Source organism: Melospiza georgiana, chromosome 4 (assembly GCF_028018845.1).
Source record: "Melospiza georgiana isolate bMelGeo1 chromosome 4, bMelGeo1.pri, whole genome shotgun sequence".
NCBI classification, from domain to species: Eukaryota; Metazoa; Chordata; class Aves; order Passeriformes; family Passerellidae; genus Melospiza; species Melospiza georgiana.
Window position 1 is genome coordinate 4,981,209 of NC_080433.1, and position 72,089 is coordinate 5,053,297.

Below are 72,089 nucleotides of genomic sequence, written 5' to 3' on the forward strand. Positions count from 1 at the left end.
CAACCTAGGGTGACTGATGGCACATTCAGCTGCTCCCATGCATTTTGTCTTGGTTCTCCCTGTAAAAGTATCTCAGAGAACTTTTTCCCCTCCGCTTTTCTTGTTGAAATTCTCCGTAATGAAAACTTAATAGAAACATGTTTGCTTGAGAACAGATGGAGCAGAACCAGCTTCCCTGTCTCCCCAAATCCCTGAAATTGGGGAAATAAATATTTAATAACGATGTATGAGTTATTTAGGTGCTTTAAGAGGCACTGCCTTTATACAATATCACTTTCTAGAATTCCCTACTATCCCTTGTTCTCTCATTTCCACCCCCTGCCATCCCATACCTTCTCTTTTCCAGCCTGTTTATTTTAGAGTGCAAAGCTACTTAGAATTATTTATTTTTGGATCAGCTACTGATTCACTTAGTGACTAACTCATTTCATCACTTGATGCCTCACTTTACCTATACATTAAGAAGGATTAATAGTACCTGCTTTTCAGGGCTGTTAGCAGTCTAAATTAATTCATGCTTATAATGTTTATAAAGAGATTTGAGATCCTTGCTTACTGGAGGCTAGGGAGCTGCAAAGTATCTTATTTTTACTTAATAGTGAGGGGGTTTTGTGCAACTTTGCATTATAAAAGTACAAGAAACCTTGCAATTAGTTGGAGAGGCTTTTATTCCCAGGGCTTAGTTTATATTCCAGTTCAGATAGAAGCATTTTGTCTGCATATTTCTTCCCCTGATGTTTTAATGAGAGTTAATATCCTTATCTCCCTTACTGAGAAATGTTGGACGGTGCAAAATGGGGTAATAAACATAACAGGGTGGGTAACAGGGCTGTGCAGTGTTGTTTGGAGCTCTTAAAAAGCTAATGTGCTATTCTTCAGACAGCATTTTGGTGTTATTACTGCAAAATATGCAGCCAGGAAGAAAAATTTGAACTTAATATTAGCAGTTATGACAATAATTTGCATTCACTGGAAATATGTTGCTGGCATTGTGGGAGGTTGGTGTGAGTCCATCAAGAAAGGGAAAGGATTCCTGCAGAGCAGGAGGAGGCATGAGGGGTGTGTCTCTGAATGAAGCCTGAAATTAGTTTGCAATTATTTCACGTTTACTGAGTAATCCACCAAATGATAGTGCCAGTGACCACATCTGCTACCGATCCCACACTGCCATGCAAGTGTTGCTTGAAGAGGTGGCATATTTGGACTTGAATATCAGTGTGTGGACAGACCATCAGTTGGGTCGTGGTAAAAACAGCTCCACTGAAATTAATGGAGATTCCTTATTCTCTTACCTCTTCTCCCGTGAATGGAATTTACAGGTCAGAGTGATGAACAGTTGCTGGCAGCAGCTGGGCACCACTGATGGTGGTCACAGTCTGGCTGCCCTCAGAGTGCCCATGAGAAGGGTGGGAATTGCTTCCACAACACTGTGACCACCTGAGGGTCTCTCCTGATGGGACAATTACTGAGATTTCTGATTGTGTGCCTCCAGCATCACAAAACACTGCTAGGCCAGAATACAGCCCAAAACAAGGCCTCTCTTTGACAAGATCTTTATTTTCAGGACTTAGCCTGTGAGCAGCTGCCCTTTTTTCCATCTTGGCAGACTGCAATAATTACCCAGATGACATATATAGGGAGGCCACGAATTATTAACAATTAACTCAGCTCTGGAGTCGCTGCCAAAGATTTGTTGGTTCTTAGAGGAAGTCAAAGTGAGTAAACCATGCTGAGTGACAATAGCTCTGCTTCCCAGCCAGACTGAACAGCTCGTAATGTAACCCAAACGTTTCCTCTTTCCAAGCTTGCTTATAAAAGAGCAGACAAGGAAAGGGCAGAAAGGACATTTAGAAGAACACAAGACTGGAAAAACAACCACTGATGTAATGTACTTTCTAAACTAAACACAAGGCATGCACTATTGCAGCCATTTGAATAACGATTAAAAGGAAAACCAAAACAAAGATAATTTGGTCTGCTTGGTCCTGAATACTGAAAGAAAAAGTGTGAGCAGTTCCATGGTGTGTGGCTGGGAAATATTAGCCCTGAGCTTCACGTACTCTGAATCATCTCTGCTCTTGGTAGGGAGAAAATAGCAAAAATTAAGAGATTTTGTATGAGACAGAGGGGGTAGAGATGTGCATGGAAATTGGAGCACCCCAGGAGATGAGCAATAGAAATATCATGGACCTCTGGTGATCAGAGGTCCTACAAGGCCCGTCTGAGATATCTTTAGAGTCCAAATGTCCCATGGGTCAAGCTTTGAAAAGAGTGCAGAAGATTAATCAAGAGGATAATGAGCACAGGATTTATTTACACTGCCATTTCACAGAAGGGCAACTTAAGCATGAAAAGCTCAAAGCCTCTTTGCTGCCTCCTCTTCTCTCCATGTCTGATGTGTCCAGTTCACTGACACCACTTATGGCAGCACATTTCAGCAGGTGCATTGGTGTTTCCAGGATCAGGACCTATGCCACTTGTTCATAATCTCAGAGGAAATGTGTTGGAATAATACTCAGATCTCTTGAGTCCCGCATCACTTTCTCAACCACAAAACCATCCTTCCTGTCTCTGCATAAATATAGAGCTGAGAGAAGTGATTTTATGTGCACATGCACATATCCAGAGTGCCTTATAAGGAGTACAGGCACACTAAGGTGAAAATTTCATTAGAAATAACACTCATTCATGAAGTAATTTTGTTCATATTTCTCTTGTTTCTCCTCCAAATTTCTCCCATTTCAGACATCATAACAGCACTTGCTTATGTGAGGTTTGTGATTGCTTTTTGTGGAATGAAAGAAAAATCACATGAATTTCAGCTGGAGCACAGCCATAGGATTTGATTTCATAATGCAAATCATTACAACTCTGGTGCATCTGGTATGAGTCACTGGTATATTTCACTGAATTTCTTTGTATCCAAAGTAAATCCTTTTCCCTGGGAGGCTCCAAAGTAGAAACAATGAGAAACTGGTTCTCCTCCTGCCCTGAGAACTCAGGTTCAGTATGAACAATGACAACTTTGATAAAATTACCAAGCAGATTTTGCCTAGAGCACTTTGTATTAAACTGGCCCACAGCTGGTCTATGTTTTTCAAGGACCTTTAGTGGGGATCCTTGTGGAATTAATAGATGACAAGTTCAAAGCACACAGAAGGAAGAGGTTCCTCTTCTGCTGTGAATTGTCTGGATAACAATAAATTCCCATGGATTAGATAAGAAATTGCACAAACCTGTGAAAGAAAAGATCATCCAGGGCTGTGCATTGCAAAGATATATTTCTGGCTCAAGAACTCCCTGAGCCACAAACTCCTGGGATGAGGGAAAGAAAACTACATAGGGAACTCCAAGATGTTAGAGGTGGGCTTCTTAGAAATGCTCAGACTTGGGCTATCCTTCCACTAAGTTAATAAATGCTGATACCAGTGAAAATAAAGAGATGCCTGCGGACAGGATGGGCTGTTCCATCATCTAAAAGACAGGCAGTGCATTTAATCTGGTTGGATAGGCTCAGTTTTTGTTCAGTGGGGAGATACAGGCACCTCTGGAGATTGATTCATCCCATCCTAAGGCAGGAGTCCAAGATAAGTGGGGTCAATCACCCACTGTCTCACTCCATGACTTTAATAGAAATCAGAGTAAATAATTTATTTGGGATGTCTGGGGCAGGGTTCAGTTAGAGACTGGAATTTTGGAAGTCTCCATGTGAGGTAGACGCTTTTTTGTCTCTTAGGAGGGAATGGAGATGTAGTAAAGACAGTCTGTGGAGCCTGTGCTCCATTTCACTCTGCAGACAGGTCAGCTGCATCCTCCAGACTGCAGATTAGTGGGTGTTTAGTGCTGTCTGAGCTATCCTAGAGGATCTGCCCTCACCACCAGCAGATATCCTGGTTGCAGGTACCAGGATGTCACACTCTTTCAGTTCAGATGCCCTCAAATGGAGCCTTGTACTCTTTGAAATGCCCTGTGGCATTTTCCTAAAGGTTTTTGAGCACCTCTCCACAAGGGCTTTGGCTTCCCATAGTTTGTGTCATTTCTACTATGCATAGAAGTAGCTTGGGTAGCCCGCAACTTATAAAATTATAGTTGAGACCTATGTGTGAGCAACTAAACTAGACCATAATGCACAAATAAACATCTACACACAGATATGTAAATTTGGGTGTCAGTCTGGAGCTGAATCCCAATTTTATCTTGTAGATGATCAAACCAAGGTGAGATGAATTCTATAAAAAAATTATTTTGAAAATTCCACCTTAAGAACAAGGAGCATTCAACAGCTTTTAGGAGTACTCAGCATGTTCAATCAGGAGCTTTTCCTTTTTGTCTCTTCTCCCCAGCATTTCTTCCTTCAAAATCTTTGCTTGAAAGCGGGTGTAGAGCTCCAGCTACTGAATGAGAGCCAGTTGTTCACAAAACGCCCCTCAAGAATTAGTAATAAATGTCTCACGCCTACAAATAATAGTTTCCAGTTTTAGAAACACATAAACCACAGAAGTCTTTCCTTTTCAGAATTTAGCATTTTGTAATAGTGGAAAATAAAGTTTGTTAAATTTGTAACACAATAAAAAAAAAGCCATCTGCTACTTTATACTAGCTCTCAGTCCAATAAACAGAAAGTGTCTTTTAATCACCAGTTGGCCATTAGTTTGACAGAGCCTCCTCATCACAAGCCACAAAGCAGTCTTAATGTGCAGGAAATTTTGATTTTTCTCAGGAAGGAAAATTTGCCCTCTCTTTCCAAATATCTATGACAGTTGGGATGGTTTAGCTCAAAGCTCCTCAGTCAGGGCACGCTGACATGGATGGGCACAAATGGATGAAGCTCATTTTGCCTGCACTCTGAGCTGGCTGGATATAGGCCAGCTCTGAACTGGAAATCATGTTAGGATGGAGCTTTGCCCAGGCTAATAAGATCTGTTGAAGGCAAGTGCTGAGAAGCAAGACCTATTGGATATTAGGAAGGAACGCTTTACTGTGAGGGTGGTGAGGCACTGGAACAAGTTGTCCAGAGAAGCTGTGGATGTCTCATCCCTGGAAATGTTCAAGGCCAGGTTGGATGGAGCCTGATGTAGTGGAAGGTGTCCCTGCCCATGGCTGGAACTAGATGATCTCTAAGGTTCCTTCCAACCTAAACACTGATACTGTGATTCTGTGTTTCTAAGGGAATCATTTTTCACTGCAGGTCAATTTTTAATAATGGAAATAATTCAGGGACTGAAGGACAGCATGAAAGATTGCACACACGGGGTCTTTTTTTCTCTCCAAATGTTGATCTAATGAAAACAAAGGCTTGGAGTGAAGAGGCCCCTTTGATGGCTGCTATGGTCCTGAGGTCACAGTTAAGTAGCAGAACATCAACAGTTAATAGGGCAGAACCTGGCTCTTCCTAACCTGGTGTGAATTGATAGCAAAGCCTGGGATGTCAAAGACATGTCACTGATGTGGAGTCAGCATGAGTGAGAGTAGAATCAAACCCCTTGTGAGTTATCATTGCTCCAAATTTCTCTGATTTCTGGCAGGTTTATGGCAAGGTCTTTACAATATTTTAACTTTGCGTTTTTTGTGTGTGTGTGTGTTTAACGTCCTGTCTCTGTGAATGCTGCATAACCACAGTGTGCTCCCCAGGGCATCCCTCCTACATACACACAGAGTTCTGCCTAATGTTTCACTTGGATTTATTTGAATCCTTTATTATTGCAGCACTGAATGAATACTTGCATTAAAACTACTTGCCCCAGTAATTTCACCAAAAGTTGTTGGTTTCTTTTTTATTTTCAAATTGCTTCATCACATGGAGGTCACATTGATGCTGTACTTACAATTCATTGCTGCAGAGGTTCTGAAAAATTAAAATTTTGTCTGCCCACAAGACAAATAATTGTTTAATTGTCTAATTGATCACAAGAAAACCAAATATTGTCAGGTCCTACATAACAGTCAAAAATTTAGATGGAGTTTGTGTTGATTATAGATATTTAGAAGAAAATAAAATTTTAAATACCTCTTCTGATGGATCAGTTTTATGTATGGAAATGAGAATTTTTCTGAATCAGAAGATTTGAGGCACTTCATAAACTGTTCTTAGCAGCTCATGGAATAGTTCTCCCCAGCTTTCCACAGAAAATATACTTACAGCAATTGCCAGGCTGATTTAGGTCATCTTGTGAAGGACTATGTGGTTGCTCTGAAGTCCATACAGAATGAAAAATTCATGGAAATTGGGTTAGAAGTGACCTTAAAGCCTATCTTGTTCCAACCCTTTCTATGGGCAGGGGCACCTTCCACTAGCCCAGGTTGCTCCAAGCCCCTTTTAGCCTGACCTTGGACATTTCCAGGGATGAGGCAGCCACAGCTCCTCTGGGCACCCTGTGCCAGGGCCTCACCATCTTCACAGGGAAGAATTTCTTTCCAACATCTGATTTAAACATGTCCTCTCAGTTTAAAGCCACTGCCCTTGGTTTCTCTTATAAAAAGTTCCTCTCCAGGGACTTTTAATTTTAATTATATTTTATTTTATATTTTTACTCTATTTTAAATTAATACGCTTTAATATATTTTCGTTAATCAAATTTAAACAATTTCAGCTACTCTCTGTAGATGAAACCTATGTAGGGACGATGAGGCATGGAATTCTTCTGGATCTCTGAATGCTCCTGCACCCTGTTATGATACTGGCAGTTTCCATCAGTACTGACACAAATTTTGGCAAGCCAAGACATTCTTCAGCATCTGAGAGACATCAGTTGGTCCTGCCATGGAGCCTCTTGTCCCATCACAGGTAGCACAAGGCTGTGGTTTCTCCACTGCCATGAGTGGAGAGATGCATGGATGCATACATGGATGATGGAGCAGTTGTCCCATCACATCTGGGGTTTTGGGTCTTGTGCAGGGAAAGTGAGAGGATGGAGAACTGCAAAACAGCCAGGTAGTTTGTAAATCATATCAGCAAGTGTGAAGGGTTTCATTTAGCAAACTGGGTTTATCTTTTGAGGTACTTTGTCCCCGTTATTGGCCTTTTTTCAAATATTAATAAAAAAGGAAAAAAAAAAACTAAACCAGAAATTATTTCATTTCACTGACAAGGAAATATTAACCTGCTACATTAAGTTGAAGTGGGGGAAATAAGGGAAAAGCAATAGTAGCTCAAAGATATTACATTTCTACAAAACCTGTGAAAAGAGCTTGACAAATCAGCTCTCTCACTGAGATATTAACCTAAAGAGAAAAAACATTGTTCTAAACTCAGCAATGATATTAGACACTAGAGAGCTCATCTAAGTAGTAGAAAACCTGGCTAACATGCTGTTTGACTTTCACTGGCCTAGGAATTGAGATGTTAGCCCAAAAAGAATCTGTGAACAGCAGTGTCTTTTGAATCACTTTTTAGAACTTGATTTCATTCACTTTTGTAGAGCAAAATAATAGTTGTGTCCCAATTGCTTGATGCTACCACAAGGACAGAAATATCAAGTCATAATTTAGGGAGAGCTCCTCTCCCCCAGCTGGGGTTTAGGGCATATTTGATAATCTATAATCAATGGGGATCAACAAGCACTTCCCCAGGATGATTGTCCCATCCTAAATGAAGTGACTGCAAAAGTCAAGCTGATAAAATTTCAGGGTGCTGTGCTCTCTGCTGAGTGTAGAAGGATCCTGTGTTTCTGGCTTATTCTAGAAAGAAGCAACTGAAACGAACCCCATGGTGGCTTATTCCAGACCAATGAATGTGGCAAATTCTTCCCATGGCATTGCAAGCCCCTCTGGCACATGTGACCTCAAGTGGCCACCACCCCTGTCCCCTGTGTCACCACAGTAGGTGGGACAGATAAATAAACCACCGATGTAAACTGGGCTTTTTTGTTTGGAACTGGGCAGAGTCCCAGCAGCCTGGGGAGGGAAGGGCTGCTCTTGTCCAGCCTGGTCCACCAAAGTTCCCAGGGAGAGGTTTCTCTTGTAGGCAGAGGGAGCCTGAAGTGCATTTGGAAAAAGAGCTTATCCACTGCAATCTCCAGGTCTCCACTCAGCCAGGCCGCTGGATTTCCCAGCTGCTCTACTAAAAATAAATTGATGAAAATGAAAACTTTCTCTTGGCAGGGATTTTGACAAGTGTCTAATGTAGACCTGTGCTGATGCAGTCAATGAGTAATAATATCAGCATAGCCAGCTATGGGAGAGGTTTATATTTTTCCTTTTTCTTTTTCCTTAGGAAGGGGGAGGGCCACGCTGCAGGACATTATTTACAGTACAACATGATTCAGTTGCCAGAGGGGGAAAAGAAGCCAGCCCATTGTTCAAGGACTATGCATGGATTGAACATTAAGAAGTAAATTTCCCTGCCTGAAAAATGTAACCCCCACTCTCTCCCTTTGGCATAGATTCATCTGGGAATTTTACACCTGAAACTTGGCCTCCAGAGGAAGACCAAAATCCCTGCTCAGGTCAGACAGAAATGAGGGCCATCTTTGTTGCACTCTGAAGAACAATTTTACTGCCTTATGGAGTAGGATTTCCTATTAATTTTTAAAGTAGGATTTTCTATTAATTATTTTTTAATTATTAATTATTAATTTTTAATCCCTGCTCAGGTCAGACACAAATGAAGGCCATCTTTGTTGCACCCTGAAGAAGGAATTTTGCTGCCTTATGGAGTAGGATTTTCTGTTAATTTTTAAAGAGAGGATTTGTTAGAGTTGTAAAGAAGGCTGAAAAAGGTACAGCTGGGTTGCACCAGCTCAGGATCTCACAGATTTACCTCTGAAGTCTCTTTTACTGATTTTTTCAAGGTGTCTGGTATAAACCAAATGAACAGCCTCATAATTTGTACAAAGGCCTTGAGCTACAAGCAAGTGCACTCTCTACCAACTATTGTGATGCACAGTTCAACAGATTGGGGCAGTGATCCATTATAAGGCAAAAAGTTGCAAGCATAAAATAATAAACACAAACCATAACCCTTAAAGCCTGGAAAATATTTATCAAGCTTTGTGGTTCTCCTCTTGTGAGAACATGCATCAGCACATGCTGAGGGCTGACAAAGTGAGATCTCTTCTGTAATTCTGAAACCCTTTCTGGAGGATGAGGAAAAGTGTTAGAAAACTTTTGCTACGCAGCTTTCAAAAACAAATGCTGACTTATTTGTGGCGTACTTTGTACAAACTCATATAATAGCTGAGTAATTATTGGAAGGTTTTTTTTTTTTTCCCCATCCGTTTAGAGACACTGTTAAACCTGCCAAAATATGAAGCATCATATGGAAATCAGAACAATGGAGTGCTGTGGGTTGGAAGGGACCTTAATCATAATTTAGTTCCAACATCTATGATAAACTTAGTGGCTCTCCTCTGGACTCATTCCACATTCCCATGTTTTTTCTGTGTTAGGGGCCCCAGAGCTGGATGGAATTCTCCTGGTGAAGTCTCACCAGAGTAGAGTAGTGGAGGACAGTAGAGAAGAGTACCTGATGGATTGCTGAAGAACACCTTGCTGGTTGTTGCTGCAAATTCCCAGAAAGTGCTGATAAAATGTCCATCTAGGAATATCCAGGCATTGCAGTAATAATCCACTAGGAATTGCATGTCCAACTTACTGAATATTTGCAAAAATAAAAAGTCTGTGAAGCCAGTACTCACTGTTTACACAGTCATTAATGAACATTCACAGATTTATTTTTCTCTGAGTTTCTCTCTCTAACTAAATTACAAGTGCAAAAACAAGATTGTGGTCATATCATGTTTGAACAGGCAAAGTTTCAAACATGAAGCCACATCTATTATTCAGCACAATCTTCTAAAAACATTAAAAGATGCCTTTTTGAACTTTGTGGTTATTTTTGTTAAGAGACAAAGCCTCTTCAGGTTAGATTTTACTCTGAAGCCAGGGTGTGAGTGGCAATTACAATGCTTCGTCTATGGTGCAGTGCTGCTCCCTGCTAATCTAAAAGGATTCTCCTCTCCAATTTCTTTTTTTTTTTTTTCATTCCTCCCATCCCTGGGCACTATCATGGAATAATTTAGGTTGGAAAGGACCTCTAAGATCATCGAGTCCAAGTGTTGATTTTATTAACCCAGCCCACTGAAAAACACCGAATTCTTTGCTGAGATACTGCTCTTTTGTAACCTGGCAGAAACCCTGCACAAACCAGCCCAGTTCTGTTGCTGTGCTGTTTTTTTTCTGTCAGTTCAGAGCTGATCTGGTTCAGAAGGGGACCTGAGGTGCCCTGGGAGCTGATGGGAGTGGTGGAAGGATGTAGGTAAGAGGTGGAGGAGTAGGAAGGAAGGAAGGAGTGAGACCACCCCAGCTGCAGTGCTTAAACGAATTCATCTGTGTTGTCTACCTGCATCCTGTGTGCAGCCAGCCTTCTCTGCACTCATGGCAAAAATTAATAAGTGAAAAGATGCACTTAGAGTAAGGGTTGAGAGGTTACACTGTATGCATCCTCAGGCATTTAAAAACTTTCGTGAATCTGGCTGGATTCGATTAACTTTAATTTTAGACTCATGTTCAACCCTGAGCAGGAGTGTGGTCTCCCAGAGTCCAGTGAATCACTAATCTGCTTCCATTTTAATGCACACTTATGTTATTTGCACAGAATGGAGAGAGGAAAGGACCTGATAAAAAATTAATAAACACAGATTAGCTCTGTGCACCAATTCTTTTCTGTGCTGTATCAGCAACCTTGCCTCACTGTCTTCCTATCCATTATCAAACAAGGTTTTCTCTTCACTATGAAAGAGGTGTGGATTCAGAGGTGGATCTTGAAGCTTGGTAAAAACATGGGAAGTAGATTTAGGGAATTGAAAGTAAATTAAAAGTATTATAAATAATTCTTTTCCTAGAACTATCCCAAACAGATGTAAAATTAAGAAAGTCACTTTCCTTATCTGTAGGGACAAGAGTTCAGCTCATGGGAATCTGAGCTGAAAATATTGCAAGAGTGAAGCACTTGGAATAGGAAGTCAGGGTCATTATACTACAGGAGATTCCAACATTTTTATTTATTTCTGTTTTCCATTGGTAAGAAAAAGAAAAAACACCTGCATGGCCAAAATTCTGAAATGATGTGTAGGATAAGTGGAATTGACAATTTCATTTTTACTTCATTGATTTGACTTGTCTGTTTTGATTTATAATCCAATTCTGGACTAAAATAGAAATGTTTTGAATATGGCAAGAACACTGAAGACAAGAATTTTTTGTTGTAAATCATAAATACGTTTAGATTTTATCACAATTAATTTTTAAAAAATACAGATGAGATGAAATCACTATTTTCTGAAAGAATGAAGTTAACAATCCCAATGGAAACATTTGGCTTGAATTATCTCTGACTTGCATTTATCTAATTTAGGGATGGTGCCACAAAGCCACCTGGGATAAAACCTTGAATCTGAAAGGGGGGTTATGTGTAGTGAAGGGAACTCTTAATTGTACCTGATGGTATTGATTGGTTTTTAGTCTTCCAGGAGTGGAAATAGAAATCTTGATCCAGCTGCTGTTAGTTCTTGCCTTAATTTTCAAATTTATGCCTTTTTCACCGTCCCATATCTTTTTAAAGTCTTTCTGTTTGCTTTAAGACATCTCAGTGCTCCTCCACTCTTAGTGCTGTGAAAGAGAGAAGGATGAAACAGCTGCAGTTTCTAAAGATCTGCTCACCTCATTTTCATGAATTTATATATGTAATTTTCTGAATGCTTCCTGTGTTTTAGAAGGAATATTGAGTAGGTATCTTGGATTTGGAGAAAGGCAGTGGCCAGAGGTCTGCCTGAACATAAATCTAAGTTGAGGAGGTGACCTTATCTAGTTGGGATCAAGAAGGACATGAAGGAGCTGTTCACCCTGGGGAGAAGATGATTCCAGGGAGAGCACAGAGCATCTTCCAGCACCTAAAGGGGATCTACAAGAGATCTGGAGAGGGATTTTGGAGGAGGACATGGAGTGATAGGACAAGGGGGAATGCCTTCAGACTAAAAGAGGGTGAATTTAGAACAGATATTATGACTAAAAGATTTACTCTGTATGGGGTCAGGCCCTGGCAAAGGATGCCCAGAGAAGCTGAGGCTGGCCCATGCCTGGAAGTGTCCAAGGACAGGTTGGATGGAGTTTGAGCAACCTGGGATAGTGGAAAATACCCCTGGCCATGGAAAAGGGGTTAAAATTGGATGATCTTTGAGTTCTCTTCCAACCCCAAACATTCTGTGATTCTGTGATCCTATCATTGCTAGTTTGTTTGACTGAGCCACACCTGGAGTGCTGACACCAGGCTTATTATCTGACAAAGCTGTTGGGCTGTTTTTCCATGGATTCAACCAAAAATCCATTGCAAAAATCACAAAACAACAGGGATACATTTTTGGACATTTATTTCATTTGGGAAGAAAACCTCCTTGCAGTGCCTCGTTCAGTGCTGAGTTTCCAGACTCACCATGAGACAGTCATCAGGGCTGACTCCGTGCGGGTTAGTGAGACCTTACTGCATCAGATTTGCCAGCTAAAACACATCCTGTGGAAGGATATGCTGTTGGTATCTGCCTTACAATCTCTGTGGGATTCAGGTGCTGTCTGTGTGCTTGCACAAAACTCTGATTTTGGGCACAGGTTCACAGAGCCTGGTGCCACATGAAGCACCTGGGGCGGCCCTCTCTTCCTCTGCTGATGTAAAATAACTCAGTTTCCATTTCCTCTGGATGTGCGAGACCCACAGTGACATTCCTTGCAAGCAAGGTCTGAAAGAACAGAGATTTCCAGATATGTTAGCACAGCACCTTCTTGTTACTCCAAGTTGTCACAAAATCATGAATTTGGGATGAAAAGCTGCATCTGCCTAAAGAGAGCTCAGAGAGAGACCTAAACTACAGTTTAGGAGGGAGGTTTTTGGAAATGACACTTGCAGACACTTAAAGGTTGCATTGTTTAGCTAAGTCAAAATCCATCACTATGAACAAGGCATTGGTTACTGGCATGACTATATAAATTTTTAATTCCATTAGTGGTTTAAATGACAGTTTCTTTATTTGCTTCTTCTCTCAATACATAGCAATGAAAACAGCAAATCACCACCAAATTCAAAGTAACTGAAGAGATAAACTTCTTTCCCTGCTCTTTGGCAAAAAAACCCCCCCAAAAAACAACAACAACAACAAACCTCTTTCTAGCCTTAGAGAGCCAGTAAACATTCTGAAAATCTCCTGAAATTACACATAGACTGGTATTCGGAATATCTGATTATCTGAGAAAGGTTTAATCAGGTGTAAGGTGAAACTACACAAGTGAAATTAAAGATTCTGCATCAGCCCTTCTGTACCTGACTGGGTGGAAAAACAATGAAGTGCCACATTTGGTTTCCTCTGGAGTTGTTCTCTGGGACTAGAAGTTACTGTTACATCCCTTGAAGTTGGTCATCATCATAAGCTCCTTGACCAAAGACATGGGAAGTTTGCAAAAAGAAACGTTCATGTCAAAGCCAGCCTGTGTCCTCCAGTCCCAACCTTCTGCCTGCCCTAATAGTGATGCATGGGGAGCCTGAAACAATGCAGGTTTGAACACATTGTTGTTTTTTTAAATCTCACTCATTGTTCATTAAGTAGGACTCTTGTCCCTCCCATCCCTGGAGTGAATTGAAAAGTTGGGACAAAAGTGGGAGTGAGTCACAAGTGAAAGAATTTATTTAACTTTAACCCCTGATGTAGGAGCAGTAGTTTTAGCTGCCTGAGCTATTCCACAGTAAGTGACATAGTAAAGTAAATTAATTCCACAGTAAGTGACATAGAGCTAATTGCACAGGGATTGACAGTAGAGAGCTTGACAGGAGCTCTGTGCAGGCACAGCGTTCTGTGATGACCAAAACTTCCTCATTAGTCCTGCAAGCTTCCCCATTTACCTCCTGTTCCTCTTCCAGACTACAGGCTCCTGAGTTTTAGGGCATTGTCAAAGGGTTACTGCCTTCAACTGGGTGCTGAAATGAATCCAGGGGTGCTTAGGTGGCAGCTGCCTGGCAGGATCTGTACGTGGGTTCAAGTGCTCTCTTGACTCTCTTAGTGACAGTTTAATGTCCAAACGACTTTTTAAAGATCCATTAGTGCCTAGTGGCACATTTAATTTGTCTGATTACCTCAATAAATCTCTGTGTAAATTAGAGGAAAATGATAATCAAATTCCTGAACATTTGCAAACTGCTTTATGACCGATAGGTGTATCAACTGTTATTAGCCCAAAGGCAGAGCTGCTCTTATCTCTGCTGCCAATATCTGGGCTCGTTTTACTTGGCAGGATTTAAACCTAACGGTTCTTATCATAAAGAGAGAAAGAAAGTGTCATCAGAACTGATTGAACTACATATTGGCTACAGTTGTGTTGTAATGGCTGTCAAAGATAAACACAGGGGTGTCTTATCTTGTTTCCTAATCGTCTTCAGGTGTAATGTTGTCATTCATTTTGTTAACTCTCTCTTTGTATTTAAACCCCGGGGAGACCACAAACTGAAAAATACGCATTCGGTCTATTTCTGCTTCCTATTGGTCTGTTTGTGGGAATAATCGTTTCAAACTCAGCGACCACAAATGAGTTTATGTTTATACAAAACTTCCTGAGAAGGCAGAGGGGGGACCTGCCACCCTGCACTGACGAGATGACAACGTCTGCTGCTGCTCGCCCTGTTTTAGGTGTGGTCTTGCAGAAACCTGAGCTGCCCTTGCTTCTCCCAGATCTCTGCAGGTTTATGGGAGATTGTCCTGTAGATCTGCCTAATTTCAATCTCCCTTGGCACTCAAGGTGCTCCCTGGTTCCTCCTTGTGAAGATAAGGAGAGACTCTGGTTGTTACAGAGGCAAGGTGTGCTCTGATCCATCAGCAGGAAGTGAAGGGGAAGGAGCTATTCCAGCTCTGCTGCATCTGGGATCATTAGCTCCAAGGAACAATCTGGGCCTGGACAGACAGCAGCAAAATGGATGTGTTAGACATAAAGCAAAGAATGATTTCCCCATTCTGCTAGAGCAAATAAATTGATTTATAAAATGTTTCTTCTCCCCCACGGCACTGCTGCTTCTGGATAGTTTCTAACCTTGTCCTAACAGTACAAAAAAACCCTCACAGTTAGTTTTCCCCTAATAACAACCCCATGAAGGAAAGAAGTAATCTTAGTTGTTCCATTTTCGAAATAGAAGACTAGGGCTCAAAAAGGGGGATGTGTCTTATCTATTAATATGCATTTGGACATTTGGTCTAAGCCAGTTGTCTGGTGTCCCTCTGCAGCTGATGGAGGAAGGTAGGCAATTCCAGATTCAAATATCCCATTTCTTCTTGGCCACATAATTTAGCAGTGGAAGAGTTGGCCTATGCCTAATCCCCGCTGGGATCCTGAGCTAGGTGGAGAAGGACTTTGGTCTTCTGACTGTGTGGGTGTTCTCAGAGTTTGCCTAAAATATTCTAATAGGATCACAGCCCTCACAAAATGCTGTTTTAGCTGCTTTGCTTTGCAAACCCAGCCAGTGGTGTATGATCTCCCCTGCTTAATAGCCCACTCGTTTGAACAGTCATTTAGGAAGTGAAATCTCACAGTTCAGCCCTGAGAGAGCCTGGCTTTATCCCTCCTTGAAGCATGACCTAGATACCTTACTGCTCTGCTGGGGAAGAGATGTGCTACCACATCAATCACAAACAAATTTGAGAGTGGTGGCAGAGGCCCTGGGGTAAAAGGACCAAGATGGGACTCTCCTGAATTTGTATTGACAGAAGAAAGAAGATGCATGTCTCCAAGATTGTGACTCCTCCCAGCCAGAGGAGACAGGTACCATGGAGAAAAAAAGGTCACTGGAAGTATTTTTTAACATCCAGGGTTTTCTCAGCCATTTCTGCTGTCCTGAAAGCCTGAAGAACCAACAAGGCTTCCAGAGCTTTCAGGATGATTAATACAGTAATGCCCCAACAACCTGATTTCTTGGGTTGTTTTCTTTCCTCTTCCTCATCTAAAAAAGAATAATAATAATAAAACCCCTCAGTTTATTTGCCAGTCATCTGTAGATGGTTAAAACAAATATTGGAATCTCACACAGAACAGATAAAAGCTTTTCAGCCTTTGCTAAATGGTCCTCAGCTTCCTCTCACTGAACTGGATTAGGCAATTTCTGTGACTTTGCAACACTTGCCCTTTAGACAAGAGGTATGGAATCTTTCATGGGATTTCACTTTCAATTTCTGATTGCACAGATTGAAGGGAAGACAAGAGAAAAAGGTAAGTAAAGAGGAGAAAGAGGGGAAGGAAAGGAGAAGATGACAGGAGAAGAGAGGAGAAAAAGAAAAAAAGAGAAGAGAAGAGAAGAGAAGAGAAGAGAAGAGAAGAGAAGAGAAGAGAAGAGAAGAGAAGAGAAGAGAAGAGAAGAGAAGAGAAGAGAAGAGAAGAGAAGAGAAGAGAAGAGAAGAGAAGAGAAATACAAAAGAAATTAAAGAAAGGGAAAATAAAATAAAGAGGAACAGAAAAGAAATCTTAAGCTATTAAACAGAAGGTCATATAAAGAAAAGAATTGTAACTGGACTGATAACCGTGTCCCTTAAATTAATACTGAATAATTGGAAATGATAATTTGCAAGTGACATTTCCTGCATGGTTAACCATGGTATAGGCTTTATTGTCATATTGTTAGAAATGAATAAGTTGCTGCACAACTGCTAATAGCATTTGTAGCTATTGAAGATAAGGCAACAGTAAGGGGTAATCAAACCACATTCTACCAAGTATAAAATGACTATGTAAAATGACATCTGTAAATCAAAGCTTAATTAGCCTGATGTAATTGACAATAACTGGCCAGCCTGTTTCCCTCAGGTGAGCTGATAGCACAGTCAGATGGGAAGTCCTGGATGTAGCCAGGGTACAAGGCTGCTGCTTTCCCCAAGGAAAGGCTTCTTGCCCCTTCACATCTGCTGGGTCATTGCTCTCTTACCCTGGTTTCTGCCCATTAAAAAGCCTGTCTGAGAAAAATTAAAAGTAAATTAGGCCAAGCCAGAATATTTTGGAAGAGTTCCTTGCTATAGATCAGGAGCTCCCCCTGATCTAGAGGTCTGTGCATGAAATGTTTTGGGTTGGGTGAAGTAGATGTGAGGGGGCACAGAAGGAAAGCATTGGAAGGATTAGAGGTGTGGGGAAAATGCCTGATGGTGTAAGAAATGAAGGACTCTATTTATTTAGCCTGCATGAAAGAGGACTGAGAACTGCTTTGATTACACTGCATAATAGGGAAAATGCCAGATGTGAAAGGGCAGTTTAATTTGTCAGAAAGCAGATAACAAGAATCATGACTATGAAAGCTAGACGTGTTCATCTCAGAAAGAAGGCACATATCTTTTTAACAATGAGGCTGATTAAGAAACTACAGAAAGGTATGATGGAGTTTCCATTTCCTGATGCATGCTGCTTAATTTAAGTTCAGTCACCTCCAGGTAGAATTGTGCTAGTCCAACACAAGTTACAGCCTAGATACAGGCCTAACAGGATGAGATGGAACAGGAAGTCAAATCAGATGGTTTACTTTTTAATAATGTCTTTAAAATATAAGAATTAGATAACACTGTCCTGTGGTACTACAAAAGCTGGTGTAAACCCATTTCCTCTCATCTCATCTCATCTCATCTTTCATTGCACATTACACTTTTAATCTAGGATAAAAATATATTATTCCAGTAGGCAGTCCAGGTTTGTCTCCCCTATTTAACAGCTATACAACTGGGAGTGTTATTATTATCACCATTAAGGCTTAAGCATATGTTTAATGTGCACTTAAACAGTTTTTTCAACTTGCAGCCTTAATCATTGCAGTGTAATAAGAACCAAATCATTACAGAGCAACAGATTAGTTCTCAGAGCTTCTGCACCTTAGGCAGTGATGCCATTAATTCATAAAAACGAGGCAGCACTGGGCCTGGTATGTGTCTGGAAGGGAGACTTCCAGTGCAAATGTATTTTGCTTAAAATAACTTCTGTTGAGGTTACCCATGTAGCTGCTAGATGAGTGCATTGCACTCAGGAATGGGGACAGGCAGGGAGCTAAAAAAGAAGATAGATGGGCAGAAAAGTAATAGGTGCAATTGGAATTGACACAGAAAGGATGGGGGAAATCAATGAAGGCATGCAAGGAAGTCATGGAATCAGAAAATGTTTTGGGTTGGAAGGGACCTTGAAGATGATCAAGTTACAACCACCCCATCATGGGCAAGGATGATGACGCCCACTAGATGAAGTTGTTGAGGACCCCAAAATATATCAGATATAATCAAAAATGTTGCCTGGACTGGTTGTGGATTTCCCAGCCCTGGAAGCATTCAAGGCCAGGCTGGATGGGGCTCTGGGAAACCTGGGCTGGTGGAAGGTGTCACTGCTCATGACAATAACCTTGGAACTGGATGATCTCCAAGTTCCGTTCCAACTCAAACCATTCTATGTTCATACTTCTACTCTCAACCCAGGGAACAACTTGCTACCAAATTGCTAAATGAAGGTTTTAATAAGAATAATAATAAAAAAAAAATACCTTGGCCTAAAGAAAGCAAAAGGAAGATTTGGATTTATCTTCCTAGTACATCATAAAGTGCAAATATTGGTCAAATCTTTGTTAAGTTTGGATTTCTATAAAGTTTCCATTCTGTGCAACTTTTCTGGCATCACTCATTCATTCTGTTTTACTTTCAGGCTACACTTACAATCAAACTTTTCAGGATTTGGTATCTTGGTATCTCTGCTTCTCTGTCAAATATAGTTGAAATTGGCCTAAATCCAGAAGTTCTCACTGTTGAACAGGTAGCAAGATGCAAGGCACAGATAATGTCATCTCCTGCACTTTGTCCCCTAAGGAGACAAAAGACAAATTAAAAAATGATTGGCCATTCATACAGATACCAAGGATAACAATGCAAACCATAATTAAAGACAGTAAAATTATTGGAAGGCATATTAAACCTTGTACTTCAAGGCTTAAGCTCAGCTCTAGCTGTTACAGAGGATTATAGCTCTATATTAGAGGAAGAAATTGATTTATAGGTCATTTCACATTCATTACCAAAAATAAAAAAAAAAAGTTAAAAAAAAAACTGTTATCTTTTTATTTTTCTCCTTACTAGAATGATTTAACCAGAGTTTATAGTAACCAGAATTTCCCCAAATCATCAGGAGAATCTAAACTTATTCTTTTGTGTAGCAAAAAGATTTAATACCGAATAATTTCTTCCACCTTTCACCAAGAAGGGAAGCAAGATGGGAGCCACAAAATATTTAACTGATGTCTGCTGTGAAACTTTTATTATATTCATTTATGGTGTCCTCATCTTCTGATTCAGGATTTGGCTGGAGAGGGGCACTGGGATGGATGGATTGAAGCCTGGCCCAGGCAGGTTCTGTGCATGTGTAGGACACCATAGCCTGGAGAACTTTCTTTCATTTTTGTTTTAGTTGTCTACAATAACTGTGTTATTATAACTGTGTTTTATAGAGACGTGACTGCTTTCCTCAGCTGACTGTAAGAGGAGTGAGGACCTGACACCTCAGAGGGAAGGAGATCTCTGAATTTCTCATCAGTCTCCTGATCTTACAATCCTTGAGAGGTGAGGTACTGAAATGACCACCCCATAAACGACCAGTGCAAGTATGAGTTTATGTGCCTACAAACTGAGGTAAAGTCCTCCAAGGTTAGGGTTAGGCTGGAAGGAAAATTCCTGCTGCTGAGGCACCATCTCTTTGTCAGTCTGCCAACATCTCCTGAGATTAAGGCTCCTGTGACAACTGTTTACTCACTCGCAAATTGCTTTTGATTTAATGATTTTAGTTGGAAATAACTGTGACTGCACCATGATGCAGGGCACCTGCCAAAGACCTCACTCTGGAAAACTCAGATACAGTGTCTAGAGCCAGAGGATGAACCATCAAATACTGGAATAGACCCTTTTTCCTTGCCATGTATCTTTCCCTTTTGTACTGAGTTTATGGGATAAATTTGTATATGAATTTGTATATGAAAAGTAAGACTCACATGTGCCTAACACAAGGAAAATCATTTTCCAAGCAACAATGATATATATATATATTTACACAAAAAACAGTCAAATTAACCTGAATTCAGGAATGTTATATGGACATTTCTTGATGTGCATTTAATCTCTCTTTCTCCATCCCTTAAAGCAAATTGTAAACAGCAACAATGAAAACGTAGAGGAAGAGACAATAAGTAACAACAAGAAAACAAACCAGGAGAGGTGTTCTGCAGTCTGCACTTTCTCCTCATCCATCAACGCAGCACATTTGCCACTCCAAAAGAGGATTTTGCAGCTCCAACCATGTCTGACAAAGACACCACCACCTCCACCCACCCCTTTCATAACAGGCCAAGTGTGAACTGGCTATTTACTTCACTCAGATGTTTCACTTCAGTGAAAAGGTGAAGCAAAAATTGTTGCAACAAGTTTGGATGCTGGTAGGTCAGTGGCTCACCTGTACTGGGGTGACAATATTTCTTCCTAGCTGCCCTGTTCTCCTGTGATGCTACAAACATGCATGACAAAAATGCTACAAAATTTTTGCAAAAGTGGCATGAAGGACAATATATAAGAAAAACTATAAGCCAATTTTTCTACAGAAAAATGGATATAATAGAATACTATAAGGGTGTGGGTTAGAAGGGACCTTAAAAGTCTTTCAGTTCCAGCCCTTCCTGTTGGAAATGACAATTTCCACTATCCCAGGTTGCTCCAAGCCTTGTCCAGCCTGACCTTCAGCACTTTCAGGGATGAGGCAGCCGCAGCTTCTCTGGGCAACCTGTGCCAGTGCTTTACCACACTAAGTTCTTCTTCCTAACATCTAATCTAAACCCACTATATGCAGGAATATACATTTCATTTCATCTGGTGCAGTTCTTCTGGTTATAAGTACCTGCACTGAAATCAACATTATTCTCAAAAAGGGAGGAAATAAGAAACAGTTTCTTTAGTAGAGGAAAAAATATTTTAAATATAATTGAGCAGACAACCAGTAATCCCAGTAAATTCCATCCTTGGCATTAATGATTCTGTACTGACTGATCCCAGCAGAGAATTTGGCCGACACTACGACCAGATCATATTGCAGCAAACACTGCTCAGAGCATCTTCATACAAAGCTGGAATATAACTGAGCAAAATTGCCAAAAGGAACTGCTTGGAGCAGGGTATGATTTTGTTTGACAAAAACCAAATAGTTTTCTAAAAGAGGAGTCCAGGGTGTGGTACTACAGGACTGCCAGTGATACACAACCAAATCCCTGAGCTGAGGGATGCTAGAGCCCTCTCATCAAGCTTTCTGTCACACTTTGGCCTACAGCCATTTCCAAAGTGCAGGGACAATGGGGAGGCATTTTGCTTCCTCATATTCCATGGATGTAGAAGGCCTTAATCTTCACTGTTAAACTAGAACAAAAACAAATGAAACAAACAAAATGCAAACATGAATTTCTGTCTTCTTTTGAGGGTGAAAGACAACAGGAAACTTGGTTTTGCTTCAGTTCCCAGTATTTGAAATCCAGTGGGACCTTTTGGTACAAAAGCTCAATTTGGACTGGATGGGAACCCAGTTTACTAGTTTAAGTCACTGTTGGCTAATACAGCTTGAAGCTGTTCTACAATAAAGCACAACATTCAGCTGTGAGCTTTATCACTGGGACTCATCTGACCTTTCCCAGGTAAGCTGGAATTGCTTAACACCGTGGCTACCCCAAAACTAATAGAACCTTTCAGCTTGGCTTAGGCTATCACTTCACTTCCCTGACATCAATTTCTAAAATAAAATAGAAGGCTAATTGGTAAATCAGGCAAGTTCTTTTTTCCTACCCCCCTGAGATATAATGGTCAAATACATTTTCAAATCTAAACTACCAACAATACAAAGGTACAACTTAAACACAGTTATAAAAGGGGAAGCTCACATGAGGATGAAAGTTCAACAAGAATTTTCCAGGTCAAATTTATTGGCCTTGATGGGGACAGGTATTAATGACAGTCAGCAAGCTTAAGGCAGAGTAGCCAGTTTTAATCAGCATGGTTGAGAAGTCCAGGGAAGAAATAGATATGCAGGAAATAATTTACCTCCAGGGCTTCTGGCACCCCAAAACCATTTTTACCTCATAATATCATGCTACTGTACTGAAATACTTTTAGAAAAGTGTAAGGCTACATAGGCTGACTAGATTATGAATTCTACAAAAACTACTTAGTGTGAGTTGAAACTGAAGATAGATATTAACAAAATGCTTTGCATATTATGGGTTGGATTTTGAGATGTGTAGTGAAGTAAAGCAGGAGGATTGACAGGAGCTGAACAACTGATCCACGTGGTTCAAGGGTAGGGCCATACCCAATGATTGCTCCTTACCAGGAGGATTTTGGATGAGGAACAGCAGGTGATGTGAGCGATGGGTGTGAAAAAGGCTCTTCAAGTTGTCCGAGGAAATCCAGATTAAAAAAAGGCGAAGGAGTGATGAAACTAGTCAGACTCATAAGTTCAAATCTCTGCTGAATGCCCCAAAGACAAAAATTCAGCCCAACCTACAGAAGATGCATCACAGCCCAGACTGGAACATGTTTCAACAGCCAATCTGAATATGTGGACACTATCAAGATGGGTAAAGAGGGAAACATTAAAGTGTGAGGATTTTGGTACTGCAGTAGTGACTGAGGCACCGTCCCTTGCCGTTACTTTCTGCACTAAACACAGATGAAAAATGGAGAGTTCCTGCCACAAAACACTTCTAATCTCAGAATAAGGCACAAATATCCTCTAATCACCACACACAGCACATGAGGTGGGAAACCTCCTGTCTCTGTTAGAGAGCTGCACCCCTCAGCAGCACTGACATCGCTCCCCTGCTCAATGTCCCCATCAAAGCCACCCTCCTTCAGGAAAATAAGAAGCCAGAAGCTTCCAGCAGAATGTGTGATCGCTCCCTAGCTGGAGCAGCTCTGCAGGAGCAGTCCTTGGGCACGATCCTCAGGAGTGCTCCACGTGAAGCTTCCTCCAGAGCTTGGCCAGCACGCAGGAATCCGATGTTTAGAACGGCATTTTCCTGTCCGTATAAACAACCCAACCACAATAGCCCAATTCCTGGCTCCGAGGCCTCATTTAAATGTTGGTCAGTCGAGGCCCACAATTAACATTTAATTAGTAAACTCCTTACAAAGGCAGGAAGTCTCAGACTTTCCCTTCATTCTCTTTCAGGCCTCTGAAGGGAAGGACCAGGCCCGTCTTTGGCTTTTGACTCTGCAGACGGATGGGGTTTTTTTTGTGTTCCCTCTCCCAATTTCCCTTTTCTTGCAGAACAGTTGCTTTCCCTGAAGCAGACAGGCATGACCTGAATACGTTGAATGTTTGGCTGGAAATAATCTACTTAACATAAATATTTCCATCTACATTTTACCCTGGATGGCTTCCTTAGTGTTCCCAGAGGGACTGAAGGAAAAGTGGTTTTTCAGGAATGAGGTGGTGAGGAGCTTGGTCACCTGCACTCACAAGCCCTTGTGGTAGAGGAACTGCAAAAAAATCTGATTTTTTTGCATGATGCTGGAAAGTTATGGCTGTTGTCTGTGATTACTACAACAAAAATGACCTCTTGACAATAAGAAGGGAAAATTGATGGTTAAAATCAAGAGAAAGCACTAATGTGGGGGTTGGATCATGACTGTGGTGAGGCTCTTTGCTGGAAATGTGTGATGGAACTGGCACAGAGGCCTATTTCCCAGCATGGCAGAGGGACTTGGAGTTCACACTGTAGATTATGCTACATTTAAGCATTTTTCATCCATCCAGAGAACAAAGAACCTCACCTTTGGCCACCTAGTTGCTTTTCATGAGATTATTCAGGAAATACGAATTACTAGTAGAGCTTGTTTTTAAACAACGCTAAAAAAATCTGAACTTGCTGAATGGGAGTATGACAAGATAGACCCAGCACATTAAAAATTATGGAAATTTATTCACCTGATCACACCCTGAGAGAAAAGTAAAGGTGTGAACAAAACAAAAATAATAATTGTAAAACAGGTTTTAAATAAATATTTTCTTTCTTTTCCCCCTGGTATCCGTTTTCCATTGCAGCACACAATAAACTTTTAAAAGTCTGTCAGCTGGCATGATATATTTTTCTGCTTACAATTTTGAGACTTTCTCAAAGTAAACTTTGCTGTTCTCTCTAAAGTGAAAGCTGTAGTGATACTGTACCCCCACTCATACAACTGTTGGATCCTTTTGCAAAGAGAGACTGTGGAGAGCAGTGAGGTTGTTTGAATTGTCTACCTTGACTCTCTTTGTCAGACATGGGGAGATTGAAAGAGTTTACTAATTCATAATATGAATGTCTGAAATCATAATCATCCCTTTCTCGGCGAGATCTGGCCATCTGAAATTCAATTTGGCTTTGGATTAATTGCTTTATTCCATTTTATGTCTTTAACTCATTGTTTGGCCACCATTTCACCTTCAGCATTTTTTCCCTTGTGTTCACAGCATTGGAAGGAGACAACTTATAGTGATTTATGGGAGTGCTTAGCCCTGGTATGTTTTGGTACAGCACACACATTAAAAAGCATTCATTGTCAGGCAAATGACTTTTGTGTGCTGGACAAGGGCTTGAAAAAATATTTTCCTTAAAGACCTTTCACAGGTCTCTGAATATGGACAAGGTTTTTTGCTAGGTATCTAGGTCAATATTTAGCAGAATTTTGTTGGAACATCCTGTTTCCTCTACATTTCTTCTGCAGAGAGAGATAAGCCACTGCACTCCTTTATCCAGGGCATTTACCCCTGTCATCATCCACACCAATTCCCTTCACTTGGTTGGATCATGGGGTGAGCAGAGCTTTAGCTTCTTTTTCCATACTTTCCACTGATGCTTTGAAATTTACTCTGAGCAGAAGTTCTGAAAGTTATCCAAAGGCTTTGGAGACAGAATGGGTGAACCTCACATCCCTTATTAGGATAATAATAATAATAAACAAGGGAGCTACCTGAACAAAAGTGCTCATCTATAAAGTAGAGATGCAAACATGAGCAAATCACCTTGCTAATATAAGGGGGAAAAAAATCCCAGATGGGATAGTAGAGAGCAGGGTGTGATTTTTCTTCTTCAAAAACGGAGAAATCAGACATTTTTCCTCCAATGTTTATATCTCACTATGGTGGTATCCTAGACATTCACTTGGGGGTAGGCTCCTGTCCCAGTCATCTCAATATAGCTGAGACAGATTCATCCCACGTGGAACTTACCTGAATGCAGGTAATTTTGTCATTTCTGTGTTGTACAGTATTTTTGTGCTCCTTCAGGACTTGCCAACAAAAATAATCACCACATAGACAGCTCCTAACCAGCAGAATTTAGAGTTGAGAGGACCAATGCAAAACAGAGGAAATCCCAATCACTTTTCTGTTAAGCATCACTAGAACCATATGGAACTCTGACATTTACCTGTACAAAAGATAAAAATGACTTTTTTAAAAATTATTTTTATTTAATTGTCTAAATTTTGGACTGTTGGTTTTCTTTGAGAACTTACCTGTAAGGAGCATCCTGTCCCAAATAGCTCTCTGTGAGTACTGGACCATCCTTTGGATGTGGTGTGAAATCCAAGTTTGTATCAACCATTGCCATGTTTGAAGAGACAGAGAGAAGAGCTCAGATCTCCAGATCCAAAAATAAAACCAGACATATCCCACCCTCTCCAAGGTGTTTGGATAGTCCAAATCTTCATGCAATAGCCCTGCACTGCCTGGAGATCCATCTGCCTTCCATAAAACAGCATTTTCCCAGAGTTTTGATATGTCCACTGTACAATATAGAAGCTCAAAGTAAACAGGTAAAAATGAACTGTGGAAGAATTATCTGGCTTGTGGATGGTATCCCTGAGAGATGCTGTCACTGTGCCTTAAAGGTTAAAAAATCCATCAAAAATAAATTTTCTCTTAAATAAAGGAACTCTGGCACCACATGATGAGCTAACAGGCTGGGCCAGTTGTTGTATAAAACACCTGATTCCCTGAAACAATAAATGACTGGCCTCAAAACACAAGCACTGCGAGTAAAACCGTGGTTTTAGTTCCATCAGTTCAGTTTTCTTTTACTATTTTTTAAAAAAATTAAAATTAAAATCAGGAATAGAAATAAAACAGACCAGAGTTCGTGACCTGTTCAGGAATGCAATTAGCCCATAAAAATCATGACTGGGATTTGTTGCAAGGTAGAAACATGATCCCTTAAAATAAAGTTGCCCCTTTGCAAAGCACCAAATGATGGGGAAGAACAAAATAAGGGAGAGATGAACGGTTTTTATTTTAACCCCACTTCCCTCCTTCCTCAACCAGAAAAAGCTGTAAAAGAAAAGACCCATCACCTCCTGTAGTCAAGTTTCACAGCAAACAAGAAGTCCTGAGCAACTCTGTGATTACTTTTATCTCTGTAAGACTAATCCCATGATAAACCTCTTGTTTCCTATACTTGATGTACCACTATTTTACTAGTCCTGAATGCACCAAGCACATTGTGGATGGCTCACCACGAACAAACAGAACCTGACAGTTTCCTTCCTTAAAATAAACAGAAGTGGTACTTAGACACAGTTCAAAGAGTTTAGCACTCCCAGAATGGCTATTATTACCCTTTAGGTGGGCAAGTAGACCCAGTTTTTCATTCTAGTGAAGGCAGCTTTTTAAAATTTTGCTCCCTTCCTATTTTTTTCTGGTTGTAAAATGATTATATAATTACTAAGCCTGTTTTTTTTTTACAGTCCCCTGCTTCCACTTTCCATGCCAAGTGATCTATGTGTTTACACCACTACTTGTTTATTTCCACCTCCTTTTCTGAGAAAAAGTCGTGCCATTTGGGTTTCTCAGAAAGCATTTTACCAAAGGCAGCACCACACTGGACAGCTGACCAACAGCAGGAGAGGCTGTACTTTAAAAATAACATTACAGTTACCTCTATGAGGCCTTTGATCCAAAGACTCAGAGCCTTAACAGTTACCAGTCTACACAGAGTTCATAAAATAAGTGCAAATTAATATGAAATTGCTGTTCTGGATGAAACTATTACTTGGTAAATTTCCTTCATCATTAGGGTCTGTGCCCAATCTGTGTGAGTGTCTAGGACTTCTAGATTATACACCAAGAGGATGGGTAGAAAGGAATTTATATTCTCTAATAATAAATATAAATTTTTGATGGGCCTACTGAAACAAGCCCAGTAGAGTCAGAAGCACTTAGCATAACAGGAGCTGAGTCCTGTGCTGGTTCAGAGTTTTAAGATGAGAAAATTCAAGATCACTTGTGAGATGGGATATTGCAGTGAGGGGTGTCGAAAAGACTGAATCAAACCCTTCTCAGAGTGCACAGCAACAGGACAAAGGCAACTAAGGAGAGTAAGATATTATGGATTTTTTTTTTTATTTTCACCTTGTGGGTGGTCAAACTGTGGAAAGGAGACTTGTGAAATCACCATCCTTGGGAATATCCAAAATTCAACCAGGTGGGACACAAAGCAATTTGATCTAACTTCAGGGATGGCCCTGGTTTGAGTGAGGGGCTGTATGTGTGACTTCCAGACTTTTCTTAAACCTATGTGTCTTCCCAGGAAGAAAGTAAAGAAAAAGTAGCATTATCCAGTGGCTATTTGGACTTTCCCTCAAGCAGTCAATATCCTGAACTCCTGAATAAAGGCAGGGACTAATATCTGTACCTTGTGTACCTAACACATTATTAGCACTGTACAGCTCAAATCATGTGTGCCTGAATTTTCTCTAGAAGTGGGTTGGTTTTTATGCTTTTTATGTTTTCTATGAAAAATACCTTTCTGTGTTAAAAATGAGAGAAATGCTGAAAACTGAATTTCTTGGGGTTTAGATGGAATGCTTTCAGTTTGTGGGGCTAACTTGAAGGTTTTCAAGTTCATGACAAAAATTTCCTGTTTTTCCACAGTGCATATCTCCTCTGAAAAAAATTTACACAAGTCAGTAATTGTCAGTTTAGAATCACAGAATCATTTAGTTTAGAAAAGACCCTTAAGATCATTGAGTCCATCATTAACCCAGCACTGCCAATGCCACCACTAAACCATGTCCTCAAATGTCACACCTACACATCTTCAAATTAGCTCCAGGGTTGGAGATTCCAACTATTTTCTGTAGTGCTGGCCAAGAGAAAAATATTTTGCCCAAATGTTAAGAGCATAGCAAGAACTCCCTGTAAAGAAGCATATTCATTTTGAGCTTATAAAGGCCAAATGAACTACACAGACCCCTACTGAAGTGCTCCAGAAAGGTCAGAGGTTTAGAGAAGTGTAAAAAACATAAGGTTTAGGGCTGGAATTCCCAATATGGAATGTTTGGTGGTGCTGCTGGGTTTGTCACATGCAGGGACAGAGCGATGTGTGACAGTTGCAGGTCTGTTGACAAACCCCAGTCACTATTCTTAGATTTTCAATAGATAAACATTAGATTTTCAAGAAATGTTGCTGGGTTAGTGCTCTTGGTTAGAAGGTGTGAGCAAACCCAGCACAAGCAAAAATCCCAAGTCTGACCAACAGAGATGTGCAGACATGGTCTCCCCTCCTCTGCCCTGGCTGTTACCATGGTTTGATGACATCTCCAGTGTGTGAGGAGCATTGTGTCAGGTTTAAAAGGACCCAGGACAAAACCAGGGAAGAGCTGTAGTGGGAAACCTCATTTGTGAGCACATCTCCCAGCCAACCTCCTCTGCACTGGGGTTCCATTGGCAGCAGACCTATGGGAAGCTCAGCTGTGGCCTTTCCCTGAGGCAGAAACTCCCTGGCATTATTCATTTTGGCACACACTGAGGGGATATCACTGCATGCAATACCTATCTACCATTGCATGGAACAAAAAGAAAAAAAATAAAAATGACAGGAATGAATGGTGTAAGCCTTATGTTTCAAATATGATACTTGACAGGACTGTCTCTACCAGTTTGTTGGTGCCAACAGTGATCAGACTGTATAAATCAGCTTTGATTTTTCCCAGGTTGCCAGGGCTGGAATAACCTGTAACACTGATTAGGTTGTGGGTGTTTTAAAGCCCTGCTAATGTATTCAGGGAGGGGTAACCATCCCCTTTTTATAGCTGGGTAAACTGAGGCACAGGGAGGAGATGCTAACCAAGAGATGCAGTGCCCCAGCCTGAGAGAGAAGCCAGCTCTCCTGACTGCTCAGCGCTTGCCTTTTAACCACTAGACCATGAATCCTGTTTGCTTTGTTTCCTTGGGTTTTGGGCATGTTTGTTTTCCCCTTTCATGTACCTAATGATGCTGGTCCACAGCAGGCAGTGGACAGCTGACGGATTACAGGAGGGAATGGGGAGCAGGATGCTTCACCAGCTCCAGGGCTATTTAACCCTCCTGCTATGCTGCTGGTCTGGGTCCCTCCCACTCATGCTCATATAACATCCCTGGGGCAAGGACAACAACTGCCTAAATGGAAAAAGGAAACATTTCCTGTGTCTTTAACTACTTTTAGTGCAGTTTGGCACCTTCAAAGGAAGCAGCGTGCTTAGCTTAGTCAGCCAGCATTCAGTGAGTCTTCAGAAACCTGTGATTTTGGTGGATAAATCCACCAGAAACTGCACATTGGGAGCATAACTCAGCACTCCCACAGAGCTGGTAATGACTTGTGACACCTCTGACACCCATGAGCCCAAACTGCAGAGCAGAGAGCTTTTAAACAGGCCACCCTCCTCAGGCTGGTTTTCACTCTCACTTCACAGAACTTCATTTCAGGCTCCCTCCATGTTGTTCATCAAAATCTCTGTGCCCAGGTACTGGTGAGTCACCTTTGCTTCTGTTCTTCTCCATCTTTTCACTGAAGGCTCTGGTTAGCAGGTCAGGGAAAAAGAGAGACACAGACAGGGCCACCAGCTCAAGCGCCTGAGGAGTCGCTTGCTCTTTCTCTGCCTCACACCATCTGCAAAGCTGTTAAACCACAATGCTGCCCAGTTTACTGGCAGGGAGGACTGACCTAAGCAAGTGCAGCAAATTATTTTTGTGCAATATTTCAAGTGTATCTGTAGGCACTGTGTTTTAGCTTTCCCCCCACTATTTCCCCCATTTTTCCAGCTGGATACTCATAGACTCTTTACAGTGTTAACATATCTGAAAACAAAACTGTAATAGTTTTGTGTGCACAGGAAAATTACTCAGATAGCATTTAAATCCTTATATGAGTTTTTTCCTCCTTTTTTTGACTCATCCAGTTGCATTTCACAACTGGCCATAGTGCAGATTTGACTCCACTAATAGTGTGGGTTCAAAAAGCTGAACTGCTTTAAAAGTAGTATTTAAATACATCAGCCCCAGGAAGAAACCTTAATATTTTTTAAATATCTTAGTAGCGCTTTCAGGACAGCAGAGGGTAGCTGGTTATAACTGGTGATTCCAGGGTGTCTCCTATGGTCCAAATGGGTGTTCAAAATTCCACTGTGCTAATTGCTGTCCAAAACCAGCTCAAAGGTAGGTCCAAAAACTTAAGGAAAAAAAAATTTTGGGGCTCAGGCTAAATAACAGAATGGTCTTTCCTTGGAAAAGAGGACCTGCCTGCCATGAAGCATTGATCCCAACGTTGGGATCCCAGGCTTTCTGCAAAGCCACCAGAGGAAAAAAACTCCTTCGGGGCTTCCTTCACTGGCTCACCCCCTGTCCACTTGCTTTCCAAAATTCAGGCAATGAGATACATATCCATGACCATGCCTCTTCAGGGGAATGAGCTCCTCTCACATGCTTATTTATGAGGATATTGTCCATCACGTATAAGAACCTGCAGCTGATGCTGTAGGACAAAAAATCACAAAAACTGGATACAGACTAGGGAACACCTGAAATGTCAGTATTATTTCCAGTTGCCAGAGGGAAAGCACTTACTGGAATTATTCTCCTATTACTTCACCATTAGAGTTTCTAATTAAAATGCAAGCCCTGACTTAGCTGGGCATTGCTAACACGCAGTCTCCAATCAAGACAAGCTATGATTTTAGTCTTAATGTATTAAGGAGGGTTTTGCTGTGCTTGTGTGAGTATTACCAAAGTCAGACAGATGCAAAAAGGGAGAAAAATTATTTATGAGTGCCAGAGCACCTCCTTCATCTGCTCCACCCCCATAAATGAAGCCAGAAGCTGTATGAAATTCTCTACTTTTCTCTTCCCATTTTTTTTTTGAGGAAGGGGGAGTCAGGTGGTTCTTGGTGGCCAGAGATTTCATCATCCTGCAGAGCCAGGAATGCTGCTAGCCCTGGGAACGCTGGTGCGAGGCATGTGAGCGAGGGCGCATGGGGAATGTCACGGGAGCTGCCAAAGGGCTGCAGTGAGCACAGGGCTGCTGAAAGGGCATCCCGTGAACGTGTGGCTGTGACTGATGGCCTGCGTGGCCCCTGGCAGCCTCCTGCTCCTCAGTGGGCAACCAGGGAGGCGCACGTGCCTTGTGGCTGCATCAGGGGTGTTCCACCTCCTTCACAAAACAGAGTTTTGGAAGAATCACAGTTTTTGCTTAAGCGCTGCAGGATAATGGGAAGAGCCCTCAGTCACTAGAGGGATGTTCCTTCAGGCATGCCCTGTTCTGTCTCTTGCCAGGACTGTCTGGTGTCAAGGAGAACAAGAGGCAGCACCTTGATAGAGTAAACCTACCTGGTTTTGTGTGCCACGTTTCTAAAGAGAGCTTCCTACAACATTGTGACAGTTTCAATTGTCACTTTGAATAAATTCCAGTGAGATATTAAGATTTGAATTTTTTTAGAAAACAATCATTCATTCAAACTCAGACGCTTGTGGGGAAAAAAACTAAACCAAAAGAAGCCAAAAAAACCCCAATCCTTGCCTTTAAAAAGCCAAACTGGCTTGTTTGAATTTCCTATTTCAAAATTTAAAAGAATAGCTATCAGGAAACACCATTTTGATCTTTCTTTTTCAAAAGCTATGTAAAAATGAAAGCACTAGTCTATTCAGCTGTTTAACCTCAGTAGTTCTTAAATACATTAACAATTTCTGGAAATGAATCCAGATCCTCAAAAGGACTCAAGTGTTTCTCTGCTTTTTAGGAGGAAAGAGATGCATCAGACTACTGCCTAGCAGGGTTTCAGGGGTGTCTGCCCATGGCAGGAGCACCTGTAAGTCGCCCACTGAACATATTTTGTGTACCCCATAATAATACCCTGATCACCAATCCACCTTTCCTGACCCCCAGGGATGCATTGTGCCTGTGGTGGAAGTGCCTGTGGGTGGCAGAGGTGTGAGGAGGATGTTTTGGGCTCAGGCTGAGGCCTCTGCTCTGCTCCAGAGCTCTCAACACAAGATAAGATGTGCCCATGGGTTGTGGCAGGTAGTGTCTGGTCCTAGGGCAGAAGGGAGATGCCAGGGTGACAACGATGTGATGATCATCACCTAGAGGGGAAAATGGACCAGAGGGAAAAGAAATGAAGCTCATGTGTGGTCTCTGAGGCTTGGCAGGACCCATTCTGGGTAAGAAGCCCCCAGTGCTGATACTAAATAGTATTTTCCAGAGCTGGGGATCTCATTTGTTTTCAGTGAGCAACCCTTGCTTTAGCTGCAAACCAGTCCTCTCCTGCTCTCCTATGACACGAAGATGTGCCTGAATTTTCTGCTTGTGATAATTTTTTTTTTCATTTTTCTTTTCATATTTAAGATAAAGCAGGAAAAACCCCAATAAATATTTACCCCATCTCAAACAAACAACACCAAACCACCAAACCAGTTTTTGAGACAGATTAGGCAGCTCTAAAGCTGTGACTGAGAGAGGGTCAGGCTGCAGCCAGCTGCAGAAAGCACTGGGGGTGGGAGAGTCTGACGATGTGAGACTGGGGGTGGAAGCTGTGGTATAAGAGAAGGTCATTTTCTAAAGGCAGGATTCTCCTTACGCCACCTGAGTCTCTCACTGTCTACCATGGCTAAAGTTCACAAGGGCACTCCAGAGTTCTGGTGCATGGAAACACTTTTCTTTCAATTACTCAGCAAACTAGAAAGTGAGAAAAAGAAACCAAGCCTGTTTTTTCTTTATTCAGCTAGTCTGCTGCACAATCCACCTTCCTTGAACCCCCAGCTCTGATGATTCCCTCCTGAATCTCTCCTTTTGCTCATGTTAAATGCATGAAGAGCACGGCATAAGCAGCAGTTTGAAATGGATGCTACACGTGATGGATTATCCCACACCTGGAGGATGTAGCATTTGGAAAGTGGAAGTTGAGCTGGAGCCAGGAGCTCTGTGCCCTCACCCTTGCAGCTGGTGCTGAGTGATGGGGAGGAAATCCCTTAGCTGTGAAGATTGGCAGGGTTTGCTAGCTCATGCTCATGAGCACTGATGGCAGGAGGCTTTCCCCTGCATGAGGCTGATTTCATCTGTGCACTCCCAGATCTGCCATCCAGGTAAGCTCTTGCCACCATGTAAAATAAAGTTTCCAGCCAAAACCTGGGCTGTGAACACAGCTGGGATGCACAGGTGTGGGTTTACAAGGAGAGAGGAAAGAAAAGGGCTTTAGCCCCCTCTTTAGACCCCTCATTAGCCTCCACCTCCTTTCCTTCATGGCCAAAGGCGTTGTGCTCCCAGTCTGGGTCCCCAGCAGTGCTGTGGGGAGAGAGAGAGAGACAGTGAGAAGAGCAGCAAAGGGACAACTCCAGGGAATGATGTGCAATGCTAGGGAGGGAGGGGCTCAGCCCCTTGGGCTCCTCTCCTCGTGTATCCAAAACACCAAGGCCTGACCTGTCCCTAACCCCACTCCCCAAAACATTTCTTTCTGTGGCTCCTGGCTGGGATATTGGCTGTTTTGTCACAGTCTCCCAAGCATCCCTTCTCTCCATCTCCTGGAGGTACTGCTGCTGTCATGTTTCTGGCTCAGCATTCCACCTTCTTTGTTGCAACCTCTCATCAACATCTCTGTTGCCAAAATCCACCAACACTGTGCTACCAACATTTGGGGTCCAGCATTAAAAGAGGAACTTTGGGCATGCCTATTTTTCTTTTCCTTTTTTTGACGTGTCCTGGGTGACATCTCTTCCTTTCTGGTCACCCCACAGTATTCATGTCAGCTTTTAAAAGTTAATATCTATGGCTTCATGCAAATTTAACTGGTTTTATTTTTTTTAATCTTTGACTTTACTGAGCTGCTGTCTGGTTTTTGTTGCTGCATTGAAGATGTGCTGCAGTGCACTTTATTATGTCTAAGGATTGAATTTATTTAATTGTAATTCCTTAGAAAAAATGTCCTTTTGCATGTGGAATTGATGTGGGGGGCAGGATGAAGATTGGAACTCTTCCTCCACTAAAGAAAACTGCCTGTAGGTAATGCCTGTCAATGAGCAGGGGGTTCCTGCCTTCTTACCTAGCTATTCTATGTTTTCTAAGATATTTTGCTGTCATGGAAGAAGGCACCAGGAGCTCAGGAGCTGCAGGCCCTGCCCCTGCCACTGTTGAGGATGCTGCATTTCCTCCTGAGACCTCTCAGGCTGACCCCAGGGGCTCTGACTACTGCAGGTGACTCAAAGCACAAAGAGGGCTGAGCTGGGCAAGGGAGGGTGTTTGTGTTTGTCTTTCCTCTTCCTTACCCTCATGTGTAAAAAAACACTTTGGGACTGCACATCAGGATGATTTGGGCACTGTTCATCTCTGGCTTTGCCAGGGGAGCACCAAAAGGGAATTTTCCGTATGCTTTAATTGTCTTACTTCACATCAAAAATTGTCCTTGTTCTGTCTCCTGTGTACACAAGAAATTTTGGTGTGTTAGCTAAAAGTATAGGGGAGGAAAAAAAAAGGAAAAAAATCTGTAAAATGCATTACATTACATGCATGAAATTTGGCTAACACTGTCACTGAAAAATTTGCTGCTGAATTTTTTCTTCTTTTTCAGAGTGATTTTCGGGCTATGATGGAGTTGGTTCACAGGAACTTGTATTATCATTAGGAAACTATATTATCATTACCTCATAATTTCTTATCTTAGCAGCTTTCCTCATCTTCCACCTCCCTCCTTTCTCCACCCCCTCCAACATTCCCTGTTCAGGGATATTATTTTTCTTAATGATATCTCTGTCACACATGAAGACTTAGATTTCCTAAACACACCTCAGCATTTCAGGTCTCCATTAGCTTGAAAATGCACATTGATATATATATTTATTTATATAATTTATATATTTATATATTTATATAATTTATATAATTATATATTTATATATATTTATATATTTATATATTTATATATTTATTTATATATTTTTATATAAATATATTGTATATATTTATATATAATAGATATAAATATATAAATATATATTATATATTTATATATACCAAACCCAAACAACAACAAAAAAAATGCAATTTTTTTTGCTTCTCTCTCACCATGCTGGTTGTGCTCTGGCTCTTGCCCTGAAGATCCATCTCAGGCACCCAGTGTGGTGCTGGGCTGACCTCCCTGTGCCCTGTGTTTGTTGATGATGAGCATCAACAAACACCCTCTGCCATCCTCCCCCACGTGAAAAGCAAAGGGCAAAACAAACAGAAGGAAGAAGCAAAACAACCTGGTCCCCTCAACAAGTGGTGGCAATGTACAAAATTAAAAATAAAAAAAACATGGAGGAGGGGATAAAACCCACAACTTAAAGGATCTTTTCTAGTGGCCTACTTTGAACTCAGCAAAATCATTATTTTGCTGATAATGGCAGAGGAGGAAGGGGAGTGGGAGCGCAGAGATGGAGACCTCAGGTTTGCTGCTCTCTGTTCAACTCTGTACTCAGCCAGGCTTTGGATTTGCAGTGTCTCAGGGTGAACACCCAGGGTAGGCACCTGAGAGAAACACCCATCTACCAAGTTTTGGCCCTGAATATCTTTAAATTGGTGTCTTGTTATTCTCTTTCCGTTGATCTGTCAGTTATAGGGTGATTTTAGCAGTTTGTCCGTCCTTAATGAGATCGAGGTCTGTGTTATCACATACAGGGAAACCTGACCCCTTTGAGGAAGGATGGTTGATGTAGAAATCTCTGGAAAAAAAAGGTCTGACCTGCAAAATCCTGAGCTGAAGCCCTAAATCATCTTATTGGTGTGGCAACATGCAAATCCTCTGTAACTGAGCATTTAGAAACACTTGCATCAACCTCCTACCATTTGATTGCTCTTGCTGTTCACAATATAAGCCCTTCACCAAATGCTGTTTTTTTTCTTTTCTACCTTGGCTGTTCTTTTTCAATTCCCTCTTGGTCTCTCATGCCACACAAGCAGAATGCTTGGGTAGATTCACAGAATCACCAATTAATTCCACTGTCTCTTCTAAGAGGGTCTAATCTTGGATTGTGACCTTCAAGATTTACCTCACATGTTTGTCTCCACTGATTTCTTTGGGCCAGTCCCCCCTCCTCTGCAGTGTTCACACCTCTAAGACATTTTCAGACTGGTTTACAAGTCAGTGTTTTCTTCAGCCAGCTTCTCACGGTGTCTGTGGCTTTTGCCAGCCCTAAAATGTCGTGCTGCTGTTCTCAGCACCCCTCCCACTCAACGTGGATATGAGGGATCTGGAAATGCACATGATCATCCACACACACTGTCCCTGCAGCTTGCAGGAGAGGGGCTTTTACTTCCCAACAGTGATCACAATATTGGGCAGGCCAAAATCACCCCAGCTTTTGCCACATCACATTTCAAGGCAGAACTATCTGCTGCCTCTCAGGCAGTCCTTAGGTTGGGAAAATAAGTTGTGCCTGGAAAAAAATAAAATAAATGCATTACTGAATTTTAAGCAGGACTTTGCACAGAGGATAAATCAAATTTCAAATCATATGAGCTGGCTGTAGCCAGCACCAGCAGTGGGATGGTGGGGAAGGCTAATATTTGAATTCCTTCCATACACTTGGCATTAATTCCCATTGAAATTGCATGAGTTGAAACACACTAGTATTTTTCTGGAAGTTTTGTGTGTCTCATCAAACATCTTCTCTTCCCAGGTCTGCCCTCACTGAACAGTGTATTTCAAAGGCTTTTATCAGTCATTGTGTTTATGCCTATTTTTTCAGAGTGAATCTCTTTTTTATCTCCTGCCCAGGCAGAGCATCTCCCAGGGGAGCTTCCAGCTGCATCTCTGTCCCCTCTGTGCCACAGGTCACAGTTGTGATTGTCTCACAAAGAGGAGCTGAGGGATTGTGTGGGGAAAAGTGGGAAGAACAACATTTCTAGGAGATTCACACTGCTCTGATATTGGAAGCATCCATCCATCCATCCATCCATCCATCCATCCATCCATCCATCCATCCATCCATCCATCTCCTACACAGATCAATCATTTTGTGTTCTGTGCATGTCAGGTTTCTGGGGTTCCTTGCTGGCCATCCTGGTGGTTCTTGTGGTGGTTATCAGCATTTCTGGGCCACCAGGATGGGATGGTGACAGTCAAAGGCAGCCTGCGGAGTCAGTGACCTTACCCAAGGGCAGGACTGGCTCCTTTCCCTGTTTGCTGAGCAGGGACACACCATGGGAGGCTCAGCAAGATTCCTGCTGGGACATGGGCTGGGAGGCAGCTCCAAAGCACGGCTGGAGCTGCAGGCAATGTCCACACTAATGGCCATGTCCACACTAATGGGCACCTTCTCTGCCAGCACACCCAGCTCTGTCACATCCAACATGCCCCAGGGACACAGCTGAAAGCTCCCGTGAATCCCTGGTATAGATGCTCAGTAACTAGCCTAAGGTCCATTTTAAAAAACCTTAATTTGTGGTGTAGGTTGCCCAAAAAAAATCCACAAGATATCTGCTCCTGTCTCGATCTGTCCATAAGGAAAAATGGTATTTTTGCTGGTCATTTGTTGCAGACATCTTTTAATTAAAAATCCTTTCTTAGGATTTTTCTTCCTGAGGACCTGAGAGACTTCAGGGACAAAATGTAAACAATGATTATCTGCTGCTGTGGAACGCAACAGGTGCATCTGTGATTGGCCCATGTTGGATGTTTATAATTAATGGCCAATCACAGCCCAGTTGGCTTGGACTCTCTGTCTGAGACACAAACCTTTATAATTCATTCCTTTCTATTCTTAGCTAGCTAGCCTTCTGAGATGAAACTTTTCCATCTATTCTTTTTAGTATAGTTTTAATGTAATATATATCATAAAATAATAAATCAAGCCTTCTGAAGCATGGAGTCAACATTCTCGTCTCTTCCCTCACCTGAAAACCCCTGTGAACACGGTCACAGTCATTCAGTCAGGTTAAACAGTTTTCCACTGTAGGCAAGCCTCTGTGCCTCCCTGTCCTCCTGCCTCTCTGTCTGCACTCTCCCTGCAGCCTCTGGCAGAGATGTGAAAAGGCTTCAAGCGCTCCAAAATCTGGCACCCTGTTGCAAAAGCAGAGCTATTTATTTTCTCACTGTTCAGCGCAGGAATCTCTTCTGGGGGTGGTTATCGTTGAAGGCTGAGGTTCAAGGGATGCTGCCCTGTGGTCTCAGCTTTACTCTCACCCAGCTGGATGCATTTCAGGGGTGGGGAGCACCAGGGCTTGGAGCAACACTCGGCTCCTCAGACATCCGCACTGGAGCCAAAGGGCATCTCTGCTGAGTGAGGCGTTATTTCCAGGGGGACAGACACATCTACACCCTGGCTCAGCCTTGTTTTGTTTTGAAAATCTTACAAATACTCAGCTGCTGCAATAAGCTTATCATCGGAGAATCTCTTTTTTTTTTTCTTTCCTTTTTTTCTTTTTACTTTTTACATCTTCGATGTAAGTTGTTTTTAATCTTTGCGTCTTGTGAGTGGAAACTGAAAAAAAAATAGCCTTAGCCACAGAAGGAAAATTAAAAGATCTTTGAATTTTATGTTTTGCCTTAGGACTTCTAGGTAGGTTTGCAGTTTTTAGCACCTGACGGTTACACCTTGCAGACAAACAGCTTGAAGCATCAATGCCTACTCCCCATAGCAGGTCTGAAGCCTGGGGTTTGCAATGTGCAGCTCTTTCCTTTTTCATGCTCTAAGGGATGATTTCAAATGAGTTTAGCTAAATTAGAGAAAAGTCTCCCCTGTTGGAGATATTATTAATCATAAGATCATGGAATATCCCGAGTTGGAAGGGACCTGCAAGGATCATCAAAGTCCAGCTCCTGGAATAATCTGAAAGAAGGGTTTGGGGTGACTCTGTCTCATTCATTTAATTGAGCCTCCTGGTAAGATACCTGAATCAGGCTGGCAATTTGAAAACATCAGCCCTCAGGTTGCTTCTCACTGTTTTCCTGGGGTCACTGCTGGTCAAACAGAAACGTGACATAACTTGCTTGTCCCCCTCAGCCAATAATACTGCAAGAGCAGGAAAAAAAAAAAAAAAAAGAAAAAGAAAGAAGGTGACATTAAACCAGCTAAAAAAATCTCAAGAGACCTGTCAATCAAGAAAGATATTTACTGAAGCTTCTATTGACCCATATATGCTCTTATCTAGAAACCTTTATCTTCTAAGACAATGTTGACTAACAGCTTTTCCTTTACTCTTGTTTCTATCTTAAAAGAATAACAAATAAGCTTAATTCTTCACAAAATCTTTAGCAAATGCCTTTTAAGCCTAACACAATGGTAGTTATTTTAAGAAGGATGGCTAAGCACTGCAACACTTTTCTATTTTTCTGTCTTCGTTTTTCATATTGGAGCACTTAATCACAGTTAATCTTTGTGCACAAGGAAGACACATTAACTTTGTTTGCACAGGACTGATATAAAAGCTTTCAACTCCTCTGTTCCTGTATTCATCTCCCTGGTAAGCTTTACCATTTTAAATAACAGATAAAGGAATTGCTGAAGATTCAGTGATACAGTCTATCCTTGCTCAAGTAACTGCAGGAACTAAACTTGTAAGAAAACTTGGAGCCAGCCTGAAGCTGAGCATCTGCAAATCCCCCTGGTAGGTTTTTGTGGAGGAGAAGGGCAAGATTTATTAGGTTTTATTCAAAAATAGCAGCTGAGAAGATGCCAATGGTTAGGAGAGGTGAAAGGAGATCACCTCCCTATAAAACTGGGGCTTTTGGGTGTTTCTACTCGCTGCAGACACAAAAAATCCTCATTGCTGGCACTGCAGCCACCTCCTGATATTTATTTGAGTGTTCCCTCTCTGGACTTGCTTCAAAGCAACGACAGAACCTTAGAATCATAAAATGTTTTATGTTGGATGGTACCTTAAAGCCCATCCAGCGCCATCCCCTGCCATGGGCAGGGACACCTTCCACCACCCCAGGGTGCTCCAAGCCCCATCCAACCTGGCCTTGGGCACTTCCAGGGATCCAGGGGCAGCCACAGCTTCTCTGGGCAATGACTTGTTAAGGAGTCTTGTTTGATAGGATTATATTCTCCAAGGTTGTGAAACTGGGGTTCCATTAAAATCAGTGAGTCTGAAATAAACAGAATTTCTTTTGGGCTGACTCTGATAAGGGTAATGGTAATTTAAATGCCTTTTATGGCCTCTTTACTCTGCCAGAGCAATGAAAGGGGGTTTAGTCCCTGCTTATGCCCAAAATTGCCCTGCTTAATTATCTTGGAATAATAAAAGTAATAAATCCTTTGCCTTCACCCTATCCCACTCAGACCTACCAGAACAGACCTGCTGGTATGAATGTACCAGTGTGGGACAGGAAGGGAATTAGAATGCTGTGGCTTGGGGGGTATTGGCTGGAAGGAGAAAGCTGTATGTTAATTCATTAAGACAGACCTGTTCTTGGGAATTTTTTTTGGTCTGATTATATAGGTATGAGCTTAAACTACTGAACTCAGAAGAAATTCTGGGCTCTTGGGGCTGGATATGTGCCATGGCCACAGGATGATTCCATACTGGAGGCGTTTCAGAAGTGTACAGGATCCTGTGTGCATTTATTTGCACAGAAAAGAAGCTTTGACATGGGGAACAGAGGGAGAGATGGTTCCTCGTGCTGGCACTTGGGAATCAGGGCTCTGGGACATGGTCTGGGCATGGAGCACATCCTTGGGGTTCTCTAGGAAAGCTCAACAGGTAAAGAGAAATGGGAAACTGAGAGAAGATATCCCATAGCCACTTAAAGCACAGCTAGAAACCCTCCTTTGCTGGCTTTTGCCAAGTCTGCATCCTGTTTTGTGTTTGCTAGGATCCAGCAAAACACAAACAGTACAGGTTGCTCCCAAATTTCTCTGTGTCTGTCCAGACACTTCTGGGAGCTGTTCACAGAGACCAAACTGAAAAACACTGCGCATGTTTTGGCCAAGAGCCATCTTAGTTTGCTATGAAGTGCTGTAGTATAAATAAATATATATGTGCAAAAAAAAAAAAAAAAAAAAAAAAGCATGAGGAACAATTGTTTGGTGGTCAGGAGAAGCAAAGCTGCCCTTGCCCTTTCATCCCAAGATGAGAGGGCATTAGATCAGATGATAAGCAGGTAGACTGTAGACTGTTGCCTGTTGGGGTTTTTTTTCCCCTTTACTCTCTGTTTAGTTTCAGTTGTACTGAAACAACTTAGAAGAGGCCTGAGTAACCACTATACTGACCAGCCATCTAGTAGGCTCAGAGGCCTGAGAGCCAAAAGGTTCCACTCAAAAGACATGTCTGTGACAGCAAATAGACCATGGCTCTGAGGGCAAATGGCACAAAATTAATCAACCACAGAGATTCCTTTTGTCCCTTGTTTCAAAAAAGTTCTGCCTTCCCTGCACCATCAATTTCCTACATATATTGTAGAATTATAGAAGATGCTGAGTTGGAAGGGACACATAAAGATCATCAAGTCCAGCTCCTGGCCCTGTGCAGGACAACCCCAAGAATCACACCAAATGCCTGATAACATTGTCCAAACACTCCCTGAACTCTGGAAGGATTGGTGCTGTGTCCACCTTCATGGGGAGCCTGTGCTGAGTGTCCTTTGAGGTGCTCTAAGACATATCTTGCCTCTTGCTGCTGCTCAGAAGACCACAGGTCTTCCACAGATCCCAAATAATTTCCGACAATCTGGTGAAAATGATATAGATATGGGTTTTACTTCAGGTGTTGGTAAGTGGCCAGCTGGATGAAGGTCCTTGAAAATGCAGTCTCTACTAACAAGAAAACTGATTATTGGCCCCACAAAAGTAACTGCTTTAAGGTGAGCTGAGTAAATTTTAATAAGTCATTGACAACGCTGCTGGCTTCCCACCAGCTGCAGTGGGATTTCACAGGTCACCAAGTAAACACCTGAATTTGGATACCTTAATCTGTGAGCTAAATCTCATTCCAAATTCCTACTTGAATATCTAATACCACTTGAAATGCATGAGCTTGTTCGTGGATCTGACCATGGATATCTAAGGCTCTGTATCTTACCCGCTTTGTAACAATAAAAGAGTAAATATCAGAAAAAAATCCTTAGAAATAAGCTTCTGAGGCAGCTTCATGTGCAGTGCAGATAAGGCAGAAGAACCACTTTCTGCTATATTCCTCTTTTCAGAGTGCCCTGTTCTAGTCCTCTAGGACAGGCAACTTTGTCTCCTGGGGAGGCAGGTAGGTATTGAGATTTTTTTATTGCAGATATGCTGATTTCTAGCTCCCTGTCCTAATGACTGCAGATTGTGCGTCAATTGTTTTTGTCAAAAAAAAAAAAAAAAAAATACAACCAAAAATAAAATCCCAACAAAAACAACAAAACAGGCTCCTTGGATTTCTACAGATTCCCAAAGGAAGTTTTACTTCATTGGCTGTGGGTATCATCCTACAGTGTCTGAATACTGGTGCTACTGGTTGGGTCTTGGAAGGGATTCAAAGGCAGCGTTGTACAAGAGAACCCCACAGGTCCTGGCACGTCCGGCAGTGGTGGGTAGTGGGGTTGCTTAATAAAGCAGCTCAGTTCAAAGTGCAGGCAGAGGGAGTGTAGGCTCGTAGATCACAGCACACATGCTAGCCCAGAAATGCCAGGGTATTTCAGTTGTCATTAAAACATGCAGGTACATGAATTATTGGTGGAACGAATCATCCTGTGATGCCTGAGGACGGAGCCAATAGAGGCAAAAACACTTCCAATATTTAGAAAGTTTGGCAAATTGTTTAGCTTGGAAGTTACTGAAAGCCATATTCGTTTTAATTAAGCTTCCAGTGTACCGGCAACAGGTCTGGTTTATCTGTGCTCAGACCCCCTCCACAGTAGGTGTTTTTCAGGTCCCACACATTGAATTTTGGAAGCAGCTTGAGGAATTACGAATGTGAGGGATGGATGCGACTTGTCTAAGTCAGGCAAGATGTGGGTGGGCTCTTTCTCAGCTGTCTGGCACAGCCAGTTCTTGACACCATCCCTCACATCCCACCTGCCATCCTAGGGCTGGGCTTTCAGTTGGGCACAATGAGGTATTGGACATCAAATCTGGATGCTGGAGTTTCTGAATATCATCACGGGAATCTCAGTTTTTGGGTGATGAGACCTCCAGCAAGGGACTCAGAGGGGTTCTGGGTGCTGTGTTCAGACATCCTTCTGTGTGTGCCCATTTACCTCAAGACCAGTGAGTGATTTGCATTATCCTGACCTCCCCACCCTGAAACATCAGTGCTGGTGTGCCCAAATGAGGCACCCCAGTAGCCAGATGGGAGGTTATAAGGACTATATTCAAGCTCTGTGGCACTTGAAAAAGGGGTTCATGATTAAAACACCCAATCTGTTTTTCAGAGGGAAGCAGGGAGGACTTGGCCTTTTTCCTGCTGTTATAATCTCCCTTCTCTGCTTTGGGATGTTCATGAGATAGAAAACCTTGGTAAGAAACTCCCTCCAATGAAAAATAATTAATCTTTCATCATCCCTCATTTGCATCTATCTCACTACCAGCTCAGGAATGCTGGTCTAAACAGAGACAATCTCAAAAAACAGACAGGTAGACAGGGGGAGTAGCAATGTGGACCTCATCTTAGACATCAAAGTGATTGTTGACTGAGTTCTATTTATAAAGTTGGTAGATTTTCAATGCACTTTCGCAGAATGAGATAGACAATTAAGGAGTGGGGATTTTGTGTTGATGAGTAAAAGCCTCATTTCTAAAATGATTTGTCTTAAATGAGTTGCTTAAGGTTCTGTTTATAGTCTTGGAGTGCTGGAGCACTGTCACACCTCTGTTGGTAACATCTATCCTCAGGGACATGAAGGAACAGCATCTGGCCACGTGTTTTTTATCCAATTTATTAACACCCTTTGATTCCCAAAGCACACTGTTTTTTCTGACATAACATGAAAAAAAGAGCAACTTTAGGTCCCACATCTTTAGGCTGAAATCCTGAATGACAAGATTGAATACTTTTAAATTTTTTTAAAGTCAATATTTATAGGAATTTTTAACACTGAACATGGTGATTTGTGTTTGAAGGATAACTCAGGGTGGGGGAAGTACAGAAACTGAGATTTCCTGGTCCAGCTATGGACAAAATGGGAAGAGGAAGGAGGTAGGACATGATGGGGAGAGAGAGGAGCTGCTCACAGTAAAGCAACTTATGGTCTCTCTCCAGTACTGGAAAACAGGATTTTTCCACAGGGTTTCTTTACCAACAGGGAAATGTAACTAGCCCCATCTGGGACTAATTAGTCACCTGGTGAAGGAAAACAGGAACTATAAACTGATTTAAGGGTCCTGCCTCTCTTGCTGTAACATTTCTCCAGCAATGACTTCAGACCCACTACGGGGAAAAGGGAGAACTGCTTGCAAGAAACACTTTTACCTTTGTTTGTCCTTGGTGGCCTCAAGGAATGGATTGGACCAGCTCAGAGCAATATCCAAGCTCCACTTTTCCTCCCTGAGGCTCATTTCTATCATGGAAGCAACAACAGCTTCCATGACTCCTAAAGAAAACATCCTTTTAAAAATTATTTATTTATTCATTTAAAAAGAACCCATGTCCATCTCTCAGAGTTGTGAAGATGAGCTTGATGATGTGGCTACCTAAGTGCTCTAGATCAGAAAGCAAATAAAAGAGAACACAGAATTGTCCCTTGGTAAATTTTCACATTGTCCTTAAGGTAATCTCAGGGGTGGCTTCCATTTGTTTCAGTGTTTGAATTCACCACCATTACCTCAAAGCCTACCTGCTTGAAATTGTGACACAGAACTGGGACTCTGGTTATTACAACGCCAGAAAGGAGCTCAGGCCAGATGAGCTGAGCCATATTTGTTCAGCACTAGTCTCTCAATATAGCTGGGAGCAATGGGTACAGAGGGGAAGAGCAGGGTGTTATAGCTAACAGCAAACAATAGATACCTTGGAAAAACAAAACAAACTGGGAATAATCATGCAGTGATACTTCCTCAAACACCCTCCCAGGTGTCAGCAATTTGCATCTGAACCAAAGGGGCTGCCTTTGTGTTCACTAGCCCTGGGGGTTTTAAATTCCCTGAATTTCTCCAGCAGCCCACTGGACCCAGGTAAGCTGTTGGCAAAGGTTTGTCACTCTCACCTCTGGGGACGGCACTGCAGCTCCTGTTCTGCTGTGTGTTCTCACCTGCCAGGTGCTCCTGGTGTGCAAGAAGCAACAGCCTTGGGTGTGAAGATCACAGCAGTGGGAGAGGCTGTGCTGCAGCTGGGCTATCACCTGGCAGCACCCCACACTCAGAAAAGGTTTGCCTGGAGGCATTTTGCCAATGACACCTTGGATATGGGATACCTGGCCCATGGAGACTACAGAACCAGTTAGAGAGTTTCACATGGAGTTGGTTCTCCATGGTGAATGAAGCTTGACAGAGGCACAAATCTTGGGGAAAATGTCTGCAGTGGGTGACAGTGTACTCAGGTCCTCTCTTCTCCTCCTCCTATTGCCAACCCCAGCTGTGCCCACACAGTTTCCAGGGCTGGTGTGCAGACAGCAATTTGAGCACTGCTAGATAAAAAGCACTCTGTCTCTCACCTCTTCTTCTTCCAAAAGCAGCACCAAAGCAGGAATGAGGAGTGAAGGACCTGGATTTAGATAAGGGTGGGTTCTGCCTCTAAGAAAACATGTGTGGAATCACAAAGTTGTTTACTTAGTGTCTTTATGAATTTGGGAGGCACTCCCCAAACACTCCCTCCACACAACCCTGCCGCTCCCTCACCTCCTCAGCTTGGAAGATGCCTAACAGGAGGCTGGCATGGACCCCAGTGATGCACAGACCTGTGTGGGGTGATCATGCCAGAGAAATATTTTCACCCCTCTACACCATTCTCATGTGCACACCTCATATCCCAGCAGCCAAGGCAGCTGAGGAGCTCTGTGCAGGACTGAAGGCATTCCCATTCCCTCTCCCATCAACCCCTGTCAGGCAAGCATCTTGCTGAGGAAGACAAGGAGCAAGCTGAGGTGCCACCACAAAGGCTCTGCCCTCATCCTCCCTCTTGCAAACCCCAATAAAAGTCAAGGATGCTCCCGAACGGGTTAACCTGGGAGGTAGAGAAAGCCACATGAGAACTACACAGGTGCAGCAACAGTTTTTATTTGGTAAATATCACCTCCCCAACCCAAGAGAAGGCCCATAAAAGAAGACGCCTCTTCTTGCAAATAGGAAGAGTGTGGTTAGGAGCACTTGCTGAGCTAATAAAGGCTGTTGAAGCTTCAGCTTCCGTTGGTGGTTAACCCCGTGACACCGCTCCGCTCCTCTGAAAACAGCACCTGAGTGAGACACTGCTTGATTCTCTTTGATATTGACATGGTTTCTGTCACATTTCCCTGGCACTGGGCACGCAGCTGAAAGGGGGTGATTGGTACAGAACAAGGCAGGGCTGTGCAATGATGCACAAAACGGTGCCTGGGTCAGCTGGGGGAATCCAGGCTGCCCCTGCCCCGTGAGGGGCTGCTGGGATGAGTGCAGGGCACAGGGCCATGTTGTGATAGGAGAATGGTTTAACCCTTGTGGTTAAAACACAAAGCTTGATGACCTATTTCCTAGCAAAAGTGTTCTTTTTTGGGTTTGTTGTTTCTTTTTTCTGCCTCTTGAGGAGGAGTGCTTGGATTGAATAGTTGAGATGTGCAGCTCTCTGTCTGTCTGAGATGGAGGCTGGACCCTGGCTCTGCATCAGAGCCACCTCAGCCTGCAACGCCCATGTTTCCTCCAGGCCAAGGCTCTACAGGTAAATAGAAGCTGCAGAGCAGGATGGAGCCTGAGCACTGAGCTGATTTCTGCATTAGGAGCTTTTTTGCATCTCCAGCCCAGAGACCTTTTGCATCCACAGGACTGATTTTTGAGCAGACAGAAGTATATTAGCAAAAAACCTACCCACAGCTTGTGTCCCAGCTCTAAAGCTGCTTCACAAGCTCAAGGGCTTATTTTTTTCCGCCACGAGTAAGTAATGTCAAAATTAGGGGGAGGAAATTACATGGAACTGGTATCACCCTACTCTGTGGTAACATCCAAAATTGCCATCACATCCTCTCCTGAGCTGGGAATGGCAGTTCTCTCTCATCCACTGTGCAACCCCAAGTAGATATGTGAGGGGTTTGCCAGGTTCACTGTCCATAAATACATCTCTATTTACTCCATTCCTAATCACTGCTAAACTGTATTTCAGATACTGAGGAAGATGAGGGAAAAGAGTCTGCAACAGACCTCAGTGAAGGTCTTTTATTTAGGTTATAATATGTATATTTTTTTCTTATTCAGAATTTTCTTTGTCTGCAAAGCATCACACACACCCCTATGGCTCTGTAGCCACACTACAATTTTAATATTGCTTCAGTTCATGTTTCACTCACTCCACATCAGTGAAGTGGCGTCTACAGAGTTGCAGTCCACTTCCAGGCTGGTAAACAGCTCCCTGGAGGTCCTCCTTCACCTGGGTCAGTTCTGCTCTGCAGAGGTCCAGCACATGAAACCTGCCCCCATGGAAACCCAGCAGAAATTTTCTCCTTATTGCAATAAGGCAGTATTGGGGTGGGCTGTCATATGCTGCAACAGATCAAGGCTGACCCTATTTGACATCCCTTAGTGTTCAAGGCCAGCTTGTATGGGGCTTGGAACAACCTGGTCCAGTGGAAAATGTTCCTGCCCATGGCAGGGGGGTTGGAGTGAAATAATATCTAAGACTTCTTCAAGTTGAAATCATTCTGTGTTTCTGTGACTTTTATTCCTCACATCTTCACTGCAGTGTCCATGGGCTGTGACAAACATGGACTTCTCTCTCCCTTGCCCTCTTCTCTCATCCAACATCTCCTTTGCACAGCTGGGCTCTTCACGATGCTGGTTTCTCCAGGCATCAACTTATGAATGGTACAGGCAGCACTTTGGAAATTTACCTCTATGTGCCAACTTCCTGCTATGTGAAACACCTGCATTTAACAGCAGAGAAAGAAAACAACCACCACAGTAAACCTTGGGTAAAACTGGTTTCAATTAGGAGCCTTAATTGCAATGAAACTGAATGGAAACAAAATGGGATCTCTGCTCATATGAGCCCTCCTCCTTCTCTCTCCCCACCGCCCTTCTCATTTTCTCCAGTATGGGTGAAGCATCACATCTCTTCAGTCCCCACCCAGACACACATCATCCCCACAAGTGGGCCTAGTACCCAAATCTGTGCCTTCTTTCTCATTTTCCCTCCTCAAAGGCTGAGGTGCAATTCCAGCGACAGACTCTCATGGCTACAATAGACCTTCAGACACTTTGGCACGATTCCTTCTACACCCCAGGCTGGTGCTTCTCACCCAGTTGCCTTCACAGAGCCCAGTTATTTGTTTTTACCTAAATGAAAGACTCCATCTTGTTTCCCTTTATTTCCCTCCTTTTCCCTCAGTTTTGGGATGCCAGCCACCACACAGACAGCGTACCTGACTTCCTGACTGAACGGAGCACAACAGGGGCTGCAAACTTCCACACACATTTCTCCCCTCTCCCTGTTGCAAATATTCTCCATGCAGGAAGACTGAAAGCTACAATTTTAGCTCCATTTTAACCCAGATCTGCTCAAGGTGTGGCTATTTTCATATTTCCATCAACACAGTTTCGTGTCTCTTGGCAGAGGGAGCGTGTTGCCGTACGCAGTATCGCGTCCGCAGGTGTTTCGGCCCCTGCCACGCTGAGGAGGTGAGAGGAGATGGTTCGGACCTGTCACACCTACATTTCATCATAAAAATGTTAATGGATCATTCCAGAAAGTCTCTGCAATCTTTTCGCTTGCTTTTACTAAATGTTGTGTTGGACATTCTTGGCACTGGCACGGCCCCGCTTGTGCCTTGTTTCTGCCTCTGGAGAACTGGGGTTGGGTTATGTACAGCTGCAGGGTTCTGCAGGCTCCAGTTTCCCCAGTCATTAAATTGTTGGACTTTCCACTCTGCCAGCAGGAGATCCTGGTGATGATGGCTGTGGTGGCAGGTGGTCTTCCTCCTGGTTTGCTGCATAAGTGTGGTAAATGACTGCCAGACCCAAGTGGCAATAGGACCCCCCACACACGGAAGGCTGAAATTCAAAACTCAGAGATTCCATCACCGTGTGTGAATCCAGGGTGCCTGGGTTTGTCTTTCTTTGTTTTTGGTGGTTTTGAACTATATACAAAGATATATATACAGTAACTTAAAAAAATTCCTACATGACTGAGTTTACAGTTGCTATTGTAAGGTTGTATGATTTGCTCAATATTTTTGTTGCTCATGTCCTCCTTTTGGTAAGAACTGCTTGTTGTCCTTGTTCTTTAGTGGCCTGTTCCATCCTGATGTTTATCAGCACAAACTGGTGAGAGCAAAATTGAAGGTGGGTATTTACCCTGAGGAACATTCTCCTAGGAGAAGGCAGAGTATTGTTGCTGAAGCAAAGCTCTGTGTTTCTTTTGCTCATGCCAGTGCAGGACCTGGAAAAAAGGCAGAGGAGCTTAAGTTCCTTTCAGCAGAGTTGAGTTGCAGAAAAATGTAAAGAGGGAGTGTTAACTTCCAGTAAGGTTGAGGAGAGAGCAAGTAGCACTTTGGGATTCACACAGATGTTGAGGGAACTGAAGGATCATCCTTCCTCTGCTGTGATGGGGGAGATGGCCCAACTCAGGTGTTGCAGGTGGGCACTTAGGGACATAGGATGCAGCTGGGTTCCCTATCCAGCAAACACACAAGCCATTGGGTGGGCTGCAATTCCCAGCTCTGTTTCTTCATGCCCATACCACCATCACCTACAGGAAAGTGCTGTTTCCATACTGTGTCAAGCACCTTTTACTGAAGGAAGCAAAATGAGACGCGTGTGAGGCAGCCAGGATGAGAGTGCCACCTTTCTCACAGCAAAACCCAAAACCAGCTGTCAAACCCTTGCTGCTCATGGCACAGCCATGAAGGCAGCAGAGCCAGAGCTCGATGGAACACTCGGCCAGGCAGAAAGTGTTTTTTATCTGCCGGTCTCCCGCGGCACTGGGTGCATGTGGTAAAACTGAAATCTTCCCCAGCGTAGCTGAGCTTCCTCAGTGTGGTTGCTCTGTAGTGAAATAAAGGATTGGTGTGTGTGTTTGATCTGTGAGAGGTCCTGGTTTGCCTTGCACTGCAGCTGATGGGCTCAAGATGTGAAACTCCCATCCGTGCTGTGGCTGAGGTGCTCTGAGCACCAGCGAACAGCAGCCATGGGGCACGTCCCTTCCTGGCTGTGAGCTGCCCTGGAGATGGGGAACTGCAGCTGGGTTCCTGGCATGGTTAAAGGCACTACCCCTGCTCACCACAGCTCCCACTTCAGACCCGTTCTCCCCTCTCACAGTTGTTTCCTTATTTGCTTCAGCAGAGGTGGTACACACCACGCTGGTTTTTGAGCAGACACCGGGGAGCTGGAAGCCAGCCTGGCAAAAGGCTTGTTTTTGTGTGATGTTTCTTGTAATTGTGAGGAGGAAGTTTGGCACTGGCATGGAAATGGAAACAAAATAGAATTTTCTCCTTCCCAGATTTCTGTTGCAGATTTCTGTGGCAGCTCTTTCTCCTTGCTGTGAGACTCAGTTTCTTCACATGGGAAATGAGGGGAGATATTTGTATTTTTATCCAAGATACAGATGGCCACTTGCTGCTGTGGCTCAGCTAAAGGTTAGGCTGTGCATGCCATGGAAGTAGAGGAGAAATGCAGGAAATTTTATCATGGAGTTAGTGGGCCTTAGCACTCACAGTTTTCATGCACTGACACCAACTTTCAACTTTCAGTGTGCACAACTTTCTTGTGAGGCTACATGGAAAGGACTGGAAATAAGCTTTTGGGTCATCAAATTCACTCCCTTGTTGTGTCTGCCAATCATCTTTACCCTTTTCTCTAACAAACTTTTCAGGTTTTCACCCTATGCACTGCTCTTACCAAAGCTCTTCCAGATCCACATTCCATTTAGGATTAGCCATCTTTTTCCACTATTACATGGGAGGGGAATGGAAGAGAATCAAAATAAGAAATACAGAAAGTCAAATCAGTCTCTTTCTCATGGTGTAAGATCCTGCACATGGGTTGGAGCAATCCCAAGCACAAATACAGGCTGGGTAGAAAATGGGAGTGAGAGCACTCCTGACTTGTGAGTGTTGATAGATGAGAAGATTGAAATGGCCCAGCACTGTGTGCCCAGAAAGTTCTACCATATCCTGGGCTGCATCAAAACAAGTGTGACTGCCAGGTCAAGAGAAGTGATTTTCCCTTTCCACTTTGCTCTTGTGAGAACCCTCCCGGAGTGCTGCATCCAGCTGTGGGGCATCCAACATAAGAAAGGCATAGACCTGCTGGAGAGAATCCAAAAGAGGCAACAAAGGTGCTCAGAATTCTGGATCACCTCTGCTATGGAGACAGGCTGAGGGAGTTGGGATTATTCAGCCTGGAGAAGAGAAGACTCCAGAGAGAACTTCATGGCTCCTTCCAGTACCTAAAAAAGCTACAAAAGAGTTGAAGAGGGACTTTGTCTACAGACATGTAGTGATGGGATAAGGGGATGTGACTTTTAGCTGACAGCAGCTAGATTTACATCAGATATTAGGAATAGAAATTCTTGACTCTCAGGGTTTTGAGACTGTTACCCAGAGAAACTGTGGATTCTCCATCCCTGAAGATGCTCAAGACCAGGCTTTGAGCAACCCGGTGTAATGGAAGCTGTCTCTGCCCAAGGCAGGGGCTTGAAACTGAATGATCTTTACAGACCCTTCCAACCCAAACCATTCTGTGATTCTATGATTCTTGTGAGTGAGGTGCTTTATGTCTGAACAGAGGTGGCTGCACCATGAAAAGCAGAAGAACACAATGCTAAGTGAAGCTGGTGCAGCCAAATTAACTTTGCTGTAGTGCACTGAAGGAATCCCTTTGCATTATGCCAAAAGCTGAACACCTTTTGTTCAGTGACTATGCAGTTGGTGTTGAACCATGTGAGAAGGAAGTCCTTCCTGTAGCCAGATTTTCATGGGCAAAGCAAACGTGGCCTGGCTTCAACATAGGCCTAGCCCTGCTTTCCCCTCAGCCAGCTTTGCTCTCCCACTTTCTTGGCCCTTTGCAGCCAGGAATTACAAGGCCGTGTGGTTTCAGGAACCCTCAGGAAGGTGAATGAGCTAAAGTGTGAAGTCACTGTGCACCGGCTGAAAACATTTAGGCCTTGTGGGGATGCTCTCATTCAGGAATAAAGTCACCTTACATTGCTGTAGCTAAATCCTCAGAGGAGGATTAAGTACTAAAGGCATTTTAATCCTAAATGAGAACCTGCACATGTGCTTTAATTTATGGGCACTGACTTCACACCTGTAGTTAGCTGACTTGATTGCACTTCCCTGTATGTCCCTGTGTAGGAAAGCTCTAATGAGATGCAACTGGAATTTGGGTGATGCTGTTGCTATTAGCTCTCTTTTTTGAGGTTTCTGTAGTTTAGGTTTCAGTGCATTCTTGTGGTTTGTGTTCGGGTTTTTTTTCCCCCTTTTTGGTCTTTTCAGACATCCTTTCAGTTTTGGTATATAGCATGTTTGATTAGAAGAATTCCAGATGGAAGAATTTTACTTTCAGAGGAACATATGCTTTTTGGCCACTAGAACTATTGTGAATCCTTATGGGAATTGATATGAAGCAGTTTCCACCTGTGGCTTGGAATAATTCTTTGAATGAGGAGACTCTTTAAGAGTACACTTCTCCTTCATAGAAAGTCATAACTCTAAGTGCACAACTAAGTTACTGAAGTTACTCTGTTGGAATCCTAATGCTCTGTCTATAAACATTGAAAAAAGTAATTTTGTCTGGGTTGGTTCATATTTAAAAAAAATCTTTGGAAAAGTCTCTCTGTTTATTGCCTAAAAACTTGATTGTAGAAACTGGTCAGGACGGACAGATGCCTAAATGTTGTTAGTGCAATGATTCCACTGTGCTGCTCTGCTTTTTTCTTCCAAGAAGGAACTCAACCATGGCATTTGTAAGGGGGAATCAAGACCTCCTACACTGTTCTTTCATCAGCTGGAGCTCTTTGACTCTGAGGTGACCACACAGAATAAAATGTGGGCAGAATTAGGTAATGCTAATGTACCAACAGCTTTCCTGGCTTGGAAATCCTGTATTAGCTTTCTAAGAACATCCAACAACACCCAATATCCAGAAAGTGGATGTCTGTGGGGAGAGGGAAGTGGACTCAGTGCTGCCAGCCTGATGGAGGGTCTGAAGCTCAAATCTTATAGAGAGTGGCTGAGGAAATTGGAATGTTTAGATCAGAGAAAAGAAGGCTCAGGGAGGACCTTATTGTTGTCTAAAACTCCATGGAAGGAGGTTGCAGTATGGGGGAAATTGGTCTCTTCTCCCAAGCAACAAGCAATAGCACAAGAGAAAATGGCCTCAAGTTGCTCCAGGGGAGGTTTAGATTGAATATTGAGAATTTCTTTGCTGAAAGAGTTGTCAAACACTGGAACAGGCTGCCTGGGAAGTGATGGGATCCCTGTCCCTGTAAATGTTGGAAAAAACTAGCAGATGTGGTACTTAAGGACATGATTTAGTGCTAGACCTGGCAGTGATGAGTTAAAGTTTGGACTTGATCATGTTGGAGGCTTTTTCCAGCCTTAGTGGTTCTATCATTATATGAATTTATCTGTGGCTCCAGATGCAGTGGTACCCAATAGACAGGATTTTGGTTCAGAACAGAACCAGGAACAAAGGCACAGCCCCTGATCCTGCTGTACTTTGGTTTCCCCAGCTGTTAAATAATTTCTGTTCTCTTTGCTTTGAAACCTCTGTCAACACTTGATGGATCTCAGGTATTTCAGGAGTGATGATTTGAAACATGAGTAATTTTGTCTTCTAGATAAATCTTTCTCCCTCTGTTGACTGCCTGGGGAGCCAAAAGAGATGAAATTTTCCCTTTGGACTAGAGATTTGCCTAGTACTAAGCCCCTGACTGGGGTTACGGGTTATAAAGTGAATATTGTTATAATAATGATAAAATAATTACTATAACATGGTACATCATTCTGCATGTAAAGTAAGTGGATACACCTTCCCATTTGTTGTTGTCATTCTTTACTAATTATTCCAAAGATGTTTATTGCTCCATGGAACTACAGGAGAAGGGGCTTAGGCTGAAACTGCCTCTTGCTCATAATCACTTTCATCCACTAAGAAGGAGGGAAAATAGCCAAGATTCTCTGCTCAAAGGATTGTTTGGTTTTGATTTTGCTGTTGTTGTTGTTGATTACTTTATAAAAAGTCTTTAGGGCAAATATAAAATGTTCTCACCTACACCCTGATACCTGTAAATCAGTATAACCCAGTCAATGACTCCAAGCTTTTTCAGGAGTTGATCCTTTTCTTTGCAATGTATGAGCTGTTGCCAGATTTTAATGTGAGTGGTAATGCCAGAAACAGTGGCCTTCATCTGCCCTTGGAGCAAAGTGCACCCTTTCAAGGATTTTTTTAGAATGGGTTGCTCTTTATTTCTAAATAGTCAGAAAATTTGAATTCTATTGTTCATCTGCAGTTCTCATAAATTGAGAACTTGAGTTCTAAAAGCAACAAAAAAGCCCAATATCCACATAAAAACATACTCAATTACACACCAGAGAAGCAGAAAAACAAACAATCTTTAAACCACTGCAAGATGTAAAAACACACACTCCCTTCTTTAAGAGGTGCCAAAGTACCTTTCAAGTGACCATCAGCATTTAGAGCTGAAAGCTTCCTAGGCCTTGAGGCATTTATACACAGACTTCCCCTGGCTTGAAAAGTCTGTCACTTTCATTTTTAAGTAATAATTAAATTATTATTTAAAATAAATCCTGAAGTGGCATGTTATATTGCAGGCCAAGCAGGTCAGTGTTGCGGGGAAATGAGCATCACTTTCCTGCTCCTCCTTGTGCCATTCACTCATTTAAATCACAGAGCTCAGCAGACCGCAAAACAATTTACAAAGGAATTACAATAAATTACACTCATCCCTGTTTTCACAGAGAAGGAAACTGAGGCAGGGAGAAGTGAGGAAACTTGGCAGGTTTCTGCAGCGGGGCTGTTGCAGAGGCAGGCAGGATCCAGACCCTTGGGCTCGTTGTGGATGTCAGGCTGTGTTGTGTAACCTTACGTGCAAAATGTGTATTCTCTAATTGCCACAGACTAAATCCTAAGGAAATAATGAAATGCAGTAATCCAAACTAATTGTACACCTCAGCTGTTTAAGCAATACAGGAGGTTTCACTGAATTCTGTGCCCACTAGACCATATCACAAACACATCTTAAAATAAATAAAAAAAAGTGGGGTGTTTTAAACATTTTCTAGATCTTTGATCAGTGTGACTTTGAAGTCATAAGTGGGGGACTGGATTGTCTTTTGTTTTGTCTGATCCCAAATTTGAATGCAACCCTGGGACTCTCATTTTCTGAGGAGAACCATGAGATTCTCGTTGCCATCAGGCTCCAGGGCTTCTGTTGCTTTCAGCAACACTAGTGATAAAATTTCTGGTTTGAAAACCAACTCTAGTCCTCAACCAAATAAATCTTATGACAGTGTAATAAAATATCTACAACCCTCATCTCCAGGATTTGTTCTTATTCCATCCCTGCCCTTCAAGGTGAGTTCTGCTCCAGCTTGCACAGATGTGTTTCGTGGTGTAGAGACATACTTAAAGGGAGGTTCATTTTTTCATGCCGTGGTGAATTTGGCCTTTAGGTAGCAAATTCTTCCCTCTGTTACTCCACTGCAAGCTCTTGCACTTTTTCTGGGGCAGGGAATGTCTTTATGTTCAGAGCATGTGAAGGGCTGGGCGTACTGCGGTTCTGGGCCACAGTTTGGGGCTCCTAGGCACTACCACATGCTGCATAATTAATATTAGTAATGAATAACAATAATAATAATAATAATAACAGCTATAATAATAATGATGTCTGCATAGGAGGGAACCCCATAACCTTACCCTTGGGTGCCTGAGTAGGAAACACAAGCCAAGGCAATTCAAGAGAGACACCAACAACAGGGTTGCAGCAGGCCTGGCAGCTGCTGGCTTTCCTAATAAGCATTATAAATGTGGCTGGGAGAGAGAGGCAGTGCACAGCAATTTCACATTACTAGGCTCCACGCACAGGGCAGTGTACCATCACCGATGGAGTCATTTCAGTCTCGACTGGAAAACCAGTGGGAATTACTGCTCTGGAACACTTTTCATTGAAGGGAGAGCAGCCCCAGGAGCAAGCTCTGAGAGCAGCACTGGGGTGTAAAATGAATTACAAACAACTCTTGCTTTTATGTCTTCCATACAAATGCTTGAGGGATGAGACTCAGGCTGTTACAGAAGGTTTCTTTGTGGTGCCAGTGAGTTGGTTATCACTGGGGTGATTAAAAGCTCTACCTGTCACCTCTTTATTCCAATGAACAGGGCCCACTTTGGTTCTGACAGAATCCCACTGACCCTTAATTTGTTGCAGGATGCATCCTGAGGAGGTGCTGAGCACTTCTCTGAAATCAGCATCCCCTTGAGAAACAACAACAAACGATGATCGATGATTGGAATTTGTATTATCTGCTCCACTATTACTGTTTTTTATTCTGCCTTCATATCAACAGTTTCCAGAAGGCTCTTTGAGGTCTGGAGAGAAAAGGAACCTGATCTTTACGTCACTCTTTCAGGATGGTGTTCCTGGTGCAGAAAACGTTTTTGATAACACAACCTGTCCTTCCACAAGCAAAGCCCAGCGTAACAACACCAGTTTAGCACATATTTAGGTCCTGTGCTACACAAGAGCAAACTGAAGCTTTGCACTGAGAAAGAAAAAAGGATTTGGCTTATGTCTCAGTGCCAATGAGTCTCATGGTTTCCATTTAACCTGGCATTTATTGCCTCTCTCAGGAAGACCCTTGAAAAGTGTCAGCAAAACAATTGTTGGCGTAAGCAAATGTTGTCTGGATAAAAGGCTTCAGCAAGCCAAGCCAAATCCTGCCCACTTCCAGTCTACTGTAAACCCAAAGAAACTCTCTTGATTTTTTTGGCATTATTGGGAAAGAAAAGCCCAGTTCTTCAGGGCCCTTCCCAGTCATTCCTGGAAGGGTCAGTCTCTCCTGAAATCCACCACACCCTTGCTCTTGCCAGCAACCAGCTCCTAGGTCACAGCCATTAACCTACTGCCAGTGCATTTCAATCAGTTTTTATGCCCCTTCTCCTCTCTGATGGAAGGCTTTTCCTGAACTTCACTCCTCTGATGTTTAGAAATCATCAAATTTCCAGCCATTACGGCCAGTTTGTTCTTGTGCCAACATTGTCCTTTTGCTTAAATACCTCATTTCCCTCCACGGCACTTGCCCACCTTCCCCTCCCTAGGATGTATTTATAGAGAGCAATCATATTCACTGCTAACCAGTGCCTGCTCAGCACCTTCCAGCATAGGTGCCTGGCATCTGTCTTACAGACACAGCTTAAAGTGCTTCCTCTGTGTCTGAACGCAAATAGAGTTCCCACCCTGTTCCAAACACGGTGCTTGCACACACGCTGGATCTGCTCCAAACGGCCTCAGGATTGCCTATATACTTAATTTAAATGGCAACAAAAATAAATCTCAACCCAAGCTGTCTCATGGGACGGGCTCTTTGCAAACAATGGAGAACCGTGCCCTTCTCTCTGTTCCCTCTGACTGAGAAAAAAAGGGCAACTCTGAGTTGCCGAGGCTGAATTCCCTCCCCGCCTCGCTGGTGCTCTCCCCCTGCCCTGCTCCCGGGGTCTCACTGGGGAGGGAAGCCCCTGCAGTGGTGCTGATAGGACTGGAGTTGTCTGGCTGCCAGGGTGAATCAGAACAGCTCTGTCTCTAACATCCCACCGCCTGTTAATTAATGCATTAATGAATTGCCTCCTAATTCCTATAATCATCCTTATTTTTGGGGGTGAGCAGGCTTTCAAGGTTGCACAGCTTGCCCAAGGCCACATAAGAAATTAGTGGCAGAGCCAAGAAAGCAAGCTGGGTGCCCTGTCTCCTGGGCTGGGCCAAATTGCTCTCCTTTTGGTAAAACATCCTACGCACCATTTCCTTCGCTCCAGCAAATGCGCTCGGTGCGACGAAGCACCTTTTATTTTTTTTTTTTTTTTTTTGCCTTACAGCAAGACTGCAGCAAAGCGTGTAACAAACTGAGATTTGAAGCTGCCTTCAGCAGTTCCTAATCTCTGCAAACGTTATACTCTTTGTGGTAAGGAGCTTGGGAAGCTCTCCCTGCCTCCTTTGTGAAGGCAGATACGTGGAACTGGCAGGGTATTGTTTTCACTTCTGAGTCAAGCTCGCCTTCTGTACGCAGATAAAACTTCCTTCAAAGTCAAGAAGAGTTTTGCTGAAGTGCATTAGCCCAATTTGTTTTTTAACTTCTATGTTACTTCACTGACATAAACAAGTACAAACTAGTGCTAATGCTATAGGCAGCCAGTGCAGCTACTACAGGGGGAACTGGTTTGTGATCTGTTAGTGCAGTGATGCGAAAACCGTCCAGTTCTGATGATCAAATATCTGTTTCTCTCTAATTAATAATTTTTTTACTTGATTATAGTAGTGCTTTCTTTTGCACATCCAAGTTATTTTTAACTCCCTAAAATCATGTGCAAACATGAATGGGATTATCTTCACTATGCTTGATATTATCATTATTATTTTTTGTTATTTCATTATCATTATTATTCAGTGTTCATTGCAGAGGTAATATTTCAAGATAAATTAGGCAGAATTTATATTGACCAAATCCAACCTAGACCTGCTTCATCACCTTTAAGTCACTGATCTTGAGATGGTTTCATGGACTTTGTATACAAAGTGACATTTACCTCCTTTTCAGTTTCTTGTGTTGTTACTTACCAGGGCAGCCCATCAAATGAGAATCTAACTAACAGAAATATGCATGTAATTTATTATATGGACTCATTCTTCTAACACACTAATACCTCCTGTGTGAGGTGAAGGACTCTCAATCTACATGTGTGGTTATGGTTTTGGATGGGAAATTTTCACCAGAAAAACAACCTTTTTGGAAAGAACCTGTACATTTTAGTACTTTTTTGTTTCTTTGAAAACATGAAAAGATCTGGAGTGGCACCAACATTGCTGAGGGGTCTTGATTGGTTTCTGCTTATGACTAAAATTGAAGGTGTTCTTAATCTTGTGTTAAAGTTTCTATAATACACCAAAATTCAATGTTTTTTTTTTTCTCTGTATTTCAGAAGTGGGACTTTGAATGTCTTGTATTCAGGGTAAAAACCAGAACTGTAAAGTCCCACCTCCCAAATGCAGCGATTTTAATCACTCCAAGATCTGCTCAGCTGGCAGCTCCTTGCCCACGAGAGGACCAGGCTGGGGTGAGAGGTTGAAAAGTGCTGCTCTCACTGCTTGCCCTCCTGCATGAGAGACAACACAGGAGGGCTGCTGGGGATTCGTGGAGAGGAGTCCATGGAAGTCCTAAAGAAAGAGATCAGAGGAGGAGGCAGAAGGGAGGCTCCTGCCTGGTGGTGTGAAGATTGCTGATTCAGGGCTGCAGCCCTTGCAGGAGTTGGTGTGCTCTGCAGTGCGAAGGGAGCCAAGCCACTTATGCAATATTAATATTAATAACTGCTTTGCACTTCTATAGTGCCTTTCATCCCAGGATTTCAAAGCGCTTTACAAACATTAATTAATTAAGGCCCATAACACCCTGTGAGGTAATGCAAGTAGATATTACAGCTCATGCAGAGGCCAGAATTGCCAGCATTACAGGTATAATCCTCTAGCAAGAGTTAACTTATTCTTGAGCAAGCTTTCTTACTTATAGGCATAAACAGGCTTCCCTTTAACACCGAGCGTGTCTTTTTTTTTCCCCTTCTTCCCCTTGATCCGTCAGTCTTCGCACAAGCAAAACTCCCACTACGAGGCAGCCAAATGAGGTGAATGAGCAGTACTTCCATCTCCCAGCTCACTGCTTCCTCTTTGATCATCTGATAAAATTGTAGGATATTGAGAGGCTGCAGAGTTGTGTCACATATTAGTGTCCTGCTTCTGTGGGGTTTCCCTGTTCTAAATATACCTTGCACCAGGGAGATTAAAAAAGGAAGTGAACTAAAATATGTTTTATGGCACCTGCTTATCAGATGACCTCCCAACAACCTGCAGACATTAGCTAATGTAGCCCTCATTGCAGCTGGTCATAAACGACATTAGTGCCATTTTAGCCAGGGACGTTTTAACCATTCCCAGCTCCTGTATTTCAGGACTGAGTTTGGGGCTGATGAGGAAAAGGCGACCTCTTAAATCTTCTGCCCTGTTCATTGCAGACCCTCATTTAACCCCGGCCTTGCACTTTCTCAGCTCAACATTTGTGCCCATCCTCTTCTCAGCCTGGCTTTTCCTCTATGGGAAGGTGTGGGATACTTTTCCATCCATTCCTGTCCACTCCAAGTGGGACTAGAGTAGGGTCAAGCTGAGTGAGGTACATTCCAGGCAGCTCTGAGTGCACCCACAAAGATTTCCTGCCCCAAAATCCAGTGTTGAGAGCACAGTGAGACCTGGGTTGACATCTCTGGCCACGCTGAGTCAGGTTGTACATTTAAATAGGCTGGCACATGTCCCTCAGCCCATCCTGGCAGCAGCAGACCTGTCCAAGGGGAAGCCAGGAGGTTGGAAAAACCATATTTGTTCTCTTATATTCCAGTGCTCACAGGTAGTCCACAGTCTGCAACATGCAGAAGATTGCTGTTTATTGTATTTGCCACAAAATACCCATTTTTTGCCATTAGCCCATCTCTCATCACCTCCCCTCTCCCTTTTAGGATTGATGAAACTGATCCCTCCAGCTCCAAATTCTATACAGAAGAGAATTGTCATGTCCATCCCTCCTGACCATTTTGGTAACCATCAAAATGCACCCTTTGTGCATCTTTGGGGGCAATTAGTGCAGAGCACAACTTCTCCAGGATTTGCCCATTCAACTGCATTCTGAAACTGCACAGACATTAGCTAATTAATGTGGTGAGTTCACTAAACGAATTAATTGCATTTCTTTCTGTGAGTGGGCTGGGCCTATCAGTCATCTTCGTAGAGTGCCGTTTAGGGCGTTAAAAATATTCTCTTCATCAAATTAAACTTTATTAAATAATAACTCCTTCCAAATTCTGGGCTAGGAATGAACAACGTCACTCTAACCACAAGAGCTGTTCATTGCGCATAAACTTCTTTTACTGCCCTGCCAGCTGTGATAAAACCAATTCAGATGCATATTCTCAGTACAGTAAGCACTTTCTCCCCTTTCATAGTCTTGCATTAACCCAAAGACTCCATCCTTTTGTGCAGAACTCCCACTGAAATCAATGGGAATTTTGTGTGTGCAAAGAATGCAAGGTTGGGAAGTTATACATCCTCATGTTGGCCAGCAAAGGCATTGTGCTTGCCACAAGGGGCTTTTTGGCAATCAACAGAGTGTTATGCATTTTTCAAAGACAAGCAGAACTGAAGAAACACTTAAAGGCAAGGGGGGAAAAAAATTGTCTTTTAGTTTTGATTCTCCTTAATTCTAAAGAGAGCCTGAAAATACCTCTTTTTAAGTTAAAAGAATCTTAGACTTGTCTTTTAATAAAACACTTTTTTAATTTTAGGAAATATCTCCCTTCATTTTATGTAAGTTCTCAGAACTCACAGGTTTATGCGTTAGAAGACATCTTTAGCAAGACTTTTTTTCCCTAAGTATTTGTTAGCAAAGTTAAAAAGTGCTAAAATAATAATAATAATAATAATAATAATAATAATAATAATAATAATAATAATAATAATAATAATAATAATAATAATAATAATAATGATGATGAGAGTTGTTTCTCAAGCAATTCAACAAATTTATTTTGGGTTTAGGTGTTAATATTTCTGGTTTTAATATTTAGGTTTAAATACTTTAAATATTATTTATTAATAATATTATTAATAATATTAATTGTAATTAATAATATTATTAATAATATCAATAATTCTATTAAATAAATTATTAATAATATTATTAATAATATTAATATTATTCATAATAATATTAAATAAATTTCTGCTTTATAAGTCTAATTTAAAATAATGGTTTGAGGAATTTTTTTTTTTTTTGGTCAAAGTTACCCCAGAAACTTTCTATTTTAAGACATGTTGAGCACTTTGCAGTGAACAGCAAGTCTAATTCTTGGCACTCAAAAAATCATCACATATTAGCAATTTCTCTGCTGTAATTTCATCCTTGAAGATCTACTTGATAGTGACTTATGGCTGCTTAGGAGCTAGTAAAAGCAGCATTTCCAAAGCTTTAGTAAGAAAAAAGGACACAAATATATAAGTGCCGCTGTCTAAATGGCCTAGACCTTCAGTCCCCTCTTGGTGACCAGCCCTGTTTTGTGATCTTAAGTTGTGGCTACCCCATGACTGGAAGTGTTCAAGCCCAGCCTGTACAGGGCCCTGAGCATCCTGGTCCAGTGGAAGGTGTTCCTGCCCATGGCAGGGGGCTGGAATTAGGTTATTTTTAAGATCCCTTCCAGCACAAAACATTCCGTGATTCCACGATTCTGCAATTTCATGATTCTGCATCCTCTGGTGCTCACGAGGCCCAAGAACAGGCCTCAGTGGCCCTGGCAGGATGTCACCCCACATGGGGCTAAGGAGAGAAGGACACATAGCATTCTCTCTAGGCGAGGAACCCCTTTGCCTACTTCATGGGCAGCTCCTCCAACTACTTGCCAGCTAACACTGCGCTTGACTCCATATACATTCACCCATTAAACAAAAATCTCAAGTTTTGACTGCTTACAGCCTTTGAAGGAACTTAAGGGAAGAAATTTGTTGGAAAATTTTGACTTCCCTTCCTCCCAGCCCTTTGTTTTCCATGTCACACTCTACATTTCTGCAGGAAGGCTTAAAGCTCCTCAATGACTCAGTTTTTTTGGCTGACCTGTGTTCTGCCAAAAGTGTTTGACCTCCACAAGGAGAGCTGAGTAGCCAAACTCTGGGTTTTGTATTTCTTTTTCCATCCAAAGTACCTACAATCCAGGAATTAAAGCACCTAACTTGCACATACTTTATGTCTAGGTTTTAGTTTTGTGGCTCTTTCAAAAACATCAGCCTTAGATGGAAAAATAATCTGCCTTGCTACATCTAGGATGTTTGTGAAATTTGATAGCACAAAGATCCTGCTTCGCAGCTTCTTCAACTCATCATTCCTTTTATTAATTAAATTAGGGCAAGTTATATGAAACATGCTAAGATTAAATTGGAGACTCTTGGAAGAACTCCAACCAATTAGAATGGTAGTTAAAAATAAATTCATATCTAAAAGAGAAAGAAACCTGAAAGACCACAGCAGGCCACAAAACATTGTAAGAATTTGAAATAAAGCCAATATTAATAATCTCCCATCAATAAATACCATATCTTTCACTGCTTATGATAATTGCCCCAGTGATTCTCCTTAAAGTGGTTGTTGAGCACTTAGAGGCCTGTTGATAGCATCTTATCAAGTCTCAAAGCAATGGTGTGAAAGCACAAATAGGAATCTCGGCCTAGGCTGAGAAAAAATGTGGTCTTGAAAATATGCTGATTTTACAACAGGTTGTTGTTTGTCACAGACATTAGTTTTTATCTGCTTAGTGGATAATTCTTCCAGAGGGGTCTCTGCAGCATCTCTCTGGTATTGCTGCTCAGCTTGACATGAGGTGGATTTTCCAGTGAAAGAGTAATATTGAAGTAAAATATGTCCAAACTCCAACTTCTTCATCAAATGGACTTTTTATGGAATCATGGCCTGAATGCTTTAATATTTACTTTCACTGGATTTTCCAGTGAAAGTAAATACTGAAGTAAAATATGTCCAAACTCCAACTTCTTCATCAAATGGACTTTTTATGGAATCATGGCCTGAATGCTTTGGGATGGCGTGTGACTTTTCATGGGTTCCTGCCTGAGGGCTGCTGCTTTCCTCAGCCTGAAAAATGGCAGGAAGGAGCTCATGCTACCGTGAAAATGCTGTCGTATAAATGCCTGTCACACCAAAGGGAAGTGGGCTTGGTGATTTTGTTTTTTTTTCTTTTGGAAAGTGTTTTGAGTCAGAGCTAACATCCATGAAAACTGGTTGCTGACCTTAATTGCCTCTTGGGAAGCAGGCACAATGTCATATTTGTTGTGTGAAAAATGGCATTCTCGATTTCCATTTGTTTGTTGCCCAGAGCCCACCAACTTTCATGTATTTTATGAATCTCTCTTCATGCTTTTTTTTTTTTTTTTTTTTTTTTTTTTTTGCAGCCAGGACCTGTAAATTTCACAGGCCAGCTCCTTTAGAAAATGCCTAAGTGACCATCAGTGTAAAGGGCACTGCTTGCATCTAGAAAGTTGCAAATTTTCACAGCAGAAGAAAATTTGCATGCAAATTTTGCCAATTCCTAGATGACCCTGGCTATTTTCTTTACTGTGCAGCTCACAAGATGCTCAAAGTGCCCATGAATGATACGTGGCAGAAGGAATTTGCCAAATACAAAATGATTTCTGGGATTTTGTTCAAGTAGTACCATAGAAAGTCAGGCAGCAGAAGAGAGGCACAAAGGGATTTTCAGGCAACATCCTTCAACTTGGTATACTGAGCATGATCTTGTGATTGTTTCATGTATATGTGTTACTCTTCCTGATGACCACACACAGAATTTGATGTCCTTGTGTTTTCTCACCAGTTAATGTTATATTTTGCTTATTATTTAGATTTCCTTAGGCTTAAATAGCATTTTCTAGATTTTACAGAAATGTTCCAGAATTTATCCCTTCCAAGGTGGCATGTGCTGTTTGAAATTAAACTAAAAGACATCTCTTTGATGTTACTTTTCATTCTAAACTTAGCCATCGCATGCCAAAGCCCCACTTTTGATTGAACAGAGCTTTCTTCATTTTTGTAAGTATTTTTTTTTTTTAAGTAAAGATCTCATTAAAAATTAAATTTTCATTCCCCTGTAATGTATCAGCAAGATTACAGAACTCTGATTTACTGTTAGGATCGGAAATTAACTTCAAAAGACAAGAAATGGAAAGTGGTGGCTTATTCTCCCATGGCATATTACAGCAGTGAGAGAGAGAGTGATAGAGTGATATCAGAAATGTATTTTTCTCTCAAATGAAGAAAACTATATAAATTCATTTCACACCTGCATATTTACTTGCATTTCAGGACACTTTTCTACCCTAAGTAAACATCTGGGATAAGTCACAAGCTGATATTATTATTGTAAAATATGCTGGCAGATAAGAAGTTTCACTTTTCTGATGTATCCACTGCCAGGCATTATGCCTTATATATTTTTAAGCCAAATTAGGCAAAGTATTGAGTGTTCTGGCTTGCATCCAACTGTACATTTAAACTCATTCTTGACAGCAAGCATCAGTGGTCCCACAGAACCTGGTTTTATGCCATAAAGGAATTATGCATTGAATTGCCCAACTGGGTCTGAGCCAGGGTGCAGAATATTTTGAGGATCCAGGCCATCCCACAGTCACCTCTATGGTTTCTGAGTATCTGCCTTAAGTCATTCAATTTTTTGAAATGGCATCTCTGTTGTGGTATGTTATCCCTCCTTCCTTCATAAAAACCTTTATTGAAGTTTCAGCTCTGTCCTTAAGGCCTGATCAAGACCAGGATAGGAGGCACTGCACTCCCAGCTGTTCTGGGAGCTGGCTGAAGTCATCCACAGTGGTTCAGGTATCCTGCTGGAAGAGGTCCTGGGCTTACCCTGCTTGTTTTTAGCTCTGTGGACTTCTTTGAAGGGTAGACCTGGTGAAGAAATCTCACAATCCTGAGAGATTCACCACCAGAGAAAGTTTGGTCACCTGCAGAAGCATTAAATACTTTAGAAAAATACTTCCAAAGCCCTACACTGAGCAGTACATTGTCAAGAAAGCAAACACCAAGTGGAAGTGCCCAAACCAGGGCTGCTGGGATATATGGCTGGGACAAGTAGGTCCCAGGCTTAATCTGAGCAGGTCTTCAAAGGACTAAGCAAAGTCAGCTTTGCTTTGCTCCCTTCAAAAAACACAGCCACCAAAGGAAAAGGAGGAGCCTCTCACCGTTTATGTTGTAGTTCACTGGTTAAAACCACTCGCCCAAGAAAAGCAAGACAAGTTTTGGGTTTGCCTCTGCCTGGGAGGTTCAAACCTATGTTTCCCAATTGCCATGGGAGTACCCCAACCACAAGACTGCAGGTGACGCTGGGTGGAGAAAGCATTTCTGCATTCCTTGGTCAAGCTGTGGGACTGTGCAGGAAAGATGAAGAGATTCCCACAACCCTTTGTGAGGAGAAAGAGATGCTGGGCTTCTGGGACCTTTTCCCTTTTGTGTCAGCCTGATATCTGTTTATCTAGACAGAGTATGGGATTTGGATTTGGGAAGGGGGAGTGAATTTCGGGAGTGAGTCAGAGAGTCATTTAATGAATAAAGTACTTCTCCTAGAGATTATACCCTCTACATCGTTCAAATCTCAGTTCATAGCACTGTAGTGCAAAATACTCATACAGGAAAAAAAAAACCAAAAACCAAAAAACCCAAAAACCAAAAACCCCCCAAAAATCAGCAACAAAAACCCCCAAACAAGCCCAAAAAAAGTGGAAACTGAAATATAAGATAGTCCTCTTTTCAAAGCCTAGGACATGAGCACACGTTCTGCTTGAAAGTCCCCTTGGGGTATTGTGACTCCTTCATTGCTTTCTCTCTAGTCATCGACATAGTTTGAATGAGGAAATAAATACTTTCTCCTTCCCATGCCCTGGATCTCACCCTCACCCAATAACTCAGAGTTTGTGATGGTTTCATGGGAAATGGGAACTTTGAACCCCTGGGGCTGAGGAGGGCCCAGGACCCACTGTCCGGGTTCCTGCTTTAATCCTGGGGTTATTACAGGAGCAGAGGGCACTGTCACTGCTGCCTCCTCCCCTGGCAGCTGCCTTTGAAAGAAGAAAGCAACTACGACTGCATTCTTGAAGGGCGTGATCTTGTGGGTGAGAGGTAGGTGTGTTCCCAGAATTTCCCCAGGATTGGGTCCCTCGGGGGACTCTGGTGCCACCTTGCCTTGCCCTGCTGGATCGCAGTGGGGCTGCCCAAGCCAAGCCAGGCACACGATGAACTGAGGCACTCCAGGGTGAGATGGTAGAAAGGACGCGCTTGGGGATTGTGATATTTTCTGGATGTTGAAATTTCCCCAAGTCTGTTCTGTCAGATGTCATCAGCAAACACTGTGGTCCTTTAGGAAGGACAACCTCCATGGATCCCTTTAATGGACACTCAGAATTCCCCTTCCAGGATATGATCTTCTCACCACTACCCATAAAGAGAAGGTACAGAGGTGCTTTATTGCAGGGTCCTGATCACTTAAAATTACATGTAGGCTTCAGTATAATAACTTTACTCTGAAAAGGGTAGATTTTGGTTAAATGTAGAAAGGAAATCCTTTGTGGTGAGACACTGGAATAGCTTGTCAAGAGAAGATGTGGCCACCCCATCCCTGGAAGTGTTCTAGACCACGCATGGGGCTTGAGCAACCAGGCTTAGTGGAAAGTGTTCCTGCCCATGGCAGGGATGTTGAAAGTGGGTGATCTTTGAGGTCCTTTCCAGCCCAAACTATTCTATATACTTGAACTTAAGTATGTGGGCTTAAGCATTGGGCTTAGGTAGGTGCTTAAGTGATGTGCCTCAGGTAGGTTAAAGGCAGGTCACTGGGAGCTGCCTCTCGGTGTACTGGCTATTACTTTTAATTGTTTTCCTCTGTTACTCCCTGTGAAACAAAAACAGTTCAGTAAAAATGGTTCCCTGGGTGTGCTAAGGCGACATGGGACATTAATCTGGAAAACAGGGCCGTGTCTCCACTGAGATCATACGGGATCCTTTTTGTCTCACCTAACGCGATTTCCCAGTTTACAAGATGGAAATAGCTCTCCTGTGACTGAAGGCGTCTTTCACACACTGTTTCTTTAAATTATCATTTGCAATCCCTCAAAGAGAAAGAGGCAAAGGAAACTGGGTGGGAATTAGTTGCTCCTTCACATACATTGCACTAGTTACTGTGTGGGAGGATCATTATTTCTAATGATGATGGATGGTTCCTATATGAAAGGGTTTTTTCGCCTGTGTTGTTCCCCAAGTTGGAGCAAGAAAGGGTTACTATTTTAATGAGAGAAGTTGAAATACAATTTATTGAGAGGGATGAAAAAGAAAAAAACCATAAAAGCTGAATCAAAACAAATGGAATGCTTTACCTGATCACTTTTATGGCGTTGCCGCTTTCATAAGGTGTACACACACACACACACACACATACACATATACACACACACACTGAGCTCTGACTTCAGCTCTTCTCTGCAACCTCTTTTTTTTCCTCGTATCTTCAGAAGACAGTTTTCTCCAAATAAATATTTCCAGTGCCCTATTTTACTCAAAACACAAAGAGGGGGAAAATGTGACTACAAAAAGCTTAAATGCTGACAATTTGTTCTTCTTTTTTAGCAGCCCCCGACAGAGCCCGTCTCCATTGCGTAAGGACAGAAACCCGACACCTTATCACACCGGTGAGCCACTATTAACCGGAGCCCTGAAGGTGCTACCCAAAACAATGGCAAATAAAAAAATAAAAAATTCTGCTAAACGGGGACCCTCATACAAACAGCATAAAAGCATTGGTTTATTCCAATCCATACTCAGCTGATTAAACTGAGGAGTTGTCATGAAGATAGGTAGATAGATTGATAATATCTTTTTTTTTTTTTTAATAATTGCCGCCTTCAAACTTAACATATTTTGACAGTGGAGTATATTAAAAGCTATTAAAACAGCTGTTTTGCTGTAGGGAATATTACTTGTGGGTTGAATGCAGAGATATGTGTAGGTATTTATTCAGTAATCAATCATAGAGAGGAAAGACCTCGAATTTCAGTTGGAAGTTTTTATTTTTATCCTTTTCCTTACTACTGGTCTTTAAACCTGCTCTGAGGAAAGCTATACATGCCCGGCTGGTGCTCATCAAAAGCAAGCAATCACAGCTAAATCAGCATGCAAAATGCCACTCAACCTTGGGCCTTTATTAAAATTTGCTGGGACTCAATTTGAGATAGCGATCGTTCTTATTAAAAAGCAAAATGTAAGATAGTTTTTTTATATAAATCTCTGGATGGAATGGAATTGTTAATCAGCATAGGCTGATGTGATTTCTCTGTTGCAAATCCTGCCGAGGGCTCAGAAGTGGCACATTACCATAATTCCTAGGCTAGAGCTGGCAGCTTGAAAAAGACCTGCAAGAATCTTTAAAATGCTTAAGCAAAGCTGTAAGTCACAGCAAACAACACACACTGGAGATGGTTACCACAGGTTCGTCGTGTTATATAACAAAGTTTCTTCCTTTGGTCTCTTTGCTCTTACCACAATTTTCTGTTTTGTTGGGTAATTGTTTATGTTTTCTCAAGAAAAAGGACAACAACAAAAAAAAATTTTAAATCTAACCAAAGCTCTGTTATTTCCTCTAAAACCCAACATATTTTTGTACAAACCCCTTTGCTGTATTATGAATTTGATATGTGACATCACTAGACTAAGTACATATATACATATGTATTTTTACCTTTAAACTAGCACCAATTATTTCAGCATCAGTTTATCACCTTTTTATTCCCTGGGTCCTTTCCTGCTCTTATGCTGGTGCATTTCAGCCCTGAGGTATCTGCAGGACAGCAGTAAACATATCTCCCCGACTATTTTATAAATTACTTTTAAAATATTGTTGAGCTATTTGTTATCCCAGGCACTAATAAAATTGAGCTACTATTATAATTAATAAGGAACACTAAGTAATGCAAATGACAATTATTTTGTATAATTGAAAATATGATGCCAATCACTGCACATAGAAAACTCCACAGCTGAACTCTGCATGACCAGTATGATTATATTTTATCTTCAATATCATTACAACATTCAAAGTCTGCTGTCGTGCCTATATTAGACACTGCACAAATGTACAACACAGAACTGTTTTTCTACAATTGTTTTATTCCATCTGCAAATATAAAGAACAGGGGATAATAAGCAGTAAAACATGGTCCATACAAATCTCACAATAGCTCAGTGGGCAACACATTGTAGAGGCTATGGCCATCAATAAGAAATATTTTTATTGACACAAATGCTTTTGGCTCAGGATCCACGACTGGCAGTTGGCTGCTTTCTGCTGGTGTTTAATCAGGAATGTAAAAGAGAGAAAGAAAACAAAGAGTCTTTTAATGAGGTACTTCTACCTTGATATTGCTGGTCCAAATCTCTTTCAGGCCACTAATGGACAAAAGTAATTTTTTTTAAATTTATTTGGAGTATGGGAAATAAAGGTGTTGCTCATGGTCCAGTTTTCATGGGAGATATGTCCACCAAAAAAAAGTATCTCCTCCCAGGACTTTGTGGAGGTGTTCTCTGTTAAGACACTGAAAACTCATTGCACAAAGGGTGAGCTACCTGTTGACCTACGGGACAGCCTTTGCAAACTGATGCATATGGAAGGAGAAAACTTGTTCTGATGCTCATTCTCCTGTACCTGCCTTGAAGATTGTGAGAACAAATCGGTCATAGATTGCTGCCTGATAGTCATGAGCAAATTTTAATTCCAGCATGCAGGCACTCCCTTTGGAAGGGAAATACAGGCTCAATTGCACATGGAGAGACAGAATTGCAACCTTGCAAAAATAAGAGACTTTGTTTCGAGAGCCAAACAAAATTGAATATGTTCCCCCCACACATACGTACACTATCATCAAATATTATCAATTTAATTGCTCGGCTTCTGCAGCTGTGAGCACAATATATCAGCTTGACGGGAATGGAATTCGTAATTCTGTAAGACACGTTCGAAAGTAAAATATTGAGCTAAATTTTCAGCTAATGAGAATCAGCATAGTTCCACTAACCTCAGATAAGCTACTGAGCAAGCAGGAATCGTTCGAGTTCCTCTGACTTAGTTGGAATGCCTTCACTCGATTCAGCAGAGGAATATAAATTTACTCCAAGAATTTTTTGTTTCTGCACCTTTTTTGGGGGATCTGATATATCCAGTGCTTGGAACGAGCCCGCACGATCTGATACAGCCCAGCAGATCTCCTCCAAACATCAGCGGCTCTGGCGGGGAGCTGCGCTGGCAAACTCGCCGTCGCGGGGTGCTGCCGATGCTTAAAATCTACACGGCTTAGGGGGGCCACAGGAGAAGTTAATGGGAGAGAAACCTATTTAAAGTTTAAACCTATTTAAAGTTAAATATAAGGATGCGATCTCTGGCTCAGAAAGTCTCGATCTGCAAATTTCTGGCATATTTGGGATGTGCCATCATGTGCCCTGCGCTTTTCTCATGTTCTGTGCGTGTTTGGTTTTGGCATTTATTAAACAAGATCCTAATTTGGGAGGATCTTTGCTCTGGACAAATATTGCTGATTTTAAGTTCCCAAAAAATGGATTATGGACTAGAACTCTTTTTCTCCCTTGTCAGGGATTTTGCTTCCTTTTCCCTCACTCTAACACAGAGTTTCCCCATTGTTTGGAGCATTTAAATAAAAAAAGAGACAGTTAAGACAATAAATAGAAGAACAGAAATTTCACATACCCATTTTTATCTGTTCTAGGAACAGGATGAGAATGGGAATATTTACCCTGGGTAAATTTCCTACTCCATACGGTCCTACCAGATATCAGAATTTAGTA